This window comes from Haliotis cracherodii, unplaced genomic scaffold (assembly GCF_022045235.1).
Source record: "Haliotis cracherodii isolate W230 unplaced genomic scaffold, xgHalCrac1.p SCAF_14, whole genome shotgun sequence".
Classification (NCBI taxonomy): domain Eukaryota; kingdom Metazoa; phylum Mollusca; class Gastropoda; order Lepetellida; family Haliotidae; genus Haliotis; species Haliotis cracherodii.
In genome coordinates this window covers 8,953,423-9,025,511 of record NW_027266269.1, presented here as the reverse complement: position 1 = coordinate 9,025,511, position 72,089 = coordinate 8,953,423, and the positions used below count along the sequence as shown (strand labels likewise).

General features: G+C 41.3%; 1 protein-coding gene and 2 pseudogenes across 3 annotated transcripts; 1 reads left to right on the top strand and 2 right to left on the bottom strand.

The window, feature by feature from the left end:
- The first annotated feature begins 43,678 nt into the window (after positions 1-43,678).
- Positions 43,679-48,455, top strand: LOC139460204 (uncharacterized; annotated as a pseudogene).
- A 1,280-nt stretch (positions 48,456-49,735) lies between these two features.
- Positions 49,736-57,288, bottom strand: LOC139460520 (perlucin-like). 3 transcript variants are annotated; one of them, XM_071241992.1, is made up of 4 exons: positions 57,137-57,288; positions 55,392-55,471; positions 54,538-54,631; positions 49,736-50,027 (listed from the first exon to the last, which is right to left on the bottom strand). In XM_071241992.1, the coding sequence occupies exons 1-4, from the start codon at positions 57,189-57,191 to the stop codon at positions 49,807-49,809; spliced, it is 450 nt and encodes a 149-aa protein (XP_071098093.1). In that variant the 5' UTR covers positions 57,192-57,288; the 3' UTR covers positions 49,736-49,806. The 3 variants fall into 3 exon arrangements, with proteins under 3 accessions (XP_071098093.1, XP_071098092.1, XP_071098091.1); XM_071241991.1 differs by having other exon boundaries at positions 55,392-55,474; positions 57,137-57,284; XM_071241990.1 differs by lacking the exon at positions 57,137-57,288 and having other exon boundaries at positions 55,392-55,535.
- Positions 57,289-60,431: 3,143 nt separating this feature from the next.
- LOC139460203 (uncharacterized) lies at positions 60,432-60,901 on the bottom strand (annotated as a pseudogene).
- Positions 60,902-72,089: the final 11,188 nt, after the last annotated feature.

The window sequence follows — 72,089 nt, the reverse complement described above, 5'->3', positions numbered from 1 at the left end:
GTTTCATTCATTCTCGGCCTTCGGTTTCAAAGGGTAGTTTGAACAATGAATATGCATGAAAGTCGCTAAATGTCATGTGCATGACGATACACGTGAGCAGAAAGGGAATTCCCTCGACTGTAATATTGGGATTCCCCGACATTCCGCAGGAATAAAAGTAGTGCGCCGCGGTGGGCGTGGCTAGATTTTTTACATTCATTGGGAAATGGATGCATAAATAGATTGTATATCTTTTGTGAGAAACACCATTATTCACTAATACTAAGTTTCATCCGGTTAACATTGTTGCAAGACACATGAACATGAATATCAGAAATATCTTCATCTGCTATATCGTCAAACACATCTTCATAACGATGAACCTACTGTTTCGGGGACATAAAATGTTTTGTCGATGGTATATGAATAACAATTAAGCTGCAAGCGTTTGTGTATTGTAGTGTATACTTCTGTCTCTGTCTGTGATGGATCGCTAGTGATTCTATAACCTGAACTTCGGTTGCCGCTACCTTCGACTAACAGACTTGATACTAATTGGTCCGGGATGCTTCGACTGTGAAGAACGATATCCATGGCTGAACACTTCAGGAATATCATATAAACTTATATATGTGTGTATTAGCCGAATTTCGAATGTCACAAACATTGCTTTTAAGGGCTTGTTTATACATCCTCTATATTTGCAATACCTTTTTTCATTACTATACAGTTGGAATACTACCGCGACGTTATTAACTATTAACTATCCAATGTAAACTTTTGGTGTGTACTTTTCGCAACTTTTGGCATACAATGGAGCGTGCTCTTTCTACTCAGATTTCATAGAGCGTCATACGATGCTTGCTGAGAAGCTTTATGGTAGACATGTGGACGACATTTCAAAATTTGACGAATCAGTGACAAAAATGAAGTCTGATGCAATTCCTTATTTTGATCTGTACCATATGTTTCCGAGCTTTTTCAGGTGAACCTTTTACTTGACTGTGCATGTGTTTGTGATGGGTTCCACCGTTGGGACAGGATACGCTCACTTTTTGCGATCATTACTACTAGTATCTGTTAGTGATTCATAAACACATGCTCATGATAGAGTCAGCGTACAATCGACCTGGCTTTATGCAGAGATTGCTATTGGATACAGAAAGGGTTTTATCGCTTTATTTAATTATGAAATACAATTTAACGTTTTTAATGTTCAAAGTTTGTTTATATAGAAACATCTCTCGTGTGGATATGAGGTTATCTGAGACCACTAATATGGAAAATATTACGTGTGTCATTTAAATCAATGCTGTGTCAAAATATGACGCCTGTACCTTCTGCTTGTTGTTAGGGCTGAGAAAAGTGGGACGTGTATGCTACTATTATCTAAATGCCTAAAGTTCTTTGACGAACCTGCGATTCCCAAGCCAGTGCAGATAAGTCCTGCTGTGACACATGCAGTGTAGTAGGTTACCTTCTTCAGGCGACAGCCACAGCGGAACACACAGCACATCAGGATGGGGATGATGGTGGCGAGTAGTCCTTGAAAGATCAGATAAATGCCCAGGATGATACTGCCAGGGCAGTTGTGAAAGAAGACAGCAGCTGAAGTATATAGAAAAGACAGGTGAGATAAAGTGAAATGGAGTTAAACGTCGGGTTCAAGATTATTGCAATTATATAGCGACGTGCATGCATGTGGTGTGCATGAGTGTGTTCGTGGCTGCTTGAAAAAGCCGGGACTAATGCCGATTTTATAGTGCTTGGCAACTCAGATACCATGCCGCAGTTTAACATCAATATCTCACTCAGACATACATCCTTCATAAAAAGAAACGCACAGGTAGAATTTTAGTATATTTATTGTACCTAATAAATTTGATATACTTTATTTAATATCATAGATACAAATATGAAATTGTGGAGCTCGATAGTCACATGTTGTCGTTGTACAAAGACATTGACAACTGTTCCTTGTCATGTCACATAAGGCCACAAGGTTGCGCTGAACTCAGGATCTCGTGTGACCACCCCGGGCAGCAATCACGGCTCTGCATCTCCTCGGCACTAACTGAATATGTGTACGAATTCTGTTCTGCTTGTAACGCGTTGGCCAATCGTGGGAGTGTCTGCGGCGTGTTCTGGCGGTGACGCACACGTCGATCGAGTTCATCCGATTGGGTTGAGGTCTGGAGATTTCGACGGCATAGGTAAGACGTTGATGTTTGCATTATGAAGGTAGTCTACCGTGACACGAGCTGTGTGCAGTGGAGCGTTGTCCGGTTTAAACAGTTCCTTTTGGCGGTCAATGATTGGAAGAAGGTGGGGATGAATTCGATTCATGTAGCGATTTGCTGTCAAATTAACCTGAACCCAAACCAAGTCAGATCTCGTGGTGTAGGATACGGCCCCTCACACCATGACACTACCGCCAACGAAATTGTCGAATTGTAAGGTATGGCACCAACGCAAGTGTCGCTGTCGATGGATCTGTTGCAAAACAGGGACGATAACTGGTCTTCTGGGTCGGATTCCAGCCTCGCTAAGATAGTTCCTGACAATTGTCTGATATCCTCCTCAAACCAAGGATGCGTCCCGCAGTCTCCGTAGCTGTGGCATTGCGATGACGCCAGTGGAATAATCTAATGTAGCGATCCTGTGCAGGGATGGTAACACTTGGTCGGCCGGTTCTCGGGCGGTCTGCAGTGGAATTGAACTGTGTGTATCGGTCTTAAAGGCGGCGAATGGTGCTGTGGTGGACGTTGAAGTGGCGTGCATCAGAAGACTGCGATTCCCCTCTTTGGATACGTCCTATGGCGATGTTCCGATCGGCAGAGTCTCGGCATTTTCAAATTTGAAACATGTTAACAATTGAATGAGATATTATTGGCTTATGCTTGCCATAAATTGCACGTGCATTTTGCGTTACTGTTGCCTCTATGACATTTTTGAACAAGTGTGAAAACAATGCCGTATAAGACATTGCAAATCGACCGTTTGTCGAATATCAGGCCACCAACATTTTCCACTAACATATATCAAATTTAAATACCAGCTTTTTGTGTAGTCAGATTCAATGAACTACATACTACCTGTGCGTTTGAAGAGTGTATACTGTTTCTGTTATTTCTGTTAATCCTACACAAATTATAACATTGCATACATTGTTGAATATTTGAAAGATCACATTTGGTGGTGAATATTTGAAATAAAAATTAACAAACCGAAACTAGCTCTTTATGACTACAATAAATCACCTGCAGCCATCGATCCTATTCCATATGCCTGTCAAGGATTACACCTGATGTCTTCTTTGTAGTTACTAATCAGGCATAAATTGGCATGTAAATATACTCTTCAAAAAAAGAAACGCAATATATTTTTCATACTTTTGGCTATAGCTGTAGCCAGCTAGGGTTTTCAATGTCAAGGCACAAGGCTATGGGATTGGTTTCAACTGCATGAGTCAACACGTGATCGGCCAAAGTCAGGACGACCAAGAGTAACCACCCTTGCCCAAGATCGCTACATCCGACTGCGCCACCTAAGTGAAAGGACGACCACAGCCACCTCAACCGCATCCAAAATACACGGACTGTGCAGAATCTCCGACCAGACCATACGAAACAGTTTAAGAGCAGCAGGTCTACGAGCAAGAGGTCAAGTCCGACGCGTCATATTGAGTTGACAACATCGTAAACATCGACTGCATTCGTGTCGTCAACACAGGGTACGGTATGGCCACAACTGCGATGGAGAAATGTCTGGTTCAGCGACGAATCACGATTTCTCCTCTGATACATCAACGAAATTCTCCTTCCACACGTCCTCCCAATTTCAGCCAACGGCTACGGTGTACTCCAGCAGGACAACGCTCGCCCGCATCCAGTAGGATCACAAGAGCTTGTCTACACAACAACGTTGATGTTCTCTCCTGGCCCTCAAGATTCCCGAATTTGAACCTGATAGAGCATCTGTTGGATGAATTAGATAGACGTCAACCACAAGCCCAGACGTTGCAGCAGTTGCCTTTTGCGTTGCAGGCCGAATGGGCTACCATTCCCCAGGATGTGATTCGCTCCTTTCTTCCATGGGCAGGAGATGTCAGGCCGCTATCGATTCCAATGGGGGACGGACATACGCGTTATTGATGGTAGCTGAACTTCACTTTGTACTTTTCCTGTGTACCGACAATCTGACTCAATACCTTGTACGGTTCCTCGTATAAATGTATTTTCCTACCTCACACAAATCTGGCTTGGCGTTTCTTTTCTTTTTGAAGAGTATATCTGCATTTTACCAATGCAACTCTGGTATTAGACAAGGTGAACATAAATCCTCTTTGCTATTCTTTATCTTTATTAATGACAGTGAACATGGTGTGCTTTAAAAAGTAACAAGATTGAAAAGGTATTAACCTTGAATATATGCATGATAAGAATGCCATGCGTGGGATACAATTCATTGTTGTATTATATGCTTGTGATGTGGCTTTTTTAGCGATGATTCATTAGAATTTACAAAAGTCACTTAATGGATTTCATTATTGTGGTTCAAAATGAAAACTAATCGTTAATCTTTCAAAGACTTTTGAGTTTTGAGAAATAAACTGGAAACTTGACATTAGTTATGGATACGGTAATTAAATGGGAGAATGGACAGAAAAAGTCCTGTATTGCGATTCACATCTTCGAGTCAGACTGGGCAGTGAAACACCCTGGGAACTTGTAACCCCAGTGAAGGCCAGTTTTGTTTGGGGGACGATTTCGCCTTCCATTAAATTTTGTTTGTGTCTGTTTTACTATATTTTTATTTTCCAAGCTTTATTTTGGTCAAGCATTTGTGTTAAAGTATTACACTCTGCAAAAGGATTGTGTATTATAATTATAATTATACTAAACAACAACACTTCCTGTGACATTGAATCAGATTTAATGCAAAGCTATGCTTTTTACCAAATCTGAAACAATTTCGGTTTGCAACACATAAAAGACTCCTGTAAGTGTTCAAATGGTTTAATTTGTCATACTGACTTCAGAAAATGCATGATTTCACGTAATTTTCAGGCAAAAACGGTAGAACAACAGGGCCGATGATCTCGTCGCGGTAGCACTGTCAACTGAGATTTGACTCTGTCTTTCTGTAATCCCTTCCTTGTTAAGATATTCGCCGAAGGCCAGGGATGCTTCTTGCAGTCACTGTTGCTGGCTGGAATCGATTTCGTAGGTGTGTTGTTCGAATCCAGTTGTCTTGTCGATTATTGGTTACACGTGGCCTGCCACTCCGAGAATGGTCTCTGACTGCATTCGTTTGTTGCCAACGTTGCCATAAACACCAAATGGTGTTTCTGTGGACGTTAAATTGTCTTGCAACATCACGTTGACTCGATCCTGCTTCAAGCATACCAATGGCTCGCTGGCGCTCATTTTCGGGCAGGCGTGGCATTCCTTATTGTTGGATAATTGCGTAATTTTGTTGTTTTTCTGGTACACAATGCATATGGAATCCCGTTAAGGCACATGTTTTATACCCATTCTTGGGTAGTGAAATGCATGGGGCTTGCTTAAAAATCAACTTTTGCATGGAATGCATGCTGTTCTGTTGCGTTTTTGTGACTTGATTCCATACATGTACTTCTATATTGAAAACCAAAACTTTACTTGTTTGACAAATACACTAAAATATTGGTGTGACAGGAATTTTTGTTGATGAGTATATGTTATTGAACCCAACCCTCAGTGAATGTTTACATACAATACAATTTTCTACTAACAGTACGCTGGAGACAATCCGCCAGAGATTAGACATCCACCGTAAGTCAGAGTACATCAGAGTCCATGCACACACATTCTGTGTAAAAGGAAGGTTTAACATACTTACAAGCGCATAAACTAACAATAGATTGCACATACCATTATGAAATCCCTTATACCACCCAAGAGCCCATATTACACCTATGTTTGAGCTTACCTGTGATAAGCATGGTCATACACTGCAGTAGGCAGAGGATAGAATACACATTGTTGAAAACTGAAAATACAAAAGAGTTATGTCAACTTACAGCACACACAAAAGCATGGCGACAGAAAGAAATTTATTTTGCTGTTGCCTTCCCTCTGTGTTGGTATTACACCGAAGAAATAGAAGCAACCCCATACCCAACTTTTCCGGAATACTTCAACAGTGTCCATTAAGTGGCATTTGAACGCAAACAAGCCCAAAGCCATGTTCATATGAATTCCTCTTGCTACATTACATACACAATTATAATCAATTCTGTTTTATTGACATTGACCTTCAATCTCATTCTTGAGGCGAAGACACGTTCATGCTGGCTGCTCTTATACACGTGCGTGTGTGTCTGTTATGGACTAGCCCACTGAGAGTCCAGTCAAGTAGCATAAGGTGATGGGGGGTCTATTCTGCACGACCAAATTCGTAGTCGACTTATATGAAATTATGCTTTAAATAACATTATCAAATACATTAGTTAAATTCATAATCTCTGTACAGTTTAATCCCAGAAATATAGGTTAACATGTGTCACGACTGTTAAGTCAGTGTTACAGGTAATGTCCCTGTGTAATTATATCAAGGTTCCAGACATTAATCAGTTTGCTTCTGTCTGGCATCCAATGCTGGATAAAGAATATCTCCAAATATATAAGTGGTGTATACGAATATATATTACAGATGAATACATTTCTCTATCTATGCATGCATTCATGCATATTTTGATATTCCCTGAACTAAATGCCAAATATATTAATCTTGTTTCAAATTAATGTTAACAAAGAATTGAATTAATGACTGCAAAGCCGTTTAGAACTTGTTGATTCTCACCTTTTTCTGCCGTTTCAATATCAGTGAAGCCTGAAAAAAACCGAAACATAGTGTTTTAAAACAAAAAAGCATTCTCACTTTTTTAGTTATTGGAATACTTTAGCTTGAGTAACCGATATCCTCAAGGCCTCAGTTTAGCATTATCTTCCATTGGTTATTGAAGCTTTCAGATGGACCAAGACACCTGCTGAGCATATGCCTCGATAGTTTAACTGTCAGCATCAACACACATCTCGCTTAACCTTACCTTCATCATCAAGCTTGTCACTGTTCTTTCCGGGTGGCATACTCGTCGTGTCACACAGTCGAATGCACAGTGTCTACAAATAAAACAACATAAGGTTTTGAGTTTGAATAAAGCAGTTGAAGGGGAACGAATTTTGTGTTACCGTTTGCTTTCACAAAGCAATAAATAAAGTCTTTATTCATTTTCCCGCCTTTGGTGTCCATACCAGTATTGTTCCCTGTATTATATACAAGAGAATTAGGTTAAGCCGGAACACAATCAGGTGCTAATTTGAACGCAATCAAAAGACAATCAAGATCACGATCCGGAGACAATCTGTATACAATCAGATGACAAACTGGACACAATCAGTTGACAGTCTGGAAGTCGCTGGTTCGAGACGTAGTTGCTCTTCCGACAGATGTCCTCTCAATTGATGTGCTGAATTCTAAAAATGCTCAAAACAATGAAACGTCACATGAACAACGTTTCTGTAGGAATTACATTCTGCAGCTGGCAGATTTATCCTCAGTCATTACATTATTTCAGGTATTAGTCTTGTTAGTGCTGCACTTTTACGATCCTGAGATTTGACTAGTTTTTAGTGAGTCTGTTTTTGTTCTTGCAAACACCTCTGATTACATTATTTTACTGCTTGTAGTGTCAAATGAAACGTCATAAAACACAAAATGTAAGTTTCTATCTCAGAAAGTTCTTTGCTGTTCCTCATTAACAAAAAGAAATATAATCCTGAACAGCCATAGTATAGGTGCCGAACATATAAAAATATACCAATGCCCTGAATGTTTTTTTTTCTACAACTAATACTGCTAAATGAACACGATTTTTAGTTCCATGTCAGTAAACGAATGGCATTGATATTTTTGTGATTAACTTTATTTCGGTGTTAACTATTTATGCCGTTATTCTTATGCATATATATGGGACAATCATGTTGTGTTTCGAACTTCAATGAAACTTGTACGTCTGGAAATTACAAGTACTGGCACCGTTCCAAAATAATCATACAGTAATCTCACATGTCCCAAGTTAGGACATAATCGTAAAATTTAAGGATATCCTCACAGTAGAACTAATGTTTGTTCATTAAAGCAAATAGAAGAATTGCCTTCTATAAAAGTAAATATTTAGAACCAAAATGACACAGTATATTACTTCAGTTATATCTGATACATATAATATTGAGACAATTTGCTTCTGAATACCGTCCGGTTTCTTAAAATTTATTGTTAATTTTCAGATATTTGTTATGAGTTTCATACTTATTTGAACGAATTGCAGCCCCCAAATTTTGACAAAATAGTTTGAGGAAGGTTTTCTGAAGATGCCCGGGATGGATTCAAAGTGGGAAGGTATCCAGAAGGTTTCCGGAAACCTCCCCTTTTTCATATGTCTGTCTTCTGTGTCTCCGCGTATTATTATATCTTGAAAAGGGTTTCCTATATTCTCGACAAGATGATGACTCCATGGTAACTTGAGGAACACTGGGTTGCAGTCAGAAATCTCTGTTATTTAGAATGGTTCTGTTTTCACAGTTTATGGTGGCCCTATCTGTACTGGTATTGGTAGAACAGTTTCTGTTTGCCTGAGCATGGCATACAGTCTCGAAAATAATGACCATACTGCTCCATGATCCCTTGCACGTGCTATTACGTCTTATTGCGTCTTTTTGTATCTTGTTGATCCTGTACCCATGCCAATCTTAAAACGTCCTCAGCTAACAATGCGTTTTATAGTCCGTCGATATAAGCCTCACCAATACATCTTCTTCAACCCCAAGCCTCACCAGTACATCTTTCCTCATCCCTAGCCTCACCAGAACATCTTTTCCCACAACTAGCCTCACTGAGACATCTTTCCCCACCCCTTGCCTCACGAGTATATCTTTCCGAGGGGTAGCGTTATGATGTGGGCAGCTATCTCTCATCATGGCAGGACAGGTTTGGTCCATACCCAGGGCAATCTTACGGCTCAACGATACATCATCGACATTCTCCTACCACACGTCCTCCCAATTGCAGTCAACGGCAACGGTGTATTCCAGCAGGACAACGCTCGACCGCATACAGCAAGGATCACAAGAGTCTACACAACAACAACAACGTTGATGTTCTCCCATGGCCCTCCAGATCCCCGGATTTGAACCCGATAGAGCACTTGTGGGACAGCCGGCTACGCCGACGTCAACCACAACCCCAGACGTTGCAGCAGTTGGCTTTTGCGTTGCAGACCGAGTGGGCTATCATTCCCAAAGATGTCATTCGCATACTCGTCTCTTCCATGGGCAGATGTCAGGCCGCTATCGATTCCAACGGGGGACATACGTGTTATTGATGGTAGCTGACCTTAAACTTGGACTGTTCGTATGTACTACAATCACCAAGTGCTCTCTCCACAATATTTTGGCTCAATATCTTGTATGGTTCCTCGTATAAATGTATTTTCCTACCTCACATACATCTGGCTTTAGGGTTCTCTTTTTGAAGAGTATATTATCACTAAGATATTGTGTTCATACCTGAAGTTATATCATTGAGTAAACATTGAATGACATCATTTCATAAAGAAAGTATTACCCTCGTGTCTTTCAAATATGATGAACAGAATAATACATATGAATTAAATCGTCATTCCTAATATAGGATAATAACGATACAGAAACACTGGGCTAGTGATTACTACGTGTGTTTTGCAGTCAATCTTCACCCTTTAGTCAACACAAAAAAGCCTTGTAAGTTAATTCCTTTGCAAATATAACAGTCTCACCGTGATTGGGTCCTGAAATGCAGACTGAAACCGGCCGTCTCAAAGTTCCACATACAAATATGGAACTGCCTCGAACAGACTGCGTCGATATTTGACATTCAATGTACCCTTTTCTAAGAATTGACATTCAATGTATCCTTACTAAGAATGGAACCTTTTACATGTCAGCTGTTTTTGCCTTGACAGATTCATGTTTGATCTACACCAGTTTAGCAATGACCAGCATTATTGAGCAATGAATGACTGTATGAATGACAGCATGTATCTGCCATTAATAGATCTGACATCTATGTTGGCGAAGCTCTAATATTAGCGTGCCTTTATACAATGTTGCAGCAAACGTTTTTCTTTCATACTTATCAATAACATGTGTTCTGTATATCCTGTTTGTGTTTAGCTGTCGCCATAACAGAGATAACCTGTCAGCATTACAAAGAGAATCTCACCCGTGTGTCTTTAGTTATCAAATATATCAACATGAGCCGATACAAGTTTAAAACTTTGAGGCTAGCCGAGGATTTTTGAACTTGTATCGACGAGTTTTAATATGTTTAATTTCAAAAGACACAAGAGTGAGATTCTAATTATCATTCAAAATTATTTTTATAGTTTGTAAACAGCAGTAACCCGTATTTCGGGTGTAATAATTACACTTAACCAGCTTCAGTGGCAGGGATATCAGTGATGTCATTTGAATGTGGCACCATGGTAACCGATGTCGTCATAATGGCCTACAAATCATTTCAGTATACTGTTTCCTAGTGGGCTATTCATGTTAAACTGTGGCATGGTATCAAAGTAGGCTAGCACTATAAAATTTGCCTTAGTCCGGACTAGTACAAGCAGAGACACACACGTGCATGCACGTCGCTATATAAGTGCAACAGTCTTTAACACGACGTTGAGCTCTATTTCACCTCACTTATAAGGTAGTGTTTCAGTAACTTGTATCAAACGCGCCAATTTGTTTGTTTACGTGCTAGGCGAAACGGGTTACAAGGTACTCGTTGTCGCTACATGTCTATTCATACAGTATAACAGTTTAAAGTAGAGTTACGCCCAATAACGACAATACACAGTAGGCAAGTTAAAACGAGTGTTTATGATTTCCCTCGTTGCGTCTCAGGGCAAAGCCCCGGCCCCTACGGCTTGAAGTATGGCAGCGCCGAGCCCATGGTTAGACAAACGCTTGGAATTATGTTCCAATTTCTAGTGGCATTTTCCCATTGTAATTTGAAATTTGTGTGTCTTCGAAAAAGATCCAGTGACAGTAATGACTTTATGAATGACAGCATGTATCTGCCATTAATAGAACTGACATCTATGTTAACGAAGCTCTAATATTAGCATGACTTTATACAATGTTGCAGTAAATGTGTTTCTTTCATACTTATCAATAACATGTGTTCTGTATATCCTGTTTGTGTTTAGCTGTCGCCATAACAGAGACACGGGTTGTACAGTACACATTAATCCAACTTTCAGCTGAACAAATGCATAAACTTGGATCCTCTGCCTTACCAACAGGCCCACTGAGCACTTGGTACCCTGCTGTCAATGACGAACGACCACAAACAATAATTGTGTAACATATAGTGTAGATAACCTGTCAGCATTACAAAGAGAATCTCCCCGTGTGTCTTTCGTTATCCAATATATCAACACGAGTCGATACAAGTTTAAAACTGTGAGGCTAGCCGATGATTTTTGAACTTTAAACGACGAGTTTTAATATGTTTAATTTCAAAAGACACAAGAGTGAGATTCTATTTATCATTCAAAATTATTTTTATAGTTTGTAAACAGCAGTAACCCGTATTTCGGGTGTAATAATTACACTTAACCAGCTTCAGTGGCAGGGATATCGGTGATGTCATTTGAATGTGGCACCATGGTAACCGATGTCCTCATAATGGCCTACAAATCATTGTGCTGCAGTTGCACTGTGTCACACAAGAGGTATCTCCCGTGGAATCCAGTTTGTAATGATACAATTCGTTAGGGACTAATCATTTATTATTCTTGGAGAGGCCGATGAAGTGTAAAATTGTTCCATAAATGCTCAAAAATATATTTTTTGTTTCCTTCGGTTTTAGAACAACAAAATAATCGTTCTTGGGCAGATGTATTATCATTCCCCGCCATTTTTTCATTTGTTTGTCGCACACGTCTTTGCATGGGAGGTTGGTTGGTTGGTTTGTTGTTTAACGCCGCACTCAGCAATATTCCAGCTATATGACGGCGGTCTGTAAATAATCGCGTCTGGACCAGACAATCCAGTGATTAATATCACGAGCATTGATCCACACAATTGAGATCGATGACATGGATCAACCAGGTCAGCGAGCCTGACCACCCGATCCCGTTATCGCCTTTTACGACAAGCATAGTCACCTTTTACGGCAAGCATGGGTTGCTGAAGACTTATTCTACCCCGGAATCTTCACGGGTCTGCAAGGAAGGAATTCGACAACAGTCACACTTGTCATCACCTGCCACAGCGACTCAAAGGTATGGTAGGGGTTCGATCCCCGGCTGCGTTATACCAAAAGACGTTACAAAATGGTACTTGTTGTTACCCTGCCTGGCGCTCGGAATTAAGGGGCTGAAACAAGGACTGGTCGGCTTGGTTTCTGTATACTGTTTCCTAGTGGGGTATTCATGTTAAACTGCGGCATGGTATCTCAGTAGGCTAGCACTATAAAATTGGCATTAGTCTGAACTAGTACAAGCAGAGACACACACGTGCATTCACGTCGCTTTATAAATGCAACAGTCTTCAACACGACGTTGAGCTCTATTTCGACGCACCTATAAGGTAGTGTTTCAGTAACATGTATCAAACGCGCCAATTTGTTCGAACCTTAAAGCCCTCGTATTCAAGCAGCAGAATTCGAGAGCTAATACCACGCACACCAAAGAAAGAGACAGCCACCCTTAACATTACTTCTTTGTTGCTTCGGAGTTGTTGCAATAAAGTCTATTGGTAGTTTACGATTGCTTGACGTCAAGGGGATAAAGGCCTTGTTTACGTGCTAGGCGACACGGGTTACAAGGTACTCGTTGTTGCTACATGTCTGTTCATACAGTATAACAGTTTAAAGTAGAGTTACGTCCAATAACGACAATACACAGTAGGCAAGTTAAAACGAGTGTTTATGATTTCCCTCGTTGCGTCTTAGGGCAAGGCCCTGGCCCCTACGGCTTGAAGTATGGCGGCGCCGAGCCCATGGTTAAACAAACGTTTGGAATTATGTACAAATTTCCAGTGACGTTATCCCATTGTAATTTGAAATTTGTGTGTCTTCAAAAAAGCTCCAGTAACAGGGTTTAGAAAGGTTATTCGATTTTTGATCACATGATTTACATGGTATAAGTTTTGAAATTTCATATAGGAAAATTGTTTTTTGTTTTTTTTACCTTTGGTTGTGTCTGGAGAATAGGTCTACTCTAATATGGAATCACAATTATTCAATCAATGTACAGTGATATCAAATCATGTCTATCAAGTAATGGTCACACAAATGAATATTTCAGTTGTCTTTAAGGAGTTAGACAAGGTGGGAATTCGTGCCCTCTCCTATTTTCATATTCTCAATGATAGAGATCCATGTCGTATTGATAATCAATGTAGTGGTGCTACTATTTATGGAAAACGGTTGAATATACACATATACACATTATCTGCCTCGTTATATGCTGATGAAACTGTCATTATTATTATTGTTATTATTAAAGTTCTAATTTGTTTGTTGTTTAACGCCCCACTCGGCAATATTCAAATTATATGAAGGCGACCTGTAAATAATCGAGTCTGGACCAGACAATCAAGTGATTGACATCATGAGCATCGACCCATGCAATTGAGTGGGTGATTGAATATGTTTTTACGCCGCTGTTAGTAATATTCCAGCAATATCACTCGGCAATATTCAAATTATATGAAGGCGACCTGTAAATAATCGAGTATGGACCAGACAATCAAGTGATTGACATCATGAGCATCGACCCATGCAATTGAGTGGGTGATTGAGTATGTTTTTACGCCGCTGTTAGTAATATTCCAGCAATATCACGGCGGGGGACACAAGAAATGGGCTTCACACGTTGCATCCATGTCGGGAATCGAACCCGGGTCTTCGGCGTGATGAGCGAACGCTTTAAGCACTAGGCTACCCGACCGCCCCACCATGCAATTGGGAAACGATTATGCATCTACCAAGTCAGTGAGCCTGACCGGCCGATCCCGTTAGTCGCTTCTTTTTACCACAAACATGGGTTGCTGAAGACCTATTCTAACCCGAATCTTCACAGCTGCTTCATTTAGGGAAACTGAAGAAATCTGGACTTGCCCAAGTGTGTAGACTGGCTTAGACCTGCCCAAAGGAAAGTAGATTCGCTAGACTGTGGGAGACTATATTTTCAGTAGTTTTGATACTGGGAATTTCACAGCTATGCTCAAAAACCGCAAAGAAATAATACAAGACCAATGCTATGAATGCTGGTTTAATTAACAGACTGGTCTTACTACTTTCTGTCTGATCGCAGTATTGAGAACGTGCAATGAGAGTGGATGGCCCGAGGCAACAGGGAATTAGTAATCTATCAACACGATTAACTGACATCTAGTCTCTGAAATGAACACATTATACAGAAAATAGCAGTTGTGAAGTTATCTTAATCAAATATACGCAATACGGATATTTCAACATTTTGAGGTTTAATGTGTTATAGTGTCAGTAACAAATTTCCCGGATTAAATTGATCACAACAAGGACATGCAAACCATTAGTTGGGAAACACGTTCGATTCGGAAAAACGCACCCAGTGCATTAACAAAAGGGATTAAAGTGCAGGGTTTGGATTGCCTGGTATCTACGTCAATCGAACAGTGACAGTTCAACATCATGCCAAGACTAACAGAAGTGCAAAGTAACAACGTCATAGGCCGCTTGCAGACAGGGAAATCCCGATCACCTGTAGCCAGGTTTTTTTAATGTAGAGCCCACCTCCATCAGACAGACAGACAGACAGTTTATTCAGTAGGAAGGCCATAGGCCCATAATACAGACAATGGTTGATTGCATGAACTACGCATGCCAAGAAAGTAGTGGATTTAAGTTTCTCTTAGCTGTTGGACTTTATATAAATATAACCATGTGTTATATACAACATCAAAGATTTCTGATGAAATAATTTCAGTAAAAGATGTTACAGTTTGAAACTGGATATACTGTTTAAGATACATATTTCTTAGGGCTGAATAACGCTCATATACCAGCAAAGTATGAAATTCATCTTCAATAAAAGTTAACCGTTTTCCATACCATATTTACATAATCGTTCAGTGTATGGGATATTTGTGTATCTCCCAAAGTCAACTGCAAGTTTAAACTTGCTACATCTGAATCGAGTCATACATATTCTCAGATGTGCTGGTATGGGGAGTGTAAGATATTTTTCTACATTTAACAGGGATTTAAAATGTTTATAATAAAAGGTATCAGATATACTATTGATAGAACTACACCATGATTGTTGAAGGTTATCAAATAATCTTTGTTTAAAAGATGAATAAATATCTTCACATTGCCAACATCTTGTGTTAACCATACATATCCAAAACCTAATTTAAACAAGATGTTCTTAATGTGAGCAGCCCATGTGGTGCGACCAGAATGGCCCAGTGATTTGAGCATTAAAAAGCATTGGCGAGGCAGTCCAAACGCAGTAGCCTGCACCGATACTTGATGGCCCTTGTGGTATACACAAGTTGGAAAGGGGCTCTACCGCACTCTCCTAAAACCATTGTATTGTTTGTTGTTTTACCTGTATTTAGAAACCATTTACACATTTTATTTACCCGTGAAGATTCCGGGGTAGAATAGGTCTTCAGCAAACCATGCTTGCCGTTAAAGGTGACTATGCTTGTCGTAAAAGGCGACTAACGGGATCGGGTGGTCAGGCTCGCTGACTTGGTTGATGCATGTCATCGATCCCAATTGCGTGGATCTATGCTCATGATATTAATCACTGGATTGTCTGGTCCAGACTCGATTATTTACAGACCGCCGTCATATAGCTGGAATATTGCTGAGTGCGGCGTTAAACAACAAACCAACCAACACATTTTATTCTGTAGGTCTTCAATAATTTTACAATATGAGATGCCCAATATGTCTGTGCTGTAACAGGCAATAGGCTCAATCGTAGCATCAAATATCTTAAATAAATCTTGACAGGGTATGTTACCAACTTTCGTTTACTATCTATATAATGTCATAATGGCCTTGTTACTCTATGCAGGAAGAGTATTTAGTGCCTTAGTCCAAACAAGTTTGGGCGTGAACACAATACCCAAATATCTATAAAACGACACAGTTTCAATATATAACTATTAAATTTCCATTTTTTCATAATATCAAAGGGGTCTGCCATTTCTGAATACCATAGCCTAGTTTTCTTCAAGTTTACCTTCATGCCTGTGGTATTGAAAAAATGTTCCAAGGCATTGATGTTCCAGCACCATCACAAGGTTATGGGATCGGTTTCAACAGCATGGGTCAACACGTGATCGGCCAAGGTCGGGACGACCAAGAAAAACTACCCCTGCCCAAGATCGCTACATCCGACTGCGCCACCTACGTGAAAGGACGACCACAGCCACCTTAACCGCATCCAAAATACCCGGACTGCGCAGATTCTCCGACCAGACCGTACGAAGCCGTTTAAGAGCAGCAGATCTACGAGCAAGAGTGAGTGAGTGAGTTTGGTTTTACGCCGATTTTAGCAATATTCCAGCAACATCACGGCAGAGGACACCAGAAATGGGCTTCACACATTGTACCCATGTCGGGAATCGAACCTGGGTCTTCAGCTTGACGAGCGAACGCTTTAACCACTAGGCTACCCGACCGCCCCCTACGAGCAAGACGTCCGGTTCGACGCGTCATATTGTGCCGAGAACATCGTCAACAACTACTGCATTGGTGTCATCAGCACAGGGAATGATCTCAACTGCGAAGAAGAGATGTCAGGTTCATCTTCGAATAGAGATTTCTCCTCCGTCGAGGGGATGGAAGAGCACGGGTCTTCAGACGTCAGGAGAACGTTACGCCGGAAAATGCAAACTGGCAGTTGATAGATTTGGTCGGGGTAGCGTTATGCTGTGGGCGGCTATCTCTTATCATTGCAGGACAGGTTTGGTCCATATCCAGGGCTCAACGATGCATCAAAACAATTTCCTACCACACGTCCTCCCAATTGCAGCCAACGACAGGACAACGCTCGATCGCATACAGCACGGATCGCAAGAGCCTGTCTACACAACAACAATGTTGATGTTCTCCCCTGGTCTCCAGATCCCAGGACTTGAACCCGATAGAGCACCTGTGGGATGAAATGGATAGACGGCTACGCCGACGGCAACCACAGCCGAAGACGTTGCAGCAGTTGACTTTTGCGTTGCAGGCCGCTAGGGCTGCCATTACCCAGGATGTGATTCGCATAATCGTCTCTTCCATGGGCAGGAGATGTCAGGCCGCTGTCGATTCCAATGTGGGACACACGCGTTAGTGATAGTAGCTGACCTTCACCTTGGACTTTTCCCATGTACCGATAACTGAGATGACTACAATCACCAAGTCTTCTCTCCACACCATTTTGGCTTAATATCTTTACAGTTCCTCGTATAAATGTATGTTCCTACCTCACACAAATCTGGCTTTGCGTTTCCTTTTTTGAAGAGTATATAATAAAAAGGAGCCCTGAGACTCTTCAGCCTGACCGACCGATCCCGTAAGTAGCCTCTTAAGCCATGCGTGGGTTGCTAAAGACCTGTTCTGTCCCGGATCTTCGCGTGTATAATCAATGGAAATTAAAATAAAATAATATGAAAATACTTTTACCCTTCAAAACAACAATCTACTGAGGCAATGATAAACAATGCGTTCCAGAATCTCTTTTTTCAAGTACGTGTATGCCACCGAGATATATTTTACGTACGTTTCGTAAGGTTCGTGGAAAGTATATAGAAAAACATAAAATTATTGATAAATGTTTTTCTTTCGGCTTATGTGACAGATAAAACACCGTCACTCAGGTTAGGTTGAAAATATAAACACTCTGTTGTTCAATCTTATATGTTACTGACTTGTTCTCTGCATGCTGGACGTGGTCCTTCTCTCGCCTGTTCTTCGAATTCGTTTTATACCGCGACTACGCTATTGTTTCAGTATAAATCATCCCGACTTTTTTCATCTTCAGGTATTAGTTGCTTGCAGACGGCTTATAAGTTTGATAGAACCCTCTTGCTCGGGATCGGTTTGGAATGTAAATATTTGGGCTCGGAAAAATCCCATGGGCCTTCGAATCGTTTTTATTGTATCCTGAAGATGATTAGCATGATTTGTGCAGAGTGTCGGAATGGGGTTCAAAAATGAAATTTGAGGGACGGGATAATTCTAGGGGCAGGATAATTTTAGGGGCGAGGTAAATCTAGGGGCAGGGGTAGTTTTAGAATAATTTCAGGGGCTGGATAATTTTAATGGCGGAATAGATTGTAAGGGGCAGAATAATTTTATGGGCGGGGTATATTAGAGGCGGCAATTATTGTTTTTCTATGAGATACAAGATATTTATTTTAACACGCCTCTCCGACAAACAGTGTGAAAGAGAATCTACTGTCTGTCTCCCTAGAAAATAAAATTTAAAAGGAATCCAATGAATGATTTGGCAAGTCTAGATTTATTCAGCGGAAATTAAGGATTGTTCTTTGCTCCATTTGGATTTTATTGTTTTATTTCTATATATATATTTTTTTTAATAAAATAACTTTAGTTCTGGGACAAAATGTCAGTCTGGATAATCCTCACAAGTGACATGCATAAGGACACGTAAACCCCGCCTAAATCTCAGCATTTTGTAATTTAGAAGTGGAGGTATTAATTATGTGACAGTATTAAATTTGGCAATGATAAATGACAGAAACAAACCTGTCCCATAACGAATGCAGGTGGTCGAGAAATCCAAGCATCTATCGTGCGTCGTCGTTGTCAGACAAAGCGACAACCAAACAAGCTGGCATTCTTGTTCCCACAAGTACTGACATCTAAGCAAAAAAACCAACCCTTTAATTATCGCTTACCATGCCCTCAAAAATAATTAAAAAGATATAGTGAATTTAGTGACCAGGGTCATATTTCAAATGTTGATACAAGGGAGATAACTCTTTGTAGAGGTTTTCATAAAACTTAACCATGAAGATGCAGGTCAGAATTGGTCTTCAGCATTGGTGGAAAGGCTCGCTGACATGGTTGTTGCTCGATGCTCATGATGTCAACCACTCGATTATTTTCAGACCGCCGTCATATAGCTGGAATATTGCTGAGTGCGGCGTTAAACAACAAACAAACAAAAAAGAATATTACTTATAGGTTAAGAACATGAGGACCTGGTCTCTAATCATTGAAATGATGATGAGTTTCAGGAATTAGACAACATGTTCTTATTGGACTAACCTACTTAAAAAGCATTGCGAACATTCAGAGAACCCATGCATCAGACCCGTGAAGATTCCGGGGTAGAATAGGTATTCAGCAACCCATGCATGCCGTGAAAGGCGACTATGCTTGCCGTAAAAGGTGACTATGCTTTTCGTAAAAGGCGACTACCCGGATCGGGTGGTCAGGCTCGCTGACGTGGTTGATGCATGTCATCGATCCCAATTGCATGGATGCTCATGTTGTCAATTACTGGATTGGGGCGGTCGGGTAGCCTAGTGGTTAAAGCTTTCGCTCGTCACACCGAAGACCCGGGTTCGATTCCCGACATGGGTACAATGTGTGAAGCCCATTTCTGGAGTCCCCCGCCGTGATATGGCTTGAATACTGCTAAAAGCGGCGTAAAACCATACTCACTCACTCACTCCACTTTTGGTTGCGATCTTTCGGCCATAGCGTTCATCTGGGAACAACGAGCGAGCGCATTTTCGAATCTCCAGAAATGACGTCATGGTAGAACAATATTTTATCGCGAAATACACCACAGTTCGTTCTTCATTGTTCTTTACGATTTATTGCGTAGCTATCTTATATATACTCATATTGAACAACTACAGTATTGTGGTCAAACACTGAAACTCCCGTATTAATGTTCGTCTGACAGGTATTGTACCCTCGACCAAAAGCTGTTTAGTGAATCACTACTTCTGAATAACGAAATCTGCACAAGGTTCGTTACTCAATTAACGTAGAACAGTTTTATCAAATATAAGACAGTCGATCTCATAACTACAGCATATAGTCGGGACTAAAAAGTTCGTTCGTTATATCCGTTATATATATATTCTTTATAAGCGTGTTCGTTATAACCGTAGTTTACTGAGGAGGGAGTCCATGTGCTTGTCGTGCACAGTAAATGCAGGGTCGACAACATGTCGGCAGTAGGTAACACCATTAAGGACACAAAATTACTTTTATATCTTGAAAATTAAAGTCTTTCAAAGGCATTTAGAAGTGATACACTTGAGGAAGAGGTGAGGTGAGGTGAAATTGGGTTTAACGTCGCGTCCAAGATTATTGCACTTATATAGCGACGTGCATGCACGTGTGTGTGTGTGTGTGTGTGTGTGTGTGGTTGCTTGTACTAGTCCGGACTGGTGCCGATTTATAGTGCTAGCACACTGAGATACCATGCCGCAGTCTAACATTAATACCCCACTCAGACACAGTATACTGACACCGAGCCGACCAGTCCTTGTTTTAGCCCCTTAATGCCGAGCGCCAGACGGGGTAACAACAAGTACCATCTGTTAATGTCTTTTGGTGTAACGCGGCCGGGGATCGAACCCCGGACCTTCCGCTCTCCGGGCGGACGCTCTACCACTTGACCACGGAGGCGGCCCTTGAGGATGTCAACTTCTTTATTATGAGGAACACAACATTTCGGAGTATATGCTTACTCCTTCATCAGGTGAAAATTCAAGTTTTTACCTGGCAATTTGATAACTTGAATTTTCTAGACAAGTACTGGAAGCATAACTTGAATTTTGAGAAAATATTGAAATGAAATTGTGTAGTTGACAGACAGTGGCCTGGGAGGGTCATCTTTTTAATCATTTTTAAGCGATAATTAAAGTGTGTTTTTTTGCTGAGAATGCCAACTTGTTTGGTTGTCGCTTTGTCTGACAACGACGACGCACGATAGATGCTTGGATTTCCCGACCACCTGCATTCGTTATGGGACAGGTTTGTTTCTGTCATTTATCATTGCCAAATTTAATACTGTCACATAATTAATACCTCCACTTCTAAATTACAAAATGCTGAGATTTAGGCGGGGTTTACGTGTCCTTATGCATGTCACTTGTGAGGATTCTCCAGACTGACATTTTGTCCCAGAACTAAAGTTATTTTATAAAAAAATATATATCTAGAAATAAAACAATAAAATCCAAATGGAGCAAAGAACAATCCTTAATTTCCATAATAAATCTAGACTTGCCAAATCATTCTAGGAGTTAAATTCCTTTTAAATTTTATTTTCTAGGGAGACAGACAGTAGATTCTCTTTCACACTATTTGTCGGAGAGGCGTGTTAAAATAAATATCTTGTATCTCATAGAAAAACAATAATTGCCGCCTCTAATATACCCCGCCCATAAAGTTATTCTGCCCCTTACAATTTATTCCACCATTAAAATTATCCAGCCCCTGAAATTATTCCGTATCTAAAATTACCCCTGCCCCTAGATTTACCTCGCTCCAAAACTACCCTGCCCCTAGAATTATCCCGTCCCTCAAATTTCATTTTTGAACCCCATTCCGACACTCTGCACAAATCATGCTAATCATCTTCAGGATACAATAAAAACGATTCGAAGGCCCAAGGGATTTTTCCGAGCCCAAATGCTTACATTCCAAACCGATCCCGAGCAAGAGGGTTTTATCCAACTGAAAGCAACTAATACGAGAAAGATGAAAAAAGTCGGAATGCTTTATACTGAAACAATAGCGTAGTCGCGGTATAAAACTAATTCGAAGAACAGGCGAGTGAGTGAGTGAGTGAGATGAGTTTAACGCCACTTTTAACAGTATTCCAGTTATATCGCGGCATGTCAGCTTAATGTGGGAGGAAAGCCCGAACTGATGCAGGTCTCAGACCTTTACCACTTCGGTGAAACCCACGAGCACAGGTATGGTGCTGACAAACCTAGAAACATAATCGGGGCGAACCGGGATTCGAACACACAATCATAGGTTTCTTGCGTTCCCAAGGGACGCAAATCTGCACAGCGAATCGCGGCGCATTAGACGACTGGGCCACCCGTGCCCCCAGCTTCAGGCGAGAGAAGGACCACGTCCAGCATGCAGAAAACAAGTCAGTAACATATAAGATTGAATACCCGAGTGTTTATATTTTCAACCTAACCTGAGTCACGGTGTTTTATCTGTCACATAAGCCGAAAGAAAAACAGAGACTCTAGAACGCATTGTTTATCACTGAAGGGTAAAAGTATTTTCATATTTTTTATATATTTCCATTGATTATACACGTGAATATCCGGGACAGAACAGGTCTTTAGCAACCCACGCATGGCTTAAGAGTCGACTTACGGGATCGGGTGGTCAGGCTGAAGATGAAGAGTCTCAGGGCTCCTTTTTATTATATACTCTTCAAAAAAGGAAACGCAAAGCCAAATTTGTGTAAGGTAGGAACATACATTTATACGAGGAACTGTAAAGATATTAAGCCAAAATGGTGTGGAGAGAAGACTTGGTGATTGTAGTCATCTCAGTTATCGGTACATAGGAAAAGTCCAAGGTGAAGGTCAGCTACTATCACTAACGGGTGTGTCCCACATTGGAATCGACAGCGGCCTGACATCTCCTGCCCATGGAAGAGACGATTATGCGAATCACATCCTGGGGAATGGTAGCCCACTCGGTCTACAACGCAAACGTCAGCTGCTGCAACGTCTGGGGTTGTGGTTGACGTCTATCCATTTCATCCCACAGGTGCTCTATCGGGTTCAAGTCCTGGGATCTGGAGACCAGGGGAGAACATCAACATTGTTGTTGTGTAGACAGGCTCTTGCGATCCGTGCTGTATGCGATCGAGCGTTGTCCTGTCGTTGGCTGCAATTGGGAGTACGTGTGGTAGGAAATTTCGTTGATGTATCGTTGAGCCCGGGATATAGACCAAACCTGTCCTGCCATGATGAGAGATAGCCGCCCACATCATAACGCTACCCCCACCAAACCTATCAACTTCCTGTACGCATTTTCCGGCGTAACGTTCTCCCGACATCTGAAGACCCGTGCTCTTCCATCCCCTCGACGGAGGAGAAATCTTTATTCGAAGCTGAACCAGACATCTCTTCTTCGCAGTTGAGATCATTCCCTGTGTTGATGACACCAATGCAGTAGTTGTTGACGATGTTCTCGGCACAATATGACGCGTCGAACCGGACGTCTTGCTCGTAGGGGGCGGTCGGGTAGCCTAGTGGTTAAAGCGTTCGCTCGTCAAGCTGAAGACCCAGGTTCGATTCCCGACATGGGTACAATGTGTGAAGCCCATTTCTGGTGTCCTCTGCCGTGATATTGCTGGAATATTGCTAAAAGCGGCGTAAAACTATACTCACTCACTCCTCATAATAGAAGACCTGCTGCTCTATAACGGTTTCGAACGGTCTGATCGGAGATTCTGCGCAGTCCGGGTATTTTGGATGCGGTTAAGGTGGCTGTGGTCGTCCTTTCACGTAGGTGGCGCAGTCGGATGTAGCGATCTTGGGCAGGGGTAGTTTTTCTTGGTCGTCCCGACCTTGGCCGATCACGTGTTGACCCATGCTGTTGAAACCGATCCCATAACCTTGTGATGGTGCTGGAACATCAATGCCTTGGAACATTTTTTCAATACCACAGGCATGAAGGTAAACTTGAAGAAAACTAGGCTATGGTATTCAGAAATGGCAGACCCCTTAGATATTATGACAATTTATGGATTATGGAAATTTAATAGTGTATATATTGAAACTGTGTCGTTTTTTAGATATTTAGGTATTGTGTTCACGCCCAAACTTGTTTGAACTAAGGCACTAAATACTCTTCCTGCACAGAGTAACAAGGCCATTATGACATTATATAGATATGAAAAGAAAGTTGGTAATATACCCTGTCAATATTTATTTAAGATCTATTATTGTGCCTATTGTCTGTTACGTGCAGAAGTATGAGGCATCTCATATTGTAAAATTATTGAAGACCTACAGAATAAAATGTGTTGGTTGGGTTGTTTCAACGCCGCACTCAGCAATATTCCAGCTATCAGACGGCGGTCTGTAAATAATCGAGTCTGGACCAGACAATCCAGTGATTGATATCATTAACATCGATCCACGCAATTGGGCGGTCGGGTAGCCTAGTGGTTAAAGCGTTCGCACGTCACGCCGAAGTCCCGGGTTCGATTCCCGACATGGATGCAACGTGTGAAGCCCATTTCTTGTGTCCCCCGCCGTGATATTGCTGGAATATTACTAACAGCGGCGTAAAAACATACTCAATCACCCACTCAATTGCATGGGTCGATGCTCATGATGTCAATCACTTGATTGTCTGGTCCATACTCGATTATTTACAGGTCGCCTTCATATAATTTGAATATTGCCGAGTGGGGCGTTAAACAACAAACAACTTAGAACTTTACCCATGTCAACATTTATCTTAAGCTCCCATCTGTTTCAATTATTCACTTACAACATCCAACTGCTTCTGTGGTAGCAGTTTTGTAGAAACTAATGACTCTGTCATCAGGATATATCGAGGCAAATAATTGTATGTGTATATTCAACCGTTCTTCATAAATAGTAGCACCACTATATTGATTATCAATACGACATCGATCTCTATCATTGAGAATATGAAAATAGGAGAGGGCACAAATTCCCACCTTGTCTAACTCCTTTAAGACAATTGAAATATTCATTTGTGTGACCATTACTTGATAGACATGATTTGATATCACTGTACATTGATTGAATAATTGTGATTCAATATTTTAGTAGACCTATTCTCCAGACACAACCAAAGGCAAAAAAGCACAAAACAATTTTCCTATATGAAATTTCAAAACTTATACCATGTAAATCATGTGATCACAAATCGAATAACCTTTCTAAACCCTGTTACTGGAGCTTTTTCGAAGACACACAAATTTCAAATTACAATGGGATAACGTCACTAGAAATTTGTACATAATTCCAAACGTTTGTTTAACCATGGGCTCGGCGCCGCCATACTTCAAGCCGCAGGGGCCGTGGCCTTGCCCTAAGACGCAGCAAGGGAAATCATAAACACTCGTTTTAACTTGCCTACTGTGTATTGTCGTTATTGGACGTAACTCTACTTTAAACTGTTATACTGTATGAATAGACATGTAGCAACAACTAAGCCTTTATCCCGTTGACGTCAAACAAACGTAAACTACCTATAGACTTTATTACAGCAACTCCGAAGCAACAAAGAAGTAATGTTAAGGGTGGCTGTCCCTTTCTTTGGTGTGCGAAGTATACGCTCTCGAATTCTGCTGCTTGAATACGAGGGCTTTAAGGTTCGAACAAATTGGCGCGTTTGATACAAGTTATTGAAACACCACCGTGTTGAAGACTGTTGCGATTATAGCATGCACGCGTGTGTCTCTGTTTGTACTAGTCCGGACTGATGCCGATTTTATTGTGCTAGCTCACTGAGATACCATGTCGCAGTTTAACATGAATACGCCACTCAGTATACTGAAACCAAGCCGACATGTCCTTGTTTTAGCCCCTTAATTCCGAACGCCAGACAGGGTAACAACAAGTACCATCTTTTAACGTATGACGCGGCCGGGGATCGAACTCCGGACCTTCCGTCCGGGCGGACGCTCTACCACTAGACCAGGGAGGCGGTCGCGAAAAAGGTGAGCATTTCCTACCCCAACGGTGGACCCGTCACAAACACATGCAAAAACAAGTCATTTGTTTACCTGAAAAAAACCCGCAAAAAAAACACGGGAACATATGGTACAAGTCAAAAGAGGGAATTGGATTGAACATAAAATTTGTCACGATGTGTCAAATATGGACACCTCCTGCACATGTCTACCATACAACTTTTTAAAAGCCTTACTGAGCCTTAAAAGCAATTTATATCCTAATTAACAGGATCCAACAATCCAATTGCTAGGTAACCGATGGATTTGTGGCTTTTAGATATGCTAATTTGGATAGTTGAAATATATCTGAAGTACTGACAACCATGTGGTGATTTCGATTCACAAGAAGAAACTAAAAATATGACAAAACCGACCAACCGACCTAACAAACCAATGACTGAACACATAAACAATTGATCCATAAAAGCAGCCAAAATCACCGGCCTGACAACCCAGTCAACTAGATCGACTACCAAGACAGGCATAGATTATTGTCGAGATGTTCTATGAGGAGAACCCCCGGACTGACATGTAGCAGTACGTTTGTTATTGGTACTTATTGAGTATTGTTCGCTCGTCACGCCGAAGACCCGGGTTCGAATTCCAAAAAGGTACAATGCGTGAAGCGGCGTTAAAGCGGCGTAAAACCAAACTCACTCACTCACTTTATGCCAAACAGGAAACAACCCATGCTTGTCGTAAGAGGCGACGAACAGGATCGGGTTGTCAGACTCGCTGATGCATTCCATCTTATCTCTAGATTGGTCCATACTCGATTACTAGTATTTACAGACCGCCGTCACACAGCAGGAATTTTGCAGAGTGTAGCGTTAAACAAACTAACAAACAAACAAACTATAACTATTAGCTCTATTTCTAATTTAATATATTTGAGATTTGCGAAGAAGCAACAGATGAGGTTTTGGTGCAATCTCATAAAAATCAGACCTTAGTTCTCGCTACCGCTAAACAAAGATCTGAAGACATCCCATTAGGGGTCACGTCAGAACGACATTTCATCCGACCAATCAGTGCGCCGCTTACCAGATTATGAAAGTGACAGTCGGAATGTGATTTCTAATCATGCAATCTCGAAAACTTTAATGTGGGGGATATTCCGAACGATAGTTACGGGTTTAACGACTGCATCCTGACAATCTAGAACATCTATTTGCCGTTCCAGAATGTTCTTTTGTTCAGGTTTCAAATTTGTAATCGAGAATTTGTCAAAATATGTTTCGAACCGTAGTCGCCAATTTGAAATTTGTGTCGTAAAGCACGAGAAAGCTCCCTTCTGATTGGTCATTCCATTGGTCGGTCAAAGTCCGCGCAAGGTCGGTCTGACGTGACCCGTAATGGGATGTCCTCAGATCTTCGTTTAGCGGCAGCGAGAACTAGGATCCGATTTTAATGAGATTGGTTTTGGTGAAGCTTGTCTCCTTGTGCACATCTCCCGTGGGGATTTTCGAGCAGGGCTTGTTTCAGATGACCCAACCGCCCCTAAATTTACAGACCTCTAAAAGACCTCCACTAAAATTACCCACCCCTAAAGCTACTCGCCTCTGAAATTACTCTGCCCCTGAAACTATACCCGTCCCAAAAATAAACCCGCTTCTAAAATTACCCCGCCCTGTTTTATCTTTGAGCACTATTAAAAAGCGAGATCTTCCGACTTTTTGTAAACTTACTCATTATGTGTCATTTTCCCAGGGAACATAGCCGTGGTTACCATGGGTTTAGTCTCTGACAATAACATTTTCCCTTCTGCCTAACCCTTTCTGGAATGAAATGGCTCTGAATGAAGAAAGTCTAGATTTTCCACAGGTTCACTTCCATCTCAATGGGGCTCCTTTCCATTTTTTTAAATGTGATTGCTTGTTTATGTTAAAATTATATATTTATAGAGAATAAGCGTAAGTCTTAGAAATCCTCTTTTTAACTTTTAGCGAACAAAATATATTTTGAACTTGCTGACTGTGTATTGTTGGTATAGGTTGTAACTCGATATAATACTGTTATACTGTGTGGATATCAACCCAAAACGACATAACTTTGCCTTACAAGGGAGACAGTTCTTTGGACAGACAACTTCTTTATCAAATGTTAGCTTGCCGTGCCGTGCTGCGTCGATCTTTTCAGTGCCTGTCATAAGTTTGCGTGATGTATTTCAGTGTAAGTGAGTGAGCATGGTTTTACGCCGCTTTTAGCAATATTCCAGCAATATCACGGCGGTGGACACCAGAAATGGGCTTCACGCATTGTACCCATGTCAGGAATCGAACCCGGGTCCTCGGCGTGACGATCGAACGCTTTAACTACTAGGCTACCCGACCACCCCTACAGAAAGTAGAAAGTGAAGTAGGTGGGTTATATACATGTGGATAATTAATGTTGATACGAAGGTGAGGTATGAAGCGTGATAGACGTACATTTTAGAATAAATATAATTAAAAATGGAGGATAACAATACACTAATTGATATGGACAGGTGATTGGATGCCAGTATTAACATGAGAAGGGTTTGCGATGTATGTGTATGTAATGGGTGGTGAGGTGAGATGGGGTTTAACGTCGCGTCCAAGATTATTGCACTTATATAGCGACGTGCATGTACGTGTGTGTGTTTGTGTGGCTGCTTGTACTAGTCCGGACTGATGCCGATTTATAGTGCTAGCTGACTGAGATACCATGCCGCAGTTTAACATGAATATCCCACTCAGACATTATACTGACTCCGAGCCGACCAGACCTTGTTTTAGCCCCTTATTGCCGAGCGCAGACAGGGAAACAAGAAGTACCATCTTTAACGTCTTTTGGTATGACGCGGCTGGGGATCGAACCCGCGGACGCTCTACCACTGGACCACGGAGGCGGTCGTGTATGTAATGGACATTGGAAATGAGATTAAGATTGCTTAGTGATGGGTCATGGCAGGTCATTTGGATTGTAATAACCTTGATCACTGTTGATGGCTGGTTTGTTTGTTGTTTAACGTAGCACTCAATTGGGATACGATGACATGCATCAACCAAGACAGCGTGCCTTACCACCCGATCCCGTTAGTCGCCTCTTACTACAAGCATTGGTTGCTGAAGACCTCATGGGTACCGTAAACAGTTGATGGATGATTGGAGTCTTTTGATGTGGATGGTTTCTAAGAGTTTCCTTGTCTTGTAGTTGGTATGATTTCTATCCTCATTCAACCTTGTATAATTATCCACACCTTCCTACTGTACATTTCTCTACATCTCTTGATTGATCACCGTGTTAGTGTCTACACCGGAACGTCGCATGCATTGTAATACAGTTGTATGCCACACACGTTAACTATTTTAAGCCTTATTACTCTCTTCACGCCAAGCAATCGTTAACAACATGTCGGTTGATCGCGACAGCTCTGGAGCCCTTGCGAACTTGTACAAGGAACCGTCGTCAGGGTGTAGCAGTCTCAGTAAACACAAATTTAGTGAGCGAAGTAACAGCACTCGAATTCTGCTGCTTGTATTCAGGGACTTAAAGGCGATTAAATCCGATCAAAGCGCGTTTGATTCAAGTTGCTGAAACACCACAAATGGGGCTGGCCAAGCGGGTTTAGGCGAGGCATTTTGGTTCGTGGTCACTGGTCACGTGGTTTGGCGGCCATATTGGATTCAAGGTTGTCACAGAATTTTTTTGGTACCTGTCTTCAAATCAATACTCCTCTGAATCAATACTCTGCATGAAATGCTTCCAAACCCTCTGAGAATTGTCTCCATACACAACACAATTAACTGTAATAGCCGATTTGATATATCTTTTTCCGTTGCGGCCATAATGGGTTTTGATAATTTTTTTCACTTTAATTTTACTTTACTTTAATTTGGTGAGCGAAGTAACAGCACTCAAATTCTGCCGGGAATTTCAGACCTTGCCGGGACTTGTCCGAGCTCCTAAAGACAAACCCAGTAGATTGGAGGGAAACGTGCACCCGTTAGCATGCCACGCCATGTTGCAGGTAAGATTTCGTAGTAATAATATATCTTACATAACTCTATTCACACGATCTGCTGTAAATATTTCAACAGATCGTATCAGTTAATTCGCCGCTATTACACCTCACAATGTGCTGATCTTTCATAACGAGATTACTGTTACAAATATATCACTGTGGTCTATAACAATGAGGTCTGGGCCAGGAGCAACGAGCTATGCAATCGGGTCACGCTGACAGGGAAATCTCAGAGTCAGACCACCCATTGTCCATTTTAGGGGATATTTTCAGGGTTCCAGAGCGTGGTAACAATTAAAAACAAATCGGCATAATAGAAACAAAAAACACTGATCAATATTTTTTTAATTTAAAGTAGCTTGATGAAAGTTGAGTTAACATTCGACAACTTGAGATTTTTGCTCTTTTTTCAACTCCCATGTCAGTTAATCAAATCTATTCTAGGCTAAAGAAAGTTTGTCTGTTGTTTAACGCCGCAATAAGCAATATTCCAGCTATATGACGGCGGTCTGTAATAATCGAGACCAGATAATCCACTGATTGACATCACGAGCAGCGATCTACGCAATTGGGATATGATGACATGCATCAACCAACTCAGCGAGCCTGACCACCCGATCCCGTTAGTCGCCTCTTGCGACAAGCTAAGTCGCCTTTTACGGCAAGTATGGGTTGCTGAAGACATATTATAACCCGAATCTTCATATGTTCATGATAAAGTCGGAATCGTACAATCCATTGTCTGAGTGTTGAGTATCCTCGCTTATATTAACAGTAAGTTGTTTGTTGTTTAAGGTCTCGCAATATTACAGCTATATGATTGCGGTCTGTAAATAATGGATTCTGGACCCCTCAATCCAGTGATTGACATTATGAGCATCGATCTACACAAAATAGATGAAATGAGATCCAGTTCGTGACATCTTTAAACAAGCATGGGTTGCTGAAAAAAAATTCTACCGCGAATCATCACGGGGAATTGTCTAAATAACAATAGATCTGACTTTCAATATATATTTCAAATATAATTTTTTAAGTGTATTAACCGAATCATTCCGTTGTCGGGGAAGGCTTTTTACCGTCGTCTCAACGCCTCGTGTGTAGTTGAGTCATGTGTCAATACTGCCGCGACATATTAATTGTAAAGCTGATAGGTTATCTACGCAACCCAATGTGTATGGGTCGTTGCTACATCTTCACCACCCGTATCTCACCACTACATCTTCACCACCGTGGTGAAGATGTAATGTTGAGGTACGGGTGGTGAAGATGTTGTGGTGAGGTACGGGTGGTGAAGATGTAGTGGTGAGGTACGGGTGGTGAAGATGTTGTGGTGAGGTACGGGTGGTGAAGATGAAGTGGTGAGGGTAGGGTGGTGAAGATGTAGTGGTGAGGTACGGGTGGTGAAGATGAAGTGGTGAGGGTAGGGTGGTGAAGATGTAGTGGTGAGGTACGGGTGGTGAAGATGTTGTGGTGAGGGTAGGGTGGTGAAGATGAAGTGGTGAGATACGGGTGGTGAAGATGAAGTGCTGAGGGTAGGGTGGTTAAGATGAAGTGGTGAGGTACGGGTGGTGAAGATGAAGTGGTGAGGTACGGGTGGTGAAGATGAAGTGGTGAGGGTAGGGTGGTGAAGATGAAGTGGTGAGGGTAGGGTGGTGAAGATGAAGTGGTGAGGGTAGGGTGGTGAAGATGAAGTGGTGAGGGTAGGGTGGTGAAGATGTAGTGGTGAGGTACGGGTGGTGAAGATGAAGTGGTGAGGGTAGGGTGGTGAAGATGAAGTGGTGAGGGTAGGGTGGTGAAGATGAAGTGGTGAGGGTAGGGTGGTGAAGATGTAGTGGTGAGGGTAGGGTGGTGAAGATGTAGTGGTGAGGGTAGGGTGGTGAAGATGTAGTGGTGAGGGTAGGGTGGTGAAGATGTAGTGGTGAGGGTAGGGTGGTGAAGATGTAGTGGTGAGGGTAGGGTGGTGAAGATGAAGTGGTGAGGGTAGGGTGGTGAAGATGTAGTGGTGAGGGTAGGGTGGTGAAGATGTAGTGGTGAGGTACGGGTGGTGAAGATGTAGTGGTGAGGTACGGGTGGTGAAGATGTAGTGGTGAGGTACGGGTGGTGAAGATGTTGTGGTGAGGGTAGTGTGGTGAAGATGTAGTGGTGAGGTACGGATGGTGAAGATGCAGTGCTGAGGGTAAGGTGGTGAAGATGTATTGGTGAGGTACGGGTGGTGAAGATGTATTGGTGAGGTACGGATGGTGAAGATGTAGTGGTGAGGGTAGGGTGGTGAAGATGTATTGGTGAGGGTAGGATGGTGGAAATGAAGTGGTGAGGGTAGGGTTGTCAAGACGTTGTGGTGAGTTTACGGTGGTGAAGATGTAGTGGTGAGGTACGGGTGGTGAAGATGTAATGTTGAGGTACGGGTTGTGAAGATGTTGTGGTGAGGTACGGGTGGTGAAGATGTAATGTTGAGGTACGGGTTGTGAAGATGTTGTGGTGAGGTACGGGTGGTGAAGATGTAGTGGTGAGGTACGGGTTGTGAAGATGTTGTGGTGAGGTACGGGTGGTGAAGATGAAGTGGTGAGGTACGGGTGGTGAAGATGTAGTGGTGAGGTACGGGTGGTGAAGATGAAGTGGTGAGGGTAGGATGGTGAAGATGTAGTGGTGAGGGTAGGGTGGTGAAGATGAAGTGGTGAGGTACGGGTAGTGAAGATGTAGTGGTGAGGGTAGGGTGGTGAAGATGTTGTGGTGAGGTACGGGTGGTGAAGATGAAGTGGTGAGATACGGGTGGTGAAGATGAAGTGGTGAGGGTAGGGTGGTTAAGATGAAGTGGTGAGGTACGGGTGGTGAAGATGAAGTGGTGAGGGTAGGGTGGTGAAGATGAAGTGGTGAGATACGGGTGGTGAAGATGAAGTGGTGAGGGTAGGGTGGTGAAGATGAAGTGGTGAGGGTAGGGTGGTGAAGATGTAGTGGTGAGGTACGGGTGGTGAAGATGAAGTGGTGAGGGTAGGGTGGTTAAGATGAAGTGGTGAGGTACGGGTGGTGAAGATGAAGTGGTGAGGGTAGGGTGGTGAAGATGTAGTGGTGAGGGTAGGGTGGTGAAGATGTTGTGGTGAGGGTAGGGTGGTGGAAATGAAGTGGTGAGGGTAGGGTGGTGAAGATGTAGTGGTGAGGTACGGGTGGTGAAGATGTTGTTGTGAGGGTAGGGTGGTGAAGATGTAGTGGTGAGGTACGGATGGTGAAGATGCAGTGCTGAGGGTAGGGTGGTGAAGATGTATTGGTGAGGGTAGGATGGTGAAGATGTAGTGGTGAGGGTAGGGTGGTGAAGATGTATTGGTGAGGGTAGGGTGGTGAAGATGTAGTGGTGAGGGTAGGGTGGTGGAGATGCAGTGCTGAGGGTAGGGTGGTGAAGATGCAGTGCTGAGGGTAGGGTGGTGAAGATGTAGTGGTGAGGGTAGGGTGGTGAAGATGTAGTGGTGAGGGTAGGGTGGTGAAGATGAAGTGGTGAGGGTAGGATGGTGGAGATGCAGTGCTGAGGGTAGGGTGGTGAAGATGTAGTGGTGAGGGTAGGATGGTGAAGATGTAGTGGTGAGGGTAGGGTGGTGAAGATGTATTGATGAGGGTAGGATGGTGAAGATGCAGTGCTGAGGGTAGGGTGTTGAAGATGTAGTGGTGAGGGTAGGGTGGTGAAGATGTAGTGGTGAGGGTAGGGTGGTGAAGATGTATTGGTGAGGGTAGGATGGTGGAAATGAAGTGGTGAGGGTAGGGTTGTCAAGACGTTGTGGTGAGTTTACGGTGGTGGAGATGTTGTGGTGAGTTTACGGTGGTGAAGATGTAGCGGTGAGGTACGGGTGGTGAAGATGTAATGTTGAGGTACGGGTGGTGAAGATGTTGTGGTGAGGTACGGGTGGTGAAGATTAATGTTGAGGTACGGTTGGTGAAGATGGAGTGAGTGAGCTTAGATTTATAGTCACATCGGCAATATTTCAGCCATATAGTGACTAAATTAAGTTATACAGTAATAATACATTCACATAGATATTAAAATCTGTCAACAAAGGACAGTAAAAGCACTAGTGGTCTATGATAGGTCTATAATCACTGTAGGGTAAAAGAAGTGGTGTCACAGATTTGTTGAGAGCTGCTTTTGCTGCAGCATCAGCCATAGTGTTACCCGTGATTCCAACATGACTGGGCAACCAGCAAAAGACGATGTCGCATTGGCCAGTAGCTAGGTATTCTAAAATATCTAAAATAAATGGATGACGTAAAGAACTTGATTTTATTGCCTGTAGACAAGAGAGTGAATCTGAAAAGATGATGAACCGTTTACTGCTGGATTGTTTTTGTATATATTCCAAAGCCGTTAAAATCGCTTTGGCTTCAGCGGTGAAAATTGAACTATGGTCAGGTAATCGGAATGATATAGTTTTGGATCCAATGACAGCAGCACTGGAGACTGTGCTGCCATCCTTGGATCCGTCTGTAAAAATTGAACGGTGGGATTCATATTTATTCCTAACTTGTAGATATTCTTGTTGATATATCAACTGATTTGTGTCGGATTTTTTAAATTGAGAAAGGCTAAAGTCTACTTCCGGTCTGACAAGTTGCCAAGGAGGAGAAGACAAAAGCCTGAAAGGAGAAATATTATCAAGAGTAATATTGGCAGCTGTAATGTGTGGTTTAATCCGAATGCCTAGTGGTGGGACCAGCTTAGGCTTACTGTGAAAAGGTTGTTCATAAAGTGGTTGAAAAACACAGTCGTATGCAGGGTCTAATTGGTTAGAATGTAATTTAGTAATGCATTGTAGTGTTAATTTGATACGGCGTTGCTTTAATGAAGGTTCATCAGCTTCAACATATAGGCTTTCCACGGGAGATGATCGAAATGCGCCGAGACAAGGTCGTAGGCCCTGATGGTGAATCGAATCTAACTTTTGTAAATTGCTCTTACAGGCTCCACCATAAACGATGGAGCCATAATCCAATTTAGAGCGGATCAGAGACCTATACAAGTGGAGGAGGGTTGTCTGATCACCTCCCCATTTTGTATTGGCAACAACTTTCAACAAATCTAGAGCCTTCGGGCATTTAGTTCTCAGATAATTAATATGCGGCTTAAAAGTTAAATGATGATCGAAAATGAGACCCAGGAACTTGGCCTCTTCTACAACCTTGATAGGAGTGCCATGTAAAAAGAGCTCTGGATCTTTGTGGTGCTTGTATTTCCTACAAAAATGAATACAATTGGTCTTAGCTTTTGAAAACATAAAACCATTTTCAAGACACCATTTTTCGATTTTGTTGAATCATAGCTGCAACTGTCTCTCGATGGTCCGCATATTTTTTCCACGACATGAAATATTAAAATCGTCCACAAAAAGTGAACCATCAATGGAATCATTACAAACCTTTGACAGACTATCAATCTTTATGCTAAACAGAGTTACAGACAAAATACGTCCTTGTGGGACACCCTGATCCTGATTATAATGGTCAGACAGGGTGGAACCCATACGAACCTGAAATTGTCGGTCTGTTAAAAATTGGAATATAAATTGAGGCAAACGGCCTCTTAACCCCAAATTATGTAGATCTTTTAAAATACCATTCTTCCAAGTGGTATCATACGCTTTTTCTAAATAAAAAAAGATTGATACTGCATGCTGATTATTGACAATTGCATTTTTGACAAAGGATTCTAAACGTACCAGATAATCAATGGTACTTCTATTCTGACGGAAACCACATTGTATGTTACTTATAAGATTGTTAGTTTCCAGGTACCACACCAGTCTATTGTTTACCATTCGCTCCATGGTTTTGCACACACAGCTGGTAAGTGATATTGGTCGATAATTGGATGCATCAGTATGGTCCCTACCAGGTTTAGGTATGGGAACAACTATTGCATTATGCCCCGAAGGCGGAAGATTTCCTGACGTCCAGATCTGATCAAATATATCAAAAAGTGTCTCTAAACATGAATTAGGCAAATGCTTCAGGAGCTGATAATGAATATTATCATCTCCTGTTGCAGTGTCGTGGGCTTGACCTAAGGCAGTATTTAGCTCATGGAGCGAAAATACCTCATTATAGTCTTCTCCATTTTGAGAAGTAAAATCAACCCTTTTCTTTTCCTGTTGTTTCTGATAATTTTGAAACTGAGGATTGTAGTTGGAAGATGAAGAGTGTTTGGCCAGCGTTTCACCCAATTTATTGGCAATGTCCGATTTATCTGTTAACAGGTGGTCACCGTCTTTTAGATGGTTAACACTCGATTTTGAACCTTTGCCTTTAATCTTTGCAATCATGTTCCACACCTTGGATATAGGCATGCGCGAATTAACGCTTAGGGACATAATTCCTCCAAGACATGATACAAATTATGGACAGTTGGATGTCGGCGGAAATATTTCTCAGCCTTTTTCCTAATCTTCCTAGCCTGTTTGCATTCTTTATCAAACCATGGTTTTCGAATGTGTGGTTTTGCAGAGGACTTTAGAATTGTTATGTCGGCAATATCGTTTAAGATATCAGAAAACAGCTGAATAGGATCAGTTACATCCCTAAAACACATCAGGCTTCAACCTATCAGAACAGAGTTCCTGAAAGGAAGGCCAGTTCGCTTTGGTAAAGTTCCACCTTGATGCGGGTAGAACATCAGATGGATTAGTTGCTGATTGAAGGGAAATGATCGCTTCCACACAGGTCATCGTGGACCGACCATGTAAATTCGTTCAAGAGATTGGAATCTGTTAGGGACAGATCTAAAGCGGAATATGTTCCAGTACCAGGATGAAGATAGGTATTTGATCGATCATTGAAAATGCACCGGTTGTTATCGGATATAAAATCTTTAAGGACTTTTCCCTTAGGGTTGACGGCAACACTTCCCCATAACGGATTATGTCCGTTTAAGTCACCCATGATCATGCATGGCTTAGGCAGCTGGTCACATAAAGATTGAAGATCCGATCGCTGAAGCACAGAAGAAGGTGAAATGTACAGAGAACACAGAGTAAAGGTTATGTGCAAAGTCAGTCGGACTGCAACAGCTTGAAGATTGGTATGAAGTGAAACAGGGCTGTGGATCACACCCTGCGTCACTAAAACAGAAGATCCGCCAGTAGCTTTAACACCTGGTGGAGAAAAGGAATGGAAGGAATTGTACCGACACAGATCAAAGTTGTCATTCTGCTTAAGGTATGTCTCCTGGAGACAGACTGCCGATAGCGTATAATCTTGGATTAAAAGATGTAACTCGTTAAAATTGGTCCTGAGACTAGACTGCAATTCCACTGTACTAGTGGATGGGAATTGTTTATGTAATAGGCGGATGAACAGGAGATCTATTTCTCCAAATTTCGCGGCGACTTACTTCTGTGCGCCCTTGAGAATGTGGAGAGACATCCATGTCCTCCCAGGTCTGAAATCGATTGTAAATTTGAATAGGGTCACGGCGACCCTTTGAAACACGATCTGATGTTGTTGAATAATCAACGTTCTTCGATGAGGCCACATGATCACCAGAACAGTTTGCACATTTAGGATTTTTTGTACACTTATCCTCAGTATTAAGATCAATTTCTCCGCATTGATGACATTTCTTTCTGTTGTCACATGAGTGGGCTCCATGCCCAAACTGCCGACACTTGTAACACCGAAGTGGATTTGGAATGTACTTATCCACTTCGATGTTAAAATATCCTGCCTTGATGCTTTTTGGTGGTGTTGGTTTGGAGAAGGTCATTAGATACGTGTTAGACTTATAAATGGTATCATCTCTTTTATACGTGAAACGTGTGACATGTGTAATGCCCTGATCTTTCAATTCATTTGAAATTTCAGTTTGAGTCATAGAGACATCGATCTCTGTCTCTTATGATGCCTTTGCTAGAGTTGAGAGTTTTATGCGGTGAGATTAAAACAGCAGTAGAAACTAGAAATTTGGCAGCTTGTAAGGTTGTAGATTTCCTTCAGATTTATATTCGACCAGAAGAAGTCCAGATCAAAGTTTTTTGACATTTTGCACGTCACCCGCAATGCCGTAAAGAGCCTTGGAGATTGCAAAAGGAGTTAGCCTCAAAGGTGTTCCATCAGAAGCAGAAACTATTAAAAATCGAGACCAACTATTCAAACAATGTTTTGGAGTGGTATGTTCCTCGTCAGAGGAATCATCTAATGCTCGTTTTGGTTTTTTTGGTTGAGCCATGGTGGAGTTGTATATAGTTCACCATCCCAGCTCCCCACCCACCACGGAGTATCACACGGACAATGCTGTAAGCCAGTGGAGCTCCAACTGGCAGCACCAAGGATACTGGGATGGTATACTCAAGCAGATTAACGAAAAAAATCAATTAATCTACCAGATTTGCCCATGAGCCACCGCCTTCTGGGCATACGACTCTAGGCAATTCAAATATTTCACAAACAAAAGACTAGATTCGTCACATCTAAATTTGGCCAAGTCCTAAATTAGAAAGTTAAATCAAAAGTCACACAATTATAAACACAATAAGTGCTCAGGGCTCGGCATGACCAGCCGATTGATAGGACCGGGCCCATCCTACCACCCGTCTAGGCCAAGTAAGGGTCGAAGTGGTGTATTGGGCAAAGGAACGCTATACCTGGAACCAGTGCCCTCAACCACCAGACTCCCGTCCTCCGCCGACACAGGGGCGCAACTCACGGCAAACAGGTTGCCCACTTTGGTCGCTTCTTACGACCAGCAATGGGGAGCTGTGGAAATATTCTAGCGCTACCCAGCACTCACCACGAGGAGGTTGCTCTTTACGAGTGCATAGTGAAGATGGAGTGATGAGATACGGGTGGTGAAGATGTAGTGGTGAGTTTAGGGTGATGAAGATGTAATGTTGAGGTACGGGTGGTGAAGATGTAATGGTGAGGTAGGGGGAGGGGCATATCTATTATTAAGTCTGTATTTTTAAGGATGAGGATAGGGGTGGGAACGAAATAGTAGTGTGGGTAGGGAGAGAAAAATGTGTTGGTAAAGGTTAGTGGTTAAGGAAGGTGTAATGGTGAGAAACGGAGAAGGAGATGTATTATTAAGGTGGATGATGTGATGAGGATAGGGGTGGGAAAGAAATAGAGGTGAGGGTAGGCTCGTGGTAGGGTAGGGGGGTGTATCGTCATATTGCCAACAGTTGTCTCAATATAGTTTGATTTGATTCAAATCCAAGTCACTCTACACATTCGTGAATTTCCCCGTCTTACTTCCCCCAGAATGCAATCATCCAGTAAAACATTAACCAAACCATATGTAGAGCTAGAAATGTACAGTGATGCACCGTGGCAGCAAAAGATATATATCTTATTCAATTTCAAGCTGATGCATTAAACCGTGGTCTGCTGTAACGCACTTGAACTATATCGGTTGGTTGTTAAAGCCAGTGTCACTTTTCTTTCAGATGACGCACGCAAGCCACCACCCAGTAAAATGAAACACAGACTCGGGACATGGAAAATGAAGGTATTTTCTTTCTATAGGGGTAGGGGAAGATCCATTGATGAGGTCAGGGAAAATGCATTGGGGAGGCAAGGGTATGGGGAAGATGAAGTGGTGAGACGAGGGGTTGGGGGTGGGCGGGGGTAGATGTCGTGGTGACACTAGGGGTAGGGGAGACATTGAGTATCAACACACACACACACACACACACACACACACACACACACACACACATATATATATAATAAAATAATAAAGTCCACGTTAGTCCAGCTCTTCAGTGTAACTGACAATGACATATAATGACGTCATACTTATGATGACGTCATAAATTACAACTGTGACGTCATAATGTATTTACACACTCCAGCAAGCCAGGTCTGAAATCGATTGTAAATTTGAATAGGGTCACGGCGACCCTTTGAAACACGATCTGATGTTGTTGAATAATCAACGTTCTTCGATGAGGCCACATGATCACCAGAACAGTTTGCACATTTAGGATTTTTTGTACACTTATCCTCAGTATTAAGATCAATTTCTCCGCATTGATGACATTTCTTTCTGTTGTCACATGAGTGGGCTCCATGCCCAAACTGCCGACACTTGTAACACCGAAGTGGATTTGGAATGTACTTATCCACTTCGATGTTAAAATATCCTGCCTTGATGCTTTTTGGTGGTGTTGGTTTGGAGAAGGTCATTAGATACGTGTTAGACTTATAAATGGTATCATCTCTTTTATACGTGAAACGTGTGACATGTGTAATGCCCTGATCTTTCAATTCATTTGAAATTTCAGTTTGAGTCATAGAGACATCGATCTCTGTCTCTTATGATGCCTTTGCTAGAGTTGAGAGTTTTATGCGGTGAGATTAAAACAGCAGTAGAAACTAGAAATTTGGCAGCTTGTAAGGTTGTAGATTTCCTTCAGATTTATATTCGACCAGAAGAAGTCCAGATCAAAGTTTTTTGACATTTTGCACGTCACCCGCAATGCCGTAAAGAGCCTTGGAGATTGCAAAAGGAGTTAGCCTCAAAGGTGTTCCATCAGAAGCAGAAACTATTAAAAATCGAGACCAACTATTCAAACAATGTTTTGGAGTGGTATGTTCCTCGTCAGAGGAATCATCTAATGCTCGTTTTGGTTTTTTTGGTTGAGCCATGGTGGAGTTGTATATAGTTCACCATCCCAGCTCCCCACCCACCACGGAGTATCACACGGACAATGCTGTAAGCCAGTGGAGCTCCAACTGGCAGCACCAAGGATACTGGGATGGTATACTCAAGCAGATTAACGAAAAAAATCAATTAATCTACCAGATTTGCCCATGAGCCACCGCCTTCTGGGCATACGACTCTAGGCAATTCAAATATTTCACAAACAAAAGACTAGATTCGTCACATCTAAATTTGGCCAAGTCCTAAATTAGAAAGTTAAATCAAAAGTCACACAATTATAAACACAATAAGTGCTCAGGGCTCGGCATGACCAGCCGATTGATAGGACCGGGCCCATCCTACCACCCGTCTAGGCCAAGTAAGGGTCGAAGTGGTGTATTGGGCAAAGGAACGCTATACCTGGAACCAGTGCCCTCAACCACCAGACTCCCGTCCTCCGCCGACACAGGGGCGCAACTCACGGCAAACAGGTTGCCCACTTTGGTCGCTTCTTACGACCAGCAATGGGGAGCTGTGGAAATATTCTAGCGCTACCCAGCACTCACCACGAGGAGGTTGCTCTTTACGAGTGCATAGTGAAGATGGAGTGATGAGATACGGGTGGTGAAGATGTAGTGGTGAGTTTAGGGTGATGAAGATGTAATGTTGAGGTACGGGTGGTGAAGATGTAATGGTGAGGTAGGGGGAGGGGCATATCTATTATTAAGTCTGTATTTTTAAGGATGAGGATAGGGGTGGGAACGAAATAGTAGTGTGGGTAGGGAGAGAAAAATGTGTTGGTAAAGGTTAGTGGTTAAGGAAGGTGTAATGGTGAGAAACGGAGAAGGAGATGTATTATTAAGGTGGATGATGTGATGAGGATAGGGGTGGGAAAGAAATAGAGGTGAGGGTAGGGTGAGGTAGAAGTATTGCTAGAACTAGGATTGGGGATAATGTAGTAGTGAGCGGTAGGGGAAGATGTAGTGTGGTAGGGGTAGTGGTAGGGTGGGTGTGTGGGGTGTGTGTGTGTGTGTGTGTGTGTGTGTGTGTGTGTGTGTTAGATTAAGTTAAGATTGGGGAGATTGTGAGGGGCGAGTGGTAGGGGAGGATGTAGTGGTGAGGGTAGTGGTAGACGGCGGTGAGTTATTTAGGCGAGGGATGGGGGAAGATGTATTGTAAGGCTCGTGGTAGGGTAGGGGGGTGTATCGTCATATTGCCAACAGTTGTCTCAATATAGTTTGATTTGATTCAAATCCAAGTCACTCTACACATTCGTGAATTTCCCCGTCTTACTTCCCCCAGAATGCAATCATCCAGTAAAACATTAACCAAACCATATGTAGAGCTAGAAATGTACAGTGATGCACTGTGGCAGCAAAAGATATATATCTTATTCAATTTCAAGCTGATGCATTAAACCGTGGTCTGCTGTAACGCACTTGAACTATATCGGTTGGTTGTTAAAGCCAGTGTCACTTTTCTTTCAGATGACGCACGCAAGCCACCACCCAGTAAAATGAAACACAGACTCGGGACATGGAAAATGAAGGTATTTTCTTTCTATAGGGGTAGGGGAAGATCCATTGATGAGGTCAGGGAAAATGCATTGGGGAGGCAAGGGTATGGGGAAGATGAAGTGGTGAGACGAGGGGTTGGGGGTGGGCGGGGGTAGATGTCGTGGTGACACTAGGGGTAGGGGAGACATTGAGTATCAACACACACACACACACACACACACACACACACACACACACACACATATATATATAATAAAATAATAAAGTCCACGTTAGTCCAGCTCTTCAGTGTAACTGACAATGACATATAATGACGTCATACTTATGATGACGTCATAAATTACAACTGTGACGTCATAATGTATTTACACACTCCAGCAAGCCACGGAATTTTTCAACTTTATCAACTCGTGTTGATATATTTGATATATATACAGATACAGACACGCACGCACGCACGCACGCACGCACGCACGCACGCACGCACGCACGCACGCACGCACGCACGCACGCACGCACGCACGCACGCACGCACGCACGCACATGCATACATACATTATTGGGACTTTCAGCTGGCAATTCATAGCCATAGAGAATACTTTGCATAGTACATGTACTTCCAGCTGTTATAATGTTATCGAACATGATATTTCTGTAATTGGGACATTAAGGAAAGAAGTGTACATTGTTTTCACATGGATTTCCAAAAGAGCAGGAAAAATAATATCGATTTTACAATGAGTGAACAATATACATGTTGTTTTCAGGAGGATGCAGTGACTGCAAACGAGTGATAGAGAATACACATTTTACGGAGAACAATCGCTTAAGTCTGGATGTAGATGTAACTGTGGTTAATAACAAGAAACAACAAGAAAAGAGAAAACCCAAAACTAAAGAACTTCGCAGAAAGATTTCAGCTTTACGAAACACAACAGGTGGTGTTCTGTTTATACATATCCAGCGAATTGCCAGGGATGACAGGTCTTTGCACTTTCTGAATGAATACATTGATCCAATATTGGAAGCACTTCTTCATGAAAAAGAGCAATTTGCTAATGTTTATAAAAAAGATTGGTTAAATGAAAATAAAAATGAACCTAAACATAGAAATGCACATGAATTTGTGGCATTGAAGGTTGATTCTACATCCATTGTTTGCACAGCTGATTACAATACCTCAGTAAATACTGATTTCAGCATTAAGCCCACACCTCAAAGTGTGATTCGGGATTTACTCAACTCTGGTGACGCTCACTTTGAGGAAGGACGCATAAATGGTAGAGCAAATGCATCATGTTTTCAAGAAAGTAGATGCTTACAATTTAAGAAGTTGGAAACAAGACAGCTGATTGCTTCGTACCTCTGGAATGACCTCAAATTGAAGAAATATATAACATCCTTAACAAAGCTGCCTGAAGGTGGTTCAGTCGTATTTGGGATCGACGAACGCCTGGAAGAAGTACAAATAACAAGAGGAAATACATATAATCGCATGACAATAGATCGGACTGGCTTCGACTGGCCTTCCCCTGATGAATTTAGGAACTTGAAAACAAGTCTAAAAAAACTAATTAAGGATGAAATTGTGATTTCCCCCAAACCTCCGGGAGTGCAAAGAGAATTACTATGGAATATTCTTTTTTATGGAATACGACCAGGAAAATTCATATTAGAGATCGCAGTTGGATACTTGAGTGGCTGTGTTTTCTATGACGCAGGTCCAGAATCCTATAGCATAACGAAACATGGCAAGATACAGAAACTCAGTTTTGATACCTGGCAACAAAAGTTCCGAAATGGACGGTAAGTACCGTTGTTAAGAAAACATTGCCAATTTATATGCTGGCGCTGTGTGTGTATAATATATTCCTATATGGTATTTGTTATATCAAAGAGTTAGTTTGTGAGTTGGGTTTTACATCTCTTTTAGCAGTATTCCTGCAATATCACTGCGGGGGACATCTGAAATGGGCTTCACACATTGTACCCAAGTGGGAATCGAACCTGGATCTTTGACGTGACAAGGGAACGCTTTAACCATTAGGCTAACTCACCGACCATCAGGCAAAAGAAGAAACACTTACGTCCAAACAGTATCAGTGTTCAAAACTATGTTAAGAAATAAAAGGTACCCATGATCGGTACACATATATTTATCATAAAAGCTTTGTGTATTTATTCCTTTAGATATTTGAACCACATGTATCATTAACTAATGTTCAGCAGCTGCATATTTGACTGTTGCTTCAGACGTGAGTCGGAGGACGCAGAATGCTCAAACCTGGCCCAGCAATGATCCTTTCCTTCCGATCCTGAGACAAAAAGATGATTCCTTCAGAAGGATTCGGGACAATTTCCTCAATACAGGTCCGTTTCCATCTATACTAAAAAAACAAGTTAGGGATCATGTTTATTTTGTGTGATATTTTTATGAAATTGCGTGCTCAGTCTTCATTACAAAAATAATCCCCCAAAATATTCCTGATCCCCAACTTATTTTGTTCAGTTGTGTAATATGTCGTCAAACAACAACAAACAAAACATCATATGAAGCTAGAGAGATGTTTTCCAGCCATAAGTTTGAAATAATCAAAGACATTGGCCATCCAAATATTTGTATACTATCATGTATATGCAACATGATTTTAAAAGATGATTTCTGTCATTACTAATTTTTTTCAGGGCTTACTGTTTGGAATGACGAAACACCTCTTCACCAAGAATCAAAGGGACTTCTGAGACAAAGACTGGAAACAACATTCAAGAATCAAGGAGATAAAACGGGTTTATTGTACATGACTAACTCGCTTTCAGAACTACTGAATACAGAGACAGTCTCTGACGTTAAGATACCTAACGATCTTCTGTTTGAAGCCCTGTATGTTTCTTCAAGTCAAGCAGTGACACTTCTTTGTGTTGTCAAAAGCAAAGATGACAATGGGGGAGAGAAGCAGAAGTACATCCTGCAACTGACGAGGAAGGTTACAATGAGGATTCGACAATTTACAGATGAACATATCAGCTGCATATACGGACTTCTTGACGATGATGATCTTGCCAGTGGTGACACATTTCATAAAGATTTGATGTCCATGGAGAAGAAGGCCCGCGCATACAATAACCACTTCTCATTGAAAATGACCCGAGACAAATGCGAGAACGTGCTCAATGGCTTCATCGTTGCTGTTGGAACAAGACAGCTGGTCCCTGGTGAGAAGGACGATGTAGAACTGTGGCTCCACACAAAAGAACAGTTTTATGAGCGTATCGAAACTATTGAACGAATGCAGGATCGCTCTGAGGAGAAAAGCATTGAGCTGGAACATCTCAGGTGTCAAGTCTCTTCGCAAATAACTCTAGACAAATGTGGGAAAGGCGATGAGAAACTGTGGATCTCCCAAACCATTGAACAAATGCAGGATCGTAGTGAAGAAGAAATCATCCAGCAAAAGAAACCCTGCCAGCAATTGTCAAGGTGACCATGAGAGTGAGTGAGTGAGTGAGTGAGTATGGTTTTACGCCGCTTTTAGCAATATTCCAGCAATATCACGGCGGGTGGCACCAGACATGGGTGAGTGAGTGAGTGAGTTCTGAATTATGTTGTTTTGAACACTATTTCAGTTACATTGTATATCCCAAATACTTTGACAAAAAAGAAAGTTACAGGGGCATTGAACAAGCAGAGGCACTTCTGAACAGCAAATTCCAGGGCATAAGTGTGTTTTATTCCCCATAACAGCTAAATGACAACTTTTACCTATTAAAATGAGCTAATTTAGAAACAAATTTGTGACCATCCTTGTGTAACGTTTGGCAGCTAAGGGTAATGCTCATTACCATGAGATTATATATCTATGTGAGTGGTTAAAAATATGTAAAGTTAACCACTTCTCACAGAGAAATGGTTCTATGAGCGCATCAAAAACTATATGTATATGATGATTTCAACACTTATTTTGTTTTGCAGAACGTTCATGACAGGAGACACTAATGTTGGGGACATTGCAGGCAATATGAAAAAGAGACTTTCACAGGTATGTTAACATTATGTACCTTTTATCCATCGTCGACTTTACTGCCAAGGTCATCTGACCACTGGCTATAAATGTAAGCACCGAGAGACAAGGTGCATGTGATTGTTGTCTAATTTCAACTTTGATTCAGCGGGAAGAAAACAGAGGAAGAAAATATCCTCGCAGTAAAGTGGAAATGGTGAATGCTCTTCGGGAGGAAACCTCATATAAACTGCAACAAGTCCGTGATGTCAACTTTCCAGATTCAAGAATGTAAGAAACCTACAAAGATGCCACTTTTCTTTCATTTTCTATCCACAGTTCATGTGGACCAAATGTTCCTTGCTTTTACTCAAATCGTAGTTTATTGCCGATCCATTTGATACATCAAAGTCATCAATGATCACATCTGAAGTGAGTCACGTCACTCTAGTCCCACAAAATGTTCATTCCTTGAAGCCCATTTCTGGTGTCATTGCTGGAATATTACTAAACGCAATACTCACTCACTATTAATGATGCTGAGCGAAACAACAATTCATCAATGCCGTTGACAAAAATGTTGTCTTTTCATTCTGTGATTAATAAACTTTATTTAATTAAGTATTTTTATAAACCAAAAATAAGATCATTATATGCAGTAGGATTCCATAAACTGGTTGTGAATATATTATACGCTCCAGTCAAAATTAGAGATGACTTTACAGATTTCCCCTTATCTTTCACAGACATTCCCGTTCTGAAGGCACACACCTCACTACAGACAACTCCATTGGACATCGTGAAGGTGAAGACCACACACAGTGCTACTCAAACGGTAGGCGTTCCTCTAATTGTTCTTGATCATTTTACATACACATATTCAAATGTTCTGAAACTCATCAAGTTTCTAGTGTACCTATTGATGACACACACTGCATGAACACATTACAGCTGCATGACATGACATCTGAAGGGGAAATTACGAGATAACTTTATACACCTTTTTAGCTACAAAATCACCATCAACCATCGTTTGCTGCAGATCAGTTGGAATATTGCTGAGTGTGGCGTTAAATATTAGTGACAGACAAGCTTTAGCAGAATATAATTAATCAGTCATACATGAATCAGACACATCAGTGCCTCAAGTGGCATTTGCATTAATAACCTCCTGTTTTATCATAATTAAAGGATGTGACAAGAAAGAATCGAAGAAAACGAACTTCTGATGTCAAGGGCTCCAGGGTAAGCACGTTTATTAAGACAAGTAAATGAGTGATGAGTTGTGTTTAATGCTACTTTAAGCATCATTTTAGTGTCAGCACTAATGCGAGAGCTAAGCACGACGTGATGGAGGTCTCACACGTTAATGTGAAATGTAACAGTAACGCTGTAAACGGAAATTCATTATCGTGGGACAAAAACAATTCCTCAATGCCAACATTCAAATATATTTCCACCACTGAGCCTTCATGCCTGATAGGTCATTGTGTAGATTTTCAGAACCATATAACTGCACCTTCTTGTACTCATTGGTACCTTCCGGCACTCGGTGGTCAAGGGAGTCAAACCCAACACTGTTATATGTGAATATAACATCGCCTTTAATTCAAGCCCATACTCTATGAATATATATATATATATATATATATATATATATATATATATATATATATATATATATATATATATATGTATGTCATGATGTGAAACATGTCAAAACCTTGTTCCCTGTACCTCTTGCATTATAATTAATTATGAAATATAACAACCTGAGGTTATACAGATGTATTTTGTAACTATTCATGGGTACTTTATGCAGATGACAATTTTGCTGATAACCACCTTCCAGTATTGTTTTCAGAGGTCAAGATCTACACAAGGCCCAAGATCAAGCCCTTCCTATAAGATCAAACCACGGATCCTAGATAGTATATGTATACAGGTGTATTAATGTATTTTTCCACTCATATTGATCTTTCAACTTTCCATTGAGTCTGAGAAAACAAACTTGGTATTGGGTATCTTCAGGAAAAGAAATACGGAATATATTTTTATCAAAATGAATGTAACAAAATAAAAATTAGCTATTTCAGCCTTTGTGTCGCAACGTTTGTGCAATGCCGACAAGCAGGACATGTTTTCGTCTCAATCCCTTCACATCACATTGTGTCATCTGATGACACATCAAAGCCGCCTTGCAGAGTGCAGCCAGCGGGAAACGAACTACGAGACAAAACAAGTGTTTTCAATTGTGATTGGTCAGTTGGGACAGTCTGACTCAGAATAATGCGCAGGGCTTTAACAATATAATTATGTCTCAGGGTGTTTCTGTGAGTTTGTGTTAACGCCGGATCTCTGGAATGTATTGAGGGAGACGTGTGGCAATTCCTGTACAAATATAGTCTCTTTTGGTTGTAAAGTATCAGATTGATTTACAGATGATAAATAGAAATTCAATTTACATATGTACTCATAAACCTGATGTGTTTTTTTGCAGAATATCCTCATTTTATATATTGTATAAAACAATTCGTGCAGGACTTTTTGAACTTCACATTCAAAAGTAAGGTCCTGAATCAAGTAATCATAATGTCCTTTGTGTTCAATATACGTATTACAATCTTCTAATGTTAGTTGATACGGTTGTCTAAATCCGCCTGATGTTTGTTCATACAGTTGTCAAGGTACATGCATGCTTTAGTTTTAATGCCATCACTTCATCCTTCTGATGTTAGTTCATACAGTTGTCTAGGTAAATAAATGTTTTACTTTTCTATAGTTGTTTTGTGGAATCTGTAATATTCACCTTTCTGTCTTCCTGAATGTTAATTTGTACACAGTCTCTTTTTCATTGGTTTCCTTAGCTATTAGTAAATATATATCTCGACATCCGCAGGGTGTCCACAGCAAATTAACAAGATGATTTATGATATAGTTTCGTGAGTGTATGAAGCGTATATAAAATCCATCTGCTAAGAGTTCATGTTTGGAAGTCTTCTCAAAATTTCATTCTGCTATAATGAACCTCAATATTTATGAGTTGTATTTAAAGTACACCACACAGACAAAATGTGTTGTGCACACAGATGCAAGTAAATCTAACCGGCATGACGACAGCGTATTAGAGTTGACAAAGGAACTTTAGGCATTTGGAATCAATTTACTACACACAGAGTTGCTTCCCGTCAACTAAACCAGAAACAAACGCTTACCAAAATGCTGTTTAAAATATCACCTTATATCCAAATAACATTGTCTTCTATGTGAACAAAAGCAAAACATTAATAAAGAGGTTGCATTGTCTGAGATCTTTGAGGGTTCTCGAACATGAAATACAGATATCTTAATTTTGGGGGTATCCTAAACGAAACACTTGTTGGAAACCGAGTGGTCTGTATTTGGGAAATGTCTAGTATGCAGATTTGCGTCCCTTTGGCACGCCAGAAACCTATGATTGTGGGTTTGAATCCCAGTTCGCCCCGATTAGTTTTATAGGTTTCTCAGCACCATACCCGTGCTCGTGGGTTTCACCAAAGTGGTAAACGTCTGCATCACTTCGGGCTTTCCTCCCACATTAAGCTGACACGCCGTGATATAACTGGAATAGTGTTAAAAGTGGCGTTAAACCCACCTCACTCACTCACTCACTCACTCACTCACTTGTGCGGATAAAAGCTCCTTTTCGGTTGACAAGCCTTCCAAACGATTCTGATGTTCTATTCTTTTTTATGGCACAATGTATTTTTCAAAGGTCAAACGTGTCTTAGGTACACTAATGTCTCAATAAAAACAACAATAATAGGATGCTACTCCGAAGCTTTATTTGGTACAGCGGTACATGTCTGTTTGTATGTCATTTGTGGAAAAGAAACACATTAAAGTTCCTTTTCACAAATAAAATGCGATGTTTGATCACATTCATAATCATTCCAGAGATAGTTTCGGAGGGACTTTCTTATCTCCAGACAGTGTTCGGCACCTCCCCAATTATCAGGCTGTCCGGCATACCAGTGTGTGTACCCCATACGACGTTGTCCTTCCCACAGCCATCTTCCCTCTATGTTCAGATCAGTAGCACCAAGCCAGTAGCTGGGAGCTGCGAAAAGAGACAGGCTGAGGCCATTCAGTATATACTAGGATACCACAAAATATGTTTGGCGGAGTAGTTTCACATCAAATACCCTCTAAACTGACACCATTGCAACAGTAAAAAGACATTGCCACCTCATTATGTATAACCCATTGTTAGTTTTCTACGACCATTCTTTCTAACATAGTGACTTTTGAAGTGCTTTTGATACAACATATGTGTATGTTGAGATAAATTTGAGTTATTTTCCAAAGAGATGATTTGAGTTCGAGAATACAAAGGAATTTTGATAAATAGTGCCACCGCACTGAAGCTCACCTTGATATGTAGTAAACAGCATATAGTGTGAGCAAAGACATCCACGTAACTGAGTTGATGTCAGAATTGATATTTAATTGTTTTCTAAATACATAATATACTCTTATGATTTGAACAGGATATGAAGGAGATAAGGAGATATTTACGTCATCTCCCTCAATCTGGCAATATCAGAGGAGAAGTTTAAAAGAGCCATTGGGATAATTTGAAAGCCTGGTTAAAAGTCAAAATTTAAAGTATTGTAGGAAACAGAAGTACAAGAAGACAAGTACTAAATTTCGTTACATTTTGTATAACCATGACTGAGTACGGAAATGAAATAGATTTTCTCAAATCAGAATGGAATGTCTTGAATCAATTCAGGTTTCTCAGCTTCGTTGGTCCTTTGGTTTCTGAGCAGATAATGCATTTGAGGTGTACTGAGAGCATTGTCTGAATGCAAATGATGAAGCTCAAAGTTTTAAATATCGCACAAAAACAACAGATATGTTCACTCACTGACTATACACGGATCAAATTTCAAATTAGAAAATGGATAAGAAACTGCCATAAGAGTTTCATTTTTCGGTACTGACGAAGCGCAAAGTGAAACCTATATGCTGAGTCCCCCTGCTAAAGACACAAATACCAACTTTCATTACACTTTGAACATGGTCGAGCAAAGGCAAAAAATAATTTTTCTAATGTGTTGCCATGGTTACTCTAAAAAAGAGTAATACCACGCACAACACACGGCGGACAAACATGCACATAGGCACACGTGACTTTCAGTTAGGTGCTTAAAAACGTCATCTTCAATTCTGTATGGCTCCAATTGTGTCGACGAGATGTAAAGTGACAACAAAAATATACAAATAATTGATAACTCGAGAGGGCAAACCTGTTCCCATTATACCCTATTCCAGGTTAATCTGCACATTTGTTACATTCTAATAAGATTTTAATTGTCAACATAATGCAACAAGTAGTAGTACCATCCAGTCACTTTATTGTTATCTGTAAGATCACCTGGCACTGCTAGTGGAAATGAATTACCAAACCTGGAAAACTCTAAACATCTGAAACGTGTCCAGCTTTACTTAACTCTACTAATTGAAGGGTGACCCATAAGTAGTTGGTGGCCCCAAGGGGGAGATAACTCTGGTAGTACGATGACGTCACTTCCGGTTCCAGTGGTGAGCGCACATCTAAGATGGTGACACTTCCGGTTCCGGGGAGGAGGCCTTAAGAAGCTCATGTAAAATCCTCAAAAAAAACAGTGGTGGTGGTGGAGGGAGGAGGGAGGAGGAGGGAGGAGGAGGAGGGAGGGAGCGAGGGAAGAGGGGGCAGGAGGGAAGAGGAGGGTGTGCAGGGTGTGTGTCGATTGCATGTGGCGGTGATAGTTCACTGAGACGAGCATATACACAGTCGATGACCAAGCAACTTTGTTGCTAGGTTGACGTCACATCGGCGAAGGATCTTGCAACACAATTCCACAAATGACATCATCGGGTATTATGACGTGATTGTAAACTTTGAGGTGCAAGGTCATGTTCCACAAGGCGATCGTATTGTAGCGCAATGACAGTCGTTCGTCTAAGTTACAGTAGGTGAGTGGCGATCACCTTAGCACTATGATCATGTTGTGGAACGGATGCCTGAATTCTAAAGGTGAATCGACATGCACAGACATGGACGTGGTATAGGAATGCAGGAAGTGGTCAGATGTCGATCTTGTTTTGTTTTTGTTTTTCTCTGGGTTGTGCATGCTGATTTCTCCGTCCTAAAAAGACAACACAACACTTATGTTTGTTCTACTTTTTAATCCCCCGCTCACATGAACCGACACAACGAAACAAAAGTCACAGGATTAGAGGCGTTCCTGAAATGAATCATAGTTAGAATGAGAAGGATGACACAATGTGTAAGAAGGAAAAGGTGTCGTCATGTGTCATTCATAAAGAGTGTGTCGTCCATAAAGAGTGTGTGTTTTCTCGCTTCTTCTCTCGCCTTTTCAGACACCCCTTCGGTATCGGGGACAACTTGGGATGGTGGCATGGCATTCATAGACCGTCTTTGCCCCATGATGACTGTGACTCAGCTGAAGGAAGGTCTGGGGGTTCGCCTGCTTTTATGAAAGTTTCTCCATCTCATAGGTTCGGCACATACACGAGGGGCATTTCGAATCTCGAAAACAGGCAGGCGCGTAGGAAATGGACTTGCAACGTGGTGGGCTTCAAGTCCAAGAATGGGTAAGTGTAAGGCTCTCGGGTGGCGTCTTCATAGGCTTAACGCAGAAAAGGAACTTTGCCTGGAAACACCTGGCGAGCCAGACTGTCGATCTGCGATGCATCTCGCGGATTTTTAAAGAGAAACCATGTAGTGAGCATTCAGACTGATGGTACGATGTTGCGACTATTGGGCAAACAAGTTCTGAGTGAGGTACAGCACGGATGTGTTTTCTTGGGGAACCATCGCAGCACTTCCGTTTCTTCTTCTTTTGTAGTATTGCCCAGCAAATCATCTATGACCAACCAATGCGGGGCCACTCCTTTTTCTGGCAAGGCATGATCCGCTTCTTTCATGCTCTGCACAAACTCAAGAGCGACCCCTAAGCAGTCTGCCATCTCTTTCAACTCATGATGAAGCGGTTGCCATTCGCTGTACACCCACACGGTGCGATGGGGTAGTGTATCCAACACCTCGGGGCGATGCATCTGCTCCATACATGATTTCACAAAGTAACTTTTTCCTGATCCTGTGGGTCCCGCAATGAACATCGTAAAATGACGGCGTAGGGTCAAAGGAGAGTTCACAACCTCTTCATCATTATCATGATCATGATGATCATCATCATCACCACCATGTGACGCCATCAGCGGCGGTGGTGGTGGAGGAGGGTAGCTTCCCGGAGGAGAGGTGTTGTCCTGTTGAGGTTGCTAGAGGTTTATGGAACCGTCTCCTATGTCTCTCCATATTATCATGTCTAGTGAACTGCCTCCCACATTCTGAACACTATGTGGACTCAATGACGTCGTACATGTCACTGGCGATGTGATAAGACTTCTATCATGAGTTCTGAGTGACTGACACAAGGCAACGAATTTTTCAAGCATGGTCTTTCTCTTTTATCTTTACTTTTACAACGAGCATGTGCACAGACATGACAGACAGCGTTGACGACATCTCAACTCAGCCTCTACCCTCGGTTTGACACCCTAATGGATCAATCAAGAGACAAAGAGTCAATCTTACAGGGTGTACAGTAAGTCTTACATGGTTGTATAGTCAATATTACATGGGTATACAGTCACTCTTAAGGGGTGTACAGTCAGTCTTACAGGGATGTACAGTCAGTCTTACAAAGGTGTACACACAGTCTTACAGAGTGCACAGTCAGCCTTACCCTCCTCCCTCCAACGCCACCACTTTTTTTTTTTTAAAAAGAAAAAAATGAAAGAGGATAAGTATTGTACCAAAATTCTGGCAGCAGCACCAAAGAATGCTCTTGCGTATACTCAAAAGTCCAGACACAGAGGAGTGATAGGTGCCGTGTCCTTTGTAACTGGTTTCTTACGTCACGTTATTTAAGAGATGAATAATTTGAAGACACAAACGTCCTCAATGGTATTACCACCATGAGAAGCAGGTTGCATCTTGCTGCCGTTTGCTCTCGACATCCACACAGTCGTCCAACACTGACATGACGTCAAATGCAATATCGGTGCATTTCTATGGTGCTGACGTCTTGGCGTTTAGTGCAGACATTGCCATAAAAGGTGATGATTCCTGAGTGATCTGCTACTGCAAGAACACAGTGCAAATACTTGGGAATCTCTTTCAGAATCTTTCAAGATGGTGATGCTCCTCCACATCTCTGTTGACATTTCTAATTTAACGTATCCGGGACGATCTTGGGTGCCACGTTTTCCAGAAGCCATACTATGCCGTATCATATCTCAGGAGTTATAGGAAGCCATGTTTCAGGTCTGTCAATTTGAACATGGTGAGGAGTATGAGGTAAAGGTGAGATGAGGACCAGGACTCTCCACAAGCACCCTAAATGGTAGTAAACAAACAAACAGGCATGGTCAACAGGCGGATGGACATTTATTACAATAGACAGTATTCAAGTTTTCATTTTCGCCTGCGCCAAAATACACAAACACCCGCAGTTTAAGTAAATGCAATGAAAACAAAAGTAAAATTCAAGTCTAACCTTTACCACGACGGATAGCGTATCCTCTGATAAACGAACCTTCATCTGCGCTTGATATAACCACAAGGTGACTCTCCAAGTAACGACAGTAGGCCTGAAAAATAAATTTCACCATTCAATTAGTAAGAAAAGGTGTTCGCATACATGCAAAACAGGAGCATTTCATTCCCTACTGGTAGTATTCATCATAAACACATTTGCCATTTCTAAAATCGTCTCTGACGCCATTGATGTTTTGTAATGCAGTACATCACTACAGTAAAATGTCTGATGCTTATTACTACCTTAAGTAAATATTATTTGCACCTTATGTTCAATAAAGTTTTGGAAAGTAAGCCTTGAGTGGAACGGCCTTTAGACATAAATCAAATTTCACAGTACAACTTGAAAAGTTTATCACATGCCATTAGTTAAGACCATTGTAGTTATATAACCATAAAAAGCGCGACCTTCAATTTCAGCCATAAGCTGCCAATACAAATCAAATTGGAAGCATAAGTGAAGACATTGCACCAGTCTGGAAGTACAGTCTGAGTCATACTGATAACATGTTCAATGACACACACATTTGACAGGATCTTGGTAAGTATGTAGGAAGCGTTAAAAATGTGTTATCAGTCATTGAAAACTGTTTTCTTATGACCTGAAACAGTTAAATGGGATCAGGTTGGAGCTTGATCTTGGCTAGAGGCTGGACACATTCTAATCCACTCTGTAATGATCCATGTCAAGATCCATTACTTGAGGTGATTTCAAGTCCAGTGGGGTACACTTTCTCTTTGCCCACAGGACATGTTTTCTTCAAGCGTATATTTAGAGGTGATCAGAATTCACAGATTACCAAAACGACTTACAGCTGCCTCTGGAAATGAACTTTTCACGTTTGAGAACCAGTAGCAGGACCGTCTGTGAAGATGAAAGCCCAACGGACACCCTGCTAACAGATAACATAGCAAATCACATATCCAATGCAGAATATTGTTTGAAAAGAAACTCATATGCTTTTAACTAACTTAATAACAAAGTGATACATGATACAAGAGGTACGCCTCAACAACATCCCCATTGGTTTTGAAAAATGTGTCCAATGCCGTGCAGCGTTAAAACTGAACTACAATAAAAAAAACGTTCTGAGCACTTCAACATTAATGACATTTCTAAGATGTTTTGCTAAATGATCAAAGGTGCCGACACTACTTTATCCTGCAGTAAAGTACATATTGAAAGTTATGTCATAATGGACTGACGTCATGACGCTGTTGCCTTTCCTCCGCCATGTTCGTCCTACGTTGACGTCATTTTAAGTCGGTTACGGTATCATGTAGCGCAACAAACTCAGTAAGCACACCTTTCTCTGACGTTTCTCTTTGGCTGTTTTTAAGTCACAGCCGATTTTCGAATGTGATATAAAACGTCAACGCCAGAGGCAAACTAATGTTTAAAATTATAACAAAAGATATCTGAAAATCAATGATGACACAAGGTGTCCGCTAAAAGGGTAATCTCGCCTGTCCTCTGCTAGTAGCACCCGCAAGAGTTTGCTTGAAAGGTGTATTCAACCTTTTCAAATTGCATGTATTCTGGATGTCAGATATGTCAGAGACGTCATTCTTAACAATGGTCTGCGTTAAATAGTCTGGCAGCGTAGCGTATGGCTAATACACTGAACGTGGTTGGCGTGCATGTCATGGATATCGAGGATTCTACCATGAAAGTGGAATTTCCTCGATTATGATTGGCTATCAAATCACAATAAACCCCCCTCTGATTGAAACAGCTGGTTTGACGGCCGCATTACCGTGGAAGCTTATATTCATAGAGTAGTACTATTTTCAGTCATTGTCGGAAGGCATATTTTAATAATTATATCTATAATTACTGGTTACAAAATGCACAGATGCGGTTACTACAATATTCAAAGGATGTGTGGCAATACATTTCGTGCAGGAAAACACGATAGAAATCAACAAAGGGAATGTTTTTACGTTTTGGAGACAACAGAGAGCTTGGAATTTTGACGCTTTACTATATACGACTGTGACGTCATATTTTTTGCGTCACAATGAGCGATATGACGTCATAATGGTGACGTGCAATGTAGAACAAAACCCTTGCAAAGCTTGCTTTGTTTTCTTTAGGGATGCCAACCTCATGTTAGCTTACCAAGTTGCCGTACTTATATGCTTTCAATGCCTGTCATATGTTCGAATAAAGTATTACGGTGTAAACAAACTGCTTGAGTATATACAGAACCATATTTTGTTCAGTGATTCCGTAATTCAGAGCGATAACCCACTCAAAACACTTAACTCAACGCATGCTGCTTCACTCAGTATATTAGCTAACACCAAAGAGTTCGCGTTTTATCTACTCACAGTAGAATGGAGATAAACATACTGCGTTTTCAATGTAGAGCTAGGTTACCTTTAGATTTAACCGCACTAAATTAAACATTTGAAACCTCACGCTGCTAAATTCAATTTAGCAGGTTTAAATCTACAGGTAACCTAGCTCTACACTGAAAACGCAGTATGTTTATCTCCTGATTAACATGGTTAAGATTCATGCTGAATTAATAAGTAAGTATAAAAGTAGTTACCTCCAGACGCCGTTGCCACAAAGCACAGAACTGCAGATAGGAGCTCGAGTCGCATGGTTGTTGAGTTCAGCTCTACACATACAGCGCTCTGTGTGTACTGGGATTCGACAACTCGGATTATATTTCTTTCGACAATAGTTGGTAGATCCGGGATACATGTATCTGTTACACATACGTTCCCGGACCTGACATGATGGTTAAACAATCCACTGGTGAAAGGTGTTTTGAATCATTTGCATATGAACAGTCATCTAGCTAGACCAACAGATCGTGATCAAGATACGGTAGCACATGATTTGGGTATATGACGCTGTGAGCAAAGTTCTGCGTTGGTAGATTCAAACAGCACAATCACACTGCTGGTGTTGGCAAAATAATTCTGTAGGCCTGAGTAAAATCGATATATCCTCTCCAAAACAAGCTGTCGCGCCGTGATACAGCTAGATAAAACCATCATAAACTCAACTCATCCACTGATGATAATACACGGGTTATTCTGATATGAATCTGTTTTTCAAAACACAGCATGCACCACCCCTGATCCTTGCCATCGATTAACAAAGTTAATGCACGCTTCACACTTTGGTTATATTCCTGCAGCATATGGCCTTATATCCGTCATTGTTTTCACAATTTCAAATTCAATGTATATGCATAGAGCACTATAGGGGAGACAAAAGACTGAGAGAGAGAGAGATGTTCCATATGCAAAGTACGCAGGTGTCGTGGTGTGGTGCTTTTGTAACGAAATTTTAAAACAAGAAATCGTTAAATTTCGATCTGATAACGGAATAGAGTTCCACAATCGGATAAACGATGGGTAGAAGGATTCAAGGAGTGTTTTGCAGCAACGGTTTTGGGTAGAATATCTGTTAGATAGGAAGGGGCCATATTATGATTAATTTTGAAGAAAAGACAAAGTTTATGTTTCTTCCTACGCTCAACTAAGGGTTCCCAACCGGTTTCGTAATATAATGAATGTCAGGGGGCATATTTAGGTAGACCAGTTACAATGCGTGCAGCTTCTAATTGTAATTGTTCTAATTTCTCACTTTGTCCTTCGGTGCAACCATCTCAAACCTCACATGCGTATTCAAAGTGTGGTCTTATGAACATTTTATGTATATTGTTAATAGTTTTTCTGTGAAGTAGATGTTTGAGTGTTCCCATTGAGTAAATCATCTTTAAAGTTGCTTTAATTATGGTATCTATATGACAAGACCATTTGTCACTGGCTTCAAGTATAACACCCAAGTGCTTTTGACTATTTACCGAGCTTATTTCTTTTCCGTTGAAATATGATTTTAGACCTCGATTGTTGTATTTGCTAGAGAATAGAAAAGATTTAATCTTTTCGGGATTGTAAGTTATCAGCCAAAGTTTTGCCGATTCACTTAAGATTGCTAAATTTGTGCTAAAGGAACGTTCCAGTCCATTGTTAGCATGGGATGACATGCCAATCGATGTATCGTCGGCAAACAATCTTGTCATACAGTCTAATATATCAGCAATGTAATTTACATAAACAATAAAGAGTAAAGGACCAAGCACGGAACCCTGTGGCACGCCAGCCTTCATGTATCTTGGTTTGGATATTTCCCCATTCACCAAAAAGCTTTGGCTACGATTACTTATGTGACGGGTAATCAATTTTAACAACTGACCTTTTATACCATACCTCTCTAATTTATACACAAGCCCACTGTGCCATACACGATTAAAGGCTTTTGATACATCACAGAATACAATACAATAGTTTTCTTTGTTATCAAACGCTGTACAAATTTGGTGATAAAGCTCTATTAGTTGATGGACAGTTGAGTGACCAGCCTGAAACCCAGATTGGTACTTATACAACAATTTGTTCTCATGAAAGTGATTGTACACATGTTTGAACACAACTCTCTCAAACAATTTGCCTAAACAGCTAATGAGTGATATCAGTCTATAATTAGAAACGATAGTGTGATCACCTTTCTTAAATAATGGCATAACGTTTGCTTTTTTCCACACTGATGGAAATATACTTGATTGTAGTGATATAATGAACAGTAAAGACAATGCTTCGCTAATAGAATATACAGTTTTCTTTAATAATTTTTGACAAACTTTGTTAGAACTGTTTAACATTGTTCAACTATATCCAACACTACCACGGTTTCGACCGTAGTCACTTCATATATTCCATTGCGATCATTTTGGTGGTGCCCTACCCGCCGCCCAAGAAGTACAATATGCTGCATGGTCAATTAGAGATATCAGACAACAGTGAGTGAGTAAATGTCATATAACCCTGCAGTCAGTAATGTTCAAATAACAGGTGTCTATAACTAGTAACGCTTGGACCGGGGATGCGCAACGAGCAAAGGGAAAACGATACACGTCACCGGACCTGACAATCCGACCCTCCGTAGTCGGCTTATACGACGAGATTAAGTATTGGATACTAAGCCATATTCAGCTGTCCTCCTACATGCAGAATCCACACCCACCTGCATGTGGGATACGGTCACCACTTACTTGTCAGACAAGTGCCAACCTACCTGTGGGATACAGTCTCTACCTACTTGTGGGATACAGTCCACATCTACTTGTAGGATGCAGTTCCAACTACTTGTAAGGTACAGTCCCCACCTACTTGTAGGAGACAGTTCAAAACTACTTGTAGGGGACAGACAACATCTACCTGTAGGATACAGGCCCTACCCACCTGTAGCATACAGGCCCCACCTACTTGTAGGGTGTAGTCCCGACCTACTTGTAAGATATAGTACCCCCCTACAAGTAGGTTACACTCCTAATCTACTTGTAGGATACAGTCCCCACCTACTTGTAGGGTACAGGCCCCACCTACTTGTAGGATACAGTCCCAACCTTCTTGTAGGATAAAGTCACCATTTACTTGTAGGGTACAGGCCCCACCTACTTGTAGGACACAGGCCCCACCTACTTGTAGGATGCAGTCCCCACCTACTTGTAGGATACAGGCCCCACCTACTTGTAGGATACAGGCCCCACCTACTTGTAGGATACAGGCCCCACCTACTTGTAGGATACAGTCCTCATCTACTTGTAGGACACATTCCCCACCTACTTGTAAGATACAGTCCCAACCTACTTGTTGGATACAGTCCCCACCTACTTGTAGGATACAGGCTCAAGGATACACGCAACCAATCTTATTACTAATACTGCATTAAAGCAAGAGTAGGGATGTTTTCCTGTTTAGGTGATAATGAAACGCAGCAAGAGGCATGACACAAGAGCTGGCGAAATAAGAGCATGGGCTGCGTATTTATTTCGCACAGACGACACAGGTCAGCTCCCCGTTCTGCTTGTACGGAGGGCAAGGGAGAGTGTCACATCGACCTTCTACTATGTACAGCAGTTGCCCAAACGTCTGTCGGTGGCCGCCCTCGGTGGTACCAGGGTCCTCGTCCACGCAGATGTACTCACTGGAGGCCCTGTTGTAGTCACCCGCCATCAGGTAGCCCCAGTACGTCATCCTCCACCCGGGGTAACACTCGTTCCTCGCCGGAATCATCGGGACTTGAGACCTCAGATTTCATTTGACACACGGCACAAGGGACGTTCTGGTGTTGAACTTTCTTGAAATCAGGAAATGTGTTGGCATCATTAAATTCTGTGCCGTGGATGGTTGCCTGGTTCTGGTTTGAAAGAGAGCAGGCTACACACCGAGGCTGATTGGGCAAACATAGGATAGTTGCTGCACCAACTGTAGTAATTTCCACCTGTATATCCTGAAAATGTATCAAAGGTTGATTAAGATAGTTTATGTGACATGTGTACAATAATACGCTTGCAGAGTCTTCGCATCACGTGACCTTGTACGCTAAAAAAGGTTCTTACTGGATCATACATGCAAAGTTGCATCATACCTTTGTTTTCATAGGGAAATGGCCAATGGAAAACCTAAAACAGGCTGATAGAAAAAAAGCCATATCATAAACTCCCTTTAGCTGAGTCTCACTGATTAAACCGTTGACTATTTGCCGGAGTGCAGGGGAATTTTCCAGCAACATGAATGACCAAAGTAGCACACATGTACAAGTCTTAACTATGGAATACTAAAAGGGACATGTTCGTGATCTCGACGTTTCCATGAGTACAAGGTAACATTAATACAAGGTAACAGAAGTACAGCATAACATGGGTACAAGGTAACATAAATACAAGGTAACATGAGTACAAGGCAACATATCTACAAGGTAACATAAGTACAGGGTAACCTGGGTACAAAGTAACTTAAGTACAAGGTAACGTAAATACAAGGTAACATGAGTACAGGGTAACATAAGTACAAGGTAATATGAGTACAAGGTAACATAAGTACAGGGTGACATAAATACAAGGTAACATAAGTACAAGGCAACATATCTACAAGGTAACATAAGAACGAGGTAATATGAGTACAGGGTAACCTGTCAAGGTAACATAAGTACAAGGTAACATAAATACAAGGTAACATAAGTACAAGGCAACATATCTACAAGGTAACATAAGTACAAGGTAACATAAATACAAGATAACATGAATACAAGGTAATATAAGTACAGGGTAACCGGGGTAAAGGTTACATAAATACAAGGTAACATGAGTACAAGGTAACATAAGTACAGCGTAACATGGGTACAAGGTAACATAAATACAAGGTAACATGAGTAAAAGGTAATATAAGTACAGGGTAACCTGGGTAAAGGTTACATAAATACAAGGTAACATGAGTACAAGGTAACATGAGTACAAGGTAATATAATTACAGAGTAAGCTGGGTAATGGTAACATAAATACAAGGTAACATGAGTACAAGGTAACATAAGTACAGCGTAACATGGGTACAAGGTAACATAAATACAAGGTAACATGAGTACAAGGTAACATATCTACAAGGTAACACAAGTACAGGGTAACCTGGGTACAAAGTAACATAAGTACAAGGTAACATAAATACAAGGTAACATGAGTACAGGGTAACATAAGTACAAGGTAATATGAGTACAGGGTAACATAAGTACAGGACAACCTGGGTACAAGGTAACATAAATACAAGGTAACATGAGTACAAGGTAACATAAGTACAGGGTAACATGGGTAAAGGTAACATAAATACAAAGTAACATGAGTACAAGGTAACATAAGTACAGGGTAACATGGGTAAAGGTAACATAAATACAAGGTATTATAAATACAGGGTTACCTTGGTACAAGGTAGCTTAAGTACGAGGTAACATAAATACAAGGTAACATAGGACAAAGTAACTTGCGTACAAGGTAACGTAGTACATGGTGACAAAGGTTTTTGGTAACGTATTACAGGGTGAGAAGGAACATGGTGACATAAGTACAGTGTAACATTTGTACAAGGTAACATAAGTACAGTGTAACATTTGTACAAGGTAACATAAGTACAGGGTAACCAGGGTAAAGGTAACATAAGTACGGGGTAACATAACTACAGGGTAACCTGGGTACAAGGTAACATAGGGAGAGGGCGGCCTGGTGCAGGGTGACATAAGCTTACATGAGTACAAGGTTATATAGTACAGGGTGGCATTCCTTCCCTCCTCCAAAAACCATGTCACGCATTTTTAGTTCAGGTAATTATATTAGCAGTTTGCGTTTGAGAAAGGTGAAATTGGAATATCTCAGTAAGAGGACTGAAACACGACCGTGTCATGCATGAAGCAGATTTGCACAACTTGGAATGTACGTGCAACTAAACAAACCTCCTACTTTTCTTTCCGGCCCGTGAAGATCCGGGCTAGAATAGGTCTTCAGCAACCCATGCCTGCCTGAAAAGGCGACTATGCTTGTCGTAAGAGGCAACTAATGGGATCGGGTAGTCAGACTCACTGACTTTCTTGAGGCATGTCATTGATCCCCATTGCGTGGATCGATGCTCATGTTGTCAATCACTGGATTGTCTGGTCCAGACTCGATTACTTAGAGATGGCCGTCATATAGCTGGGATATTGCTAACTGCGGCGTTAAACAACAAAAAAAACAAAAAAACTTTCCTTTCCGATACATAGCAGTGAGTGAGTGAGGATGGTTTTACGCAGCTTTTAGCAATATTCCAGCAGTATCATGGCGGGGGACACCAGAAATGGGCTTCCCACATTGTAACCACGTTGGGAATCGAACCCGAGTCTTTGGCGTGACGAGCAAACACTTTAACCACTAGGCTACCCGAACGCCCCCCATACATAGTAAGCGCAGTGTGTCACTTGGTGCTTTTAAACTTGATTTCGTCATTGGTGTCATCAGGTCGATGTTTATAAGTTTGTTTAGCTTAAGTATATGCGGGATGAGTGAGTGAGTGAGTGAATGAGTGAACTTGATGCGAATAGTAACATACGGATGGCTACTGTTGCTACTGATATTCAGACCCCCTATCATATGTGGTGCAAACTCAACATTTTAGTCTATGATGACCTTAAATAACTCACTTAGTCACATATGGCCATTAAGAAAATACTTATTTTCTTGAGCAGTTCATGAATTTTACATCTATGTTGTTTGAGGTGTGAAGCAGAGGGACTAAACCTTTACATGTCTAGTGTGTTTCAGGAAATTTAGAAAACAATCCATCCAATGTTATTGACTTGAGAACCGTTCAATAAAGAAATGTGATTAATCCTGTGGGCGGTTGACTGGCATTGTTTAAGGCAGTGAGTAAAACAAGAAAACTTACGACTATAGGGAAGCAAGTTTTGGTTCATTGTATTTAGCTGCGTTTCGATGTAGATTCTTACACTGTTATGAATGTGGAGTAACGTTGTTAAGTGCCCAAAACCAACTGTACCCACCCACATGTTGGATACAGTTAGTATCATATTAATCATGACATGTGTATCAATTCAGTATCGTTTTGATAATGTCATGGGCACCAATTCAGTATCATATTGATCATACCCTGTATATCATCTCAGTAGAACATTGATAATATCCTTGGTATTACCTCAGTGGAACATTGATCATATCCTGGGTATTACCTCAGTATCATTTTGATCATGTCGTGGGCACCAATTCAGTACAATATTGATCATACCCTGTGTATCTCCTCAGTGGAACATTGATCATATCCTGGGTATTACCTCAGTATCATTTTGATCATGTCGTGGGCACCAATTCAGTACAATATTGATCATACCCTGTGTAGCACCTCAGTATTATATTGATCCCGACATTTGTACCACCCAGGCCTCAGTATCATATCGATCATGTGTATTACGTTAGTATCATATTGACCAATCAGTTGTGCCAATCTACGGTTGACATTTGGAACAATATCCCCAGCTGGTTTTAATTACCTGGTTTCTTCAATGCACCTCCGCTGCCTCGACTGACTGTGTCAACGCAAATGTTGGTCACACCCAATATTGATATTGTGGAGTTGTTACACCACCTCTTTTTAGGGTGTCTCATTCTGTCTTCTCTTATAAAGCAGAGGTTTTGTCAATTAATTTGTTATGATAAATCATTCATTAGAGGAATGACCAAATGTTATGTTGTTAATATCAATAACATAACATTTGAACCATTTTATATGAAGCAGAGTTACTTTTTTCAGGTAGTGTATATCAATAACAGTAGCACAACAGCAGGTAGATGTGCTCGGAGAAATATGCACCATTAATACGTAATGTTCTTTCGTTACTTGATCTTTAGGTAGAATATATACCACAGTAAGTGTTTGTGGCAAAAATGTGGGCTCGAATCCGGAAACATGATTTTCTATTCTAAGCACATATTGAGTGACAGCTGTTGTATGCATCAGCCGACAGGTCTGTAAATAATCGATTGTAGACCGATCAGTCAAAACACACAGCATAGCCCACCAATTCAATTCTATTATAGTCGACTCAGACACGCACATTTTATGGGGAACCTATCATCATATTAGGATGTTGCTTTTCACAACCACAAACGCTTAGTCTGCACCATGGCTCTTGTAACACACTCATATAGAATACCAAAACTGCCCCCGTGTAATAACAATTTTATGAAACAAGGGAATATTTGTGGTATCTTAAATCAAGTATTCTATTCATAACTTGTCGTTTATAACTTAAGTAAAATATCACTGTCGTGTGTAAATAGGAAGACAGGTACGTGATCCACAGCACAATCCCGCAGAATACTTAATTATTAGAATGATAGTTCAATCACATTAAAAGTTCATTCGTATTTATTTAATACCACACAACGGCCTACCTTTATATGGTCCGTTCCACAAATCAGTCGTAGCGCTAACGTGATAGTAACTCTCGCATTTTAACATAGACTTACGACAATTGTTGTGGTACGATCGCTTTGTAGAATGAGGCCATGCACCACAAAGTTTGCAAACACGTCACAAAACGGAATTTTTGTGAAATTGTGTTGCAAAAATAATCCCATGTGACGTCAGCCTAACAACAGGGTGTGTCGGGATCATCGAGTGTGCTGACAACCAACATCAATTGTGCATGGGCTCCTACCAGTGATCTTTCATCTCTACATGCAATGTCATTGAATAAACCCAGGGATGTTGGGAGTTTACAATATTCATGAGTGTAACGTGCGAGTGATTGAGTTGGGTTTTAATGCCGCTTTAACAGTATTCCAGTTATATCACGGCGTGACAGCTTAATGTGGGAAGAAAGCGCGAAGTCATGCAGCTCTCAGACATTTGCCACTTTGGTGAAGCCCACGAGCACGGGTATGGTGCTGACAATCCTAGAAACATAATCGGGGCGAACCGGGATTCGAACCCACAATCATAGGTTTCTGGCGTTCCCAAGGGACAAAACTCTGCACAGCGAATCGCGGCAATTTAGACGACAGGGCCACTCGTGCCCTTATGATTGTAACGGGATCCTGCAGTACACATGTTTTATTATAAAACAATGTCTTATAAAAACGTATTGTTCTTAAAAAGGGGTATCTGCAACAGGCGAGTTTAGTGGAAATTAAGTTATTTCCGTTATATCCACCACAAAGAGATGAGAGACAGATGCAATTAGTTGAAATATACTATCACAAAATACTACACACTGAATGATAGAGCCATTTCAGAAACCGTTTCCAACACATAACTCCTCCACAATATATTATCTAAAATACGATGATGATTCCAACGGAAAATCAACTTGTGTGGTGTGATCAAAGCCTTGTGGTAATGATAGAATATTTCTTTTCTGCAATTTTAAAGTGGAAACTACTGATTAGCTACCACCTTTGGCGTAACCTATAGTGGAAAGGAGCTAAGATAAGAGAGTTGATTTTGGTATTGGGTGAATATAATGCTCATACAATATATCTGCAAATTTCAAACGACCAAATATCTGAACAACGACAACACATCAATGAAGCACCACTTGGGCATCATTTGGCAGTGTCGCCCATCCCAGACAGTTCCTCCAAGATATGCGACGAAGCTTCTGTGCCATTGTGAGGTATTAACAAATGGGACGAATCTTCAGAGTTTAACCACCATTTATGTTCGTCTATGTTGTCCTTGTGTAAGGTCAAAATGGAGTCCCATGAGCTTCTAGATGTCAACAATCTGTAGGCTAACCATGAAATAGCTTTACTGGACTAACAACCCATGCTACACACATAGCCACTGTTGGCGATACGTTCGAGCCCAATTCGGGAAGGGTGGAAACTGGATTAAGTTAACTCTCATGTCGAGTATCTTTCATCATCAGTTCTCCTCAAAGTACAATTCTACACACGCCATTTTGAATAGTATTTCAAAAATTGCAAACTCCACATTAAGGATAGATTAAACATTAATTGTTAACTAAATGCTAGAGTAATATAGCGTTGTGATTAATATATCTACAAACTTGTACACACTTCCGACAAGGCCAATGGACGGGTCTCATCGAATAGGTAACCATTTTCAGTTTGTGATGGAAATTTTAATGACTACTATAGGCGGCACAATATGTTATCTCACTTTACGTTAAAATACTAGCTTCTTAATAATTATGAAGTGGGTAATTATTTTCCGTGTAGCCCCTGAGATATCAATCGGAAGACTTCCTAGGTGACTTTCATATCTCGTATACGTATTGTAGAGTTGAATATTTGGATACACATATTTAGTACAATGAGGAGCGACGTTTCCTAATTGTAATAACGTTGTTCACCCTAGGTACTATCATTAGACCCTACACCGACACGTCACTCCAAATTGTAATACAGTTGTTCATCCTTTGTAGCTTGATAAGAACCTACACCGACACGTCACTCCTAATTGTAATAAAGTTGTTCATCCATATATCTTATCATTACTTAAAAGGAAGTAACTAGTTTCGTTTGCGTTGTCTCCTACGAGTTTGTTAACAAGGTGAAACTGCTGACTATATGAATGTATGTGATATACCCTGTGCTTGCACCTACGGCTCGAGGTATATGGGCTCACACACAGGATACATCAAATCACATACCCCTCGAGATCGGTTGACAACTTATAGTGTATCAAATATGCCATGCAGGGCCTAATCATCAATGCAAATAAATTCAGAAATATATTTTCATGTTTGCCAATGGGAAGAAAAGGCGTCGAGTGACAACAGTAAGAATGACATCACATTGTCACAGAAAATCGTAGTCCTTTTCAGTTGGTTGAAATGAATAATGTGATTATGATCATATTGTGTTTATATATTTTGATTTAAAGGTAAATGTGTTGTTTGAATTGTATTTTATTGTATTAACTATGTAGTGGAGCATTTAAAAAACACACTTCAAGGCACTAATACCAGGATATATTTTTACCTACAGCCACTTCTTTCAAGGCATTGTACGTACGCTTTAGCAACTATATAAATATATAAATGAGTAGTTAATTTTCCGGAAATGTTGAACAACCGTACACAACTATTTCCCAGCAATACATGTGTGGTAGTATATTCATATGTGAGTATTTATATTCATTGTTTCAGTATTGTGAACGGTACCTTTGTATCATGCACATCACTTTCAACAGTGCATCACGGACATCACTGTCAACAGTGCATCACGGACATCACTTTCAACAGTGCATCACGGACATCATTTTCAACAGTACATCACGGACATCACTTTCAACAGTGCATCACGGACATCACTGTCAACAGTGCATCACGGACATCACTTTCAACAGTGCATCACGGACATCATTTTCAACAGTGCATCACGGACATCACTGTCAACAGTGCATCACGGACATCACTGTCAACAGTGCATCACGGACATCACTTTCAACAGTGCATCACGGACATCACTTTCAACAGTGCATCACGGACATCACTTTCAACAGTGCATCACGGACATCACTGTCAACAGTGCATCACGGACATCATTTTCAACAGTGCATCACGGACATCACTGTCAACAGTGCACCATGGACATCACTGTCAACATTGCATCACGGACATCATTTTCAACAGTGCGTCATGGACATCATTTTCAACAGTGCATCATGGACATCACTGTCAACATTGCATCACGGACATCATTTTCAACAGTGCATCACGGACATCACTGTCAACAGTGCATCACGGACATCACTGTCAACAGTGCATCATGAACATCACTGTCAACAGTGCGTCATGGACATCACTGTCAACAGTGCATCATGGACATCACTGTAAACAGTGCATCATGGAGATCATTTTCAACAGCGCATCATGGACACCACTGTCAACAGTGCATCATGGAGATCATTTTCAACAGTCCATCGTGGACACCACTGTCAACAGTGCATCACGGTCATCACTGTCAACAGTGCATCATTGTCATCACTGTAAACAGTGCATCATGGACATCACTGTCAACAGTGCATCGTGGACATCACTTTCAACAGCGCGTCATGGACATAACTGTCAACAGTGCATCGTGGACATCACTGTCAACAGTGCATCACGGACATCACTGTCAACAGTGCATCGTGGACATCACTGTCAACAGTGCATCATGGACATCACTGTCAACAGCGCGTCATGGACATCACTGTCAACAGTGCATCGTGGACATCACTGTCAACAGCGCGTCATGGACATAACTGTCAACAGTGCATCGTGGACATCACTGTCAACAGTGCATCACGGACATCACTGTCAACAGTGCATCATGGACATCACTGTCAACATTGCATCACGGACATCATTTTCAACAGTGCATCACGGACATCACTGTCAACAGTGCATCACGGACATCACTGTCAACAGTGCATCATGAACATCACTGTCAACAGTGCGTCATGGACATCACTGTCAACAGTGCATCATGGACATCACTGTAAACAGTGCATCATGGAGATCATTTTCAACAGCGCATCATGGACACCACTGTCAACAGTGCATCATGGAGATCATTTTCAACAGTCCATCGTGGACACCACTGTCAACAGTGCATCACAGTCATCACTGTCAACAGTGCATCATTGTCATCACTGTAAACAGTGCATCATGGACATCACTGTCAACAGTGCATCGTGGACATCACTGTCAACAGCGCGTCATGGACATAACTGTCAACAGTGCATCGTGGACATCACTGTCAACAGTGCATCACGGACATCACTGTCAACAGTGCATCGTGGACATCACTGTCAACAGTGCATCATGGACATCACTGTCAACAGCGCGTCATGGACATCACTGTCAACAGTGCATCGTGGACATCACTGTCAACAGCGCGTCATGGACATAACTGTCAACAGTGCATCGTGGACATCACTGTCAACAGTGCATCACGGACATCACTGTCAACAGTGCATCGTGGACATCACTGTCAACAGTGCATCATGGACATTACTGTCAACAGTGTAACGTTGTCATAACTACCAACAGTGCATCATGGACATAAATCTAAACAGTGCATCATTGACATCACTGTCAACGACGCATCTTGGACATCACTGTCAACATTGCATCATTGACATCACTGTCAACATTGTATCGTTGTCATCACTGTCAACAGTGCATCATGGACATCAGTGTCAACAATGAATCACGGACATCACAGTCAACAGTGCATCATGGACATCACTGTCAACAGTGCATCATGGACATCACTGTCAACAGTGCATCATGGACATCACTGTCAATCAAAGGGGAAGATGTAGTGGTAGGGGTAGTGGTAGGGTTGGTGCGGGGGAGGATGTATTAGATTAAGTTAAGATTTGGGAGAATGTGAGTAGTGAGGCGAGGGGTAGGGGAAGATGTAGGGGTAGACGGCGGTGTGTTTTTTAGGCGAGGCATGGGGGAAGATGTATTGTAAAGGTTAGTGGTAGGGTAGGGGGGATGTAGTATTAAGTCGAGGAGAAGATGTAACAAGGCTTGGAAGATGTGATGAGGCCAGTCGAGGGAAAGACATAGTGGTGAGGGTAGTGGTGACGAAGATGTATTGATGAGGCTGGGGGTGGGGGAAGATGTAGTGATGAAGAAAGGTCGATTAATCTCCATGGACCATTATTTCTGTCAATCGTATTGATTCTGCTTATCATACAGTTGTGATTTGCTTGATTAAGTTCATTTGTTGTGCATGAACTAGCAATACGGTGTCTGCAAAGCGCGGAATGTCTAAGGGCTATTGGCATGCTGGAAACTGTCAGAAGTCAGCGTGCAGTAAAATGTTTTACAGTCTGTGACTAGCAAACTATGAAGCAGGTACCAATAAACACAAAATGTTGACGATCGAACCCGTTCAATGACAAGAGTACAGGATCGATTGATCCGAAACCAGGCTCTACTAAATCGAGACCAAATGTCGAATGGCGAGACCAAATTACTGTAAACATTCATCAGGCTACTTGAGTACGCGTTACAGGTCAGACGATTGGAAATCGTCTCCATGCAGCTCATCTCCATGCTTCAAGGCGACGTGTTGTGCCGCCCTATGCAAATCGTCATATTGCCAACAGCTGATATTTGGAAAATGCGCCATACAAATTCTCAATATAGTTTAATTTAATTCAAATCCAAATCACTCTACACATTCGTTAATTACACCGTCTAACTTCACCCAGAATGCAATCACCCAGTAAAACATTAATCAAACCAATGTGTGCCTATCAGAAGCTAGAAATGTTCAATTATGCACTGTGGCAGCAAAAGAATATGTATGTTATTCAATTTCAAGCTGATGTATTAAACCGTGGTCTGCTGTAACATACTTGAACTTTCTCGGTTGGTTGTTAAAGCCAGTGTCACCTTTCTTTCAGATGACGCACGCAAACCACCACCCAGGAAAATGAAACGCAGACTCGCGACATGGAAAATGAAGGTATTTTCTTTCTATAGGGGTAGCGGAAGATGTAGTTGTGAGACGAGGGGTAGGGAGAAGATGTAATGGTGAGGCGAGGTGTTGGGGGTGGGCGGGGGTAGACGTCGTGGTGAGACTAGGGGTAGGGGAGACATTGAGTATGTGTTGAGTATCCACACACACACAAACACACAAACACGCACACACACACTCATACATACAAACATACATACATACATATACATCAAAGTAGAACGTAAACGTACATAAAATGCATAAATGAACACATTATATTTGTACATTCAAATACAGAAAAAATACTTAAACACAAATGTACATGCAAACCATCATCTATAATTACACATTATTGAACATACAAACACATTACACATATGCATGCACGCACTCACGCACGCACGCGCGCACGCGCGCACGCACATACATACATACATACAAACTGTACATACATACATACATACATACATACTGTACATACATACATACATTCATACATACATACATACATACATACATACATACATACATACATACATACATACATACATACATACATACATACATACATACATACATAATCTTATGTCTTTTTTAAATGTAAATACACTATTACACAACTTGCTAGATATATCTACCACGCTTTTAGATTATGAGAGTCACTCACAATTCA

What these genes read in the sequence shown, in the direction of transcription:
- LOC139460520 (XM_071241990.1), bottom strand. Translation starts at nt 55,535, where the DNA reads ATGAGTTTCTTTTCAAACAATATTCTGCATTGGATATGTGATTTGCTA. An exon ending in GTTCATTTCCAGAGGCAGCT is followed by an intron (nt 54,632 to 55,391) that starts GTAAGTCGTTTT and finishes TTTATTTTTCAG; the next exon opens with GCCTACTGTCGTTACTTGGA. An exon ending in CGCTATCCGTCGTGGTAAAG is followed by an intron (nt 50,028 to 54,537) that starts GTTAGACTTGAA and finishes CTCTTTTCGCAG; the next exon opens with CTCCCAGCTACTGGCTTGGT.